The 68,952-nt window shown below is 49.1% G+C and overlaps 3 protein-coding genes across 25 annotated transcripts; 1 reads left to right on the top strand and 2 right to left on the bottom strand.

The window, feature by feature from the left end:
- Positions 1-33,141: 33,141 nt before the first annotated feature.
- Positions 33,142-43,275, bottom strand: LOC144325725 (uncharacterized). 17 transcript variants are annotated; one of them, XM_077919904.1, is made up of 8 exons: positions 42,620-42,710; positions 41,880-41,978; positions 41,240-41,357; positions 40,300-40,794; positions 39,973-40,054; positions 39,610-39,689; positions 38,961-39,087; positions 33,142-38,285 (listed from the first exon to the last, which is right to left on the bottom strand). In XM_077919904.1, exons 4-8 carry the CDS (start codon positions 40,645-40,647, stop codon positions 36,544-36,546), a joined length of 2,379 nt encoding a protein of 792 aa, XP_077776030.1. In that variant the 5' UTR covers positions 40,648-40,794; positions 41,240-41,357; positions 41,880-41,978; positions 42,620-42,710; the 3' UTR covers positions 33,142-36,543. The 17 variants fall into 17 exon arrangements, with proteins under 17 accessions (XP_077776030.1, XP_077776034.1, XP_077776029.1 ...); XM_077919908.1 differs by having other exon boundaries at positions 41,240-41,323; XM_077919903.1 differs by lacking the exon at positions 41,880-41,978 and having other exon boundaries at positions 42,620-43,275.
- Positions 43,276-43,671: 396 nt separating this feature from the next.
- On the top strand, positions 43,672-57,830 carry RAB34 (RAB34, member RAS oncogene family). 6 transcript variants are annotated; one of them, XM_077919918.1, is made up of 12 exons: positions 43,705-43,769; positions 45,337-45,395; positions 46,696-46,794; positions 48,121-48,212; positions 50,326-50,391; positions 51,418-51,519; positions 51,673-51,737; positions 53,160-53,211; positions 53,969-54,050; positions 54,711-54,801; positions 55,798-55,905; positions 57,019-57,830. In XM_077919918.1, exons 3-12 carry the CDS (start codon positions 46,741-46,743, stop codon positions 57,084-57,086), a joined length of 780 nt encoding a protein of 259 aa, XP_077776044.1. In that variant the 5' UTR covers positions 43,705-43,769; positions 45,337-45,395; positions 46,696-46,740; the 3' UTR covers positions 57,087-57,830. The 6 variants fall into 6 exon arrangements, with proteins under 6 accessions (XP_077776046.1, XP_077776044.1, XP_077776042.1 ...); XM_077919916.1 differs by lacking the exons at positions 43,705-43,769; positions 45,337-45,395 and adding exons at positions 43,803-44,414; positions 45,155-45,281 and having other exon boundaries at positions 56,952-57,043; XM_077919915.1 differs by lacking the exons at positions 43,705-43,769; positions 45,337-45,395 and adding exons at positions 43,804-44,414; positions 45,155-45,281.
- An 810-nt stretch (positions 57,831-58,640) lies between these two features.
- LOC114585543 (adenine phosphoribosyltransferase-like) lies at positions 58,641-66,219 on the bottom strand. 2 transcript variants are annotated; one of them, XM_077919921.1, is made up of 6 exons: positions 66,119-66,219; positions 63,989-64,178; positions 61,361-61,454; positions 60,399-60,545; positions 59,309-59,404; positions 58,641-59,162 (listed from the first exon to the last, which is right to left on the bottom strand). In XM_077919921.1, the coding sequence occupies exons 2-6, from the start codon at positions 64,109-64,111 to the stop codon at positions 59,005-59,007; spliced, it is 618 nt and encodes a 205-aa protein (XP_077776047.1). In that variant the 5' UTR covers positions 64,112-64,178; positions 66,119-66,219; the 3' UTR covers positions 58,641-59,004. The 2 variants fall into 2 exon arrangements, with proteins under 2 accessions (XP_077776047.1, XP_077776048.1); XM_077919922.1 differs by having other exon boundaries at positions 63,989-64,146; positions 66,119-66,218.
- Between the last annotated feature and the right edge of the window lie 2,733 nt (positions 66,220-68,952).

Genomic DNA, 68,952 nt, shown 5'->3' with positions numbered 1-68,952 from the left:
TCATACAACTAACCTGGAGGTATGTTTTACTGCTTATTCGTTGTGTGGCACTTTGCAGCTCTTAGGAATATGCAGGCGTCCCTTATGGAGATCTCCCTGCAACCTTGGTGTTCACAGTACCAAAAGGGGGTAGCATTTAACTGTTAGGTGTCACAGCCTAGTGAGGCAACTTTGCCATCATAAAGGTAAAAGGACCCCTGACCATTAGGTCCTGTTGTGGCCGACTCTGGGGTTGCGTCGCTCATCTCGCTTTACTGGCCAAGGGAGCCGGTGTACAGCTTCCGGGTCATGTGGCCAGCATGACTAAGCCGCTTCTGGCGGACCAGAGCAGCGCACAGAAACGCCGTTAACCTTCCTGCCAGAGCATTTATCTACTTGCACTTTGACGTGCTTTCGAATTGCTAGGTTGGCAGGAGCAAGGACCCTGCAAAGGGAGCTCACCCCATTGCAGGAATTCGAACCGCTAACCTTCCGATCGTCAAGTCCTAGGCTCTGTGGTTTAACCCACAGCACCACCTGCGTCCGTAACTTAAAGGAATGCTATTTCTGTTTCTTGTTTCTGAAACCACCAACCTTGGTTGTGCCGTCAGTGTTGCCCTATGAAATGGCACTTTTAAGGCACTTTAAGCTGCAGCTGCAAGTTGCGCCATGAAGCACACCTTGCCATCCCCTTTTCCTGACTGAGAGCGGAGGAGGTGCTGCTTACAGTCTCCCCAGGAGCATTTCAACAGTCAGGAGGAGGCCTGAAGCCTTCGGGGGGATTGTACATCTGCTAAGAACATTTCTACCTCCAGAAAAGGGAAAAAACCATGAACCTGCTCTAAGGGAATGCTCCTGAGTATATAAGTGCTTTTCTTTAAAACACTTCTCTTAACGTTACAAACTGCTGCAAATTTCCAAAATGCATACAAATATGTGCCAGTGTTTGTCAATGTAAATGATTCAACTGGCTTTGGGTTTTGGCCCCCGTTGCAGGGGCTCAGCCCACTTAGTCTCCTGCCATTGGGGCTCCCAGCCTAGGTGCATGGCGGCTGACAGGCTTAAATCTTTGCACAGTTGATTTTAAGGACTGACACACACAAACACACACCCCAAAACTGCATTAAGAGATTACTGAATGCTAGGGTTTCAATTTTTAGAGCGACCGTGAGAAAATACAATCTCCCTGACCATCGAGGAATAGAGACTGTTGTCTGGGAGGTTGCCATGGTTATGGGTGTGAGGAGAGGAAAAGAGACTTTTCAACCAGCTGTTTGAGCTGAAATCCACCTTTGGAGAAGGCAGGCTGCGCCTCTGGAAAGGACCAGGCCTTGTGGAGGTGTAGGGACTGTGCGGTCTTACCCACTTGGAGAGATAGCTAGGTATTTCCCAACGTTCCCTTTGCTCCTTGCTAAGAAGCTTTTCCAGTGGATGGAAGTGGACTTAGGAAGATGTACCTGCCTTTTGCAACTCCACAGAGATGTCTGGCAGCTGCCCTGCCTCTTTTTCTTCTCTTTCCTTTGGCGGCCACACTGCTGGGCGAATCAGGTGTTTGGTTAAAGGAGCTGTTTGGATCTTGTGCCCCAAGATCCCATTTCCCCCTCTCGCCCCACAAGACGGCAGCAGGAGGGCCCTGGCACTGGCACCTTTGGGGCACTGGCATCTGGTCTCAAAAGATTCCCTCTTCTCCCTCCCTCCGTCAGGCGAAGCTTCCCCTTCTCCTTCCCTTTTTTGGGATCAGGAATTCAGCACGCCCCATAGAGACCTGAGAAATAAAAGGGGGGCAGATTTTTCCCAGAAGAACTGAAAGAGGGGTCCGTGTAAAAGTAGGCGCAGGATCTGCCAAGCTCCAATTAGCGTACAAGGAATAATAAAGGAGCTCACAGGAAGTGAGGCGACTTTCCTATCATACAACTAACTTTAAGGAACGCTATTTCTCTTTCTTCTTTCTGAAGCCCTTTCCAAAGAATAATGATGGAATATAAACCTCTGGAAGGGACCCCAAGGGTCATCCAGTCCAACTTGCTGCATCGCAGGAACATGCAGGAGTCCCTTATGGGGAACAATCCTGCAACCTTGGTTGTGCAGCAAATGTTGCCCTCTTAAATGGCACACCTCTCCTGCAGCTGCAAGGTCAGCCATGAAGCCAACATGGCAATCACTATTCTTGACTGGAAACAGAGGGACTTCTGCTTACATCCTCCCTGGGAGCATTTCAGCAGTCAGGGGGAGGCCCTGACCCTGACCCCGAAGCCTAACCCCGACCCTAACAACGACCCAAACCCCAACCCCTAGACTTACAACAGCAGACTTACAACTTCTGACCTTTGTCAAAGGTAAAGAGACCCCTGACCATTAGGTCCAGTCGTGGCCGACTCTGGGGTTGCGGTGCACATCTTACTTTATTGGCCGGCGCAGATCTTCCGGGTCATGGGGCCAGCATGACTAAGCCGCTTCTGGCGAACCAGAGTAGAGCACGGAAACGCCGTTTACCTTTCTTCCTGAGCGGTACCAATATCTATCTCCTTGCACTTTAACGTGCTTTCAAACTGCTAGGTTGGCAGGAGCAGGGACCGGGCAACGGGAGCTCACCCCATTGTGCGGATTCGAACTGCCAACCTTCTGATCGGCAAGTCCTAGGCTCTGTGGTTTAACCCACAGCGCCACCCGCGTCCCTTCTTTCTGACCTTTGAACCCTAGTTAAAAACTACTTTCCGTGGCCTTCTTTACTCCAACCCAAAATTGTCCAGGTTGTTGTGCACCTGTCTAGAGGTACCATTTTCATTAGGGAAAACATCTCATAAAGAGATTTTTCTGCACCTGCGGACTCGTGTGTGAATTGCAGGGCAGTCCCAAAACAAAACTGACTTCCTGACCCCAGGGTTAGGGGAATTTGGGAATTTTGGGTATAAAGACTATACTTTTTTGGAAGCCTGTTTATTATGTATGCACTGCACACTGGTGTTGGTGAAGAAAACCCTCACCCCTCCACACCCAGAAGATCCCTGGACAATTTGGCTCCTACCGTTCTCTGTATGGGTGCTGCTCCTCTTCCCGGCAGGGGCTGGAGGTGGGACTTTGTCCGCCATCATTAGGTAGGGAAGACAGATTAAGGGGGAGAAGGCAGAGCATTCCCTCCATCTCCCCCTTCTGCCCTGAAGTGTGTGCAGGGAAGCCCACTCATTTCAGAAACCCTCATTTTCCCCCACCCTTTTGTTTTCCATGCCTAAGTAGGCTTATGCACGAAACATATGGGAGATAATAGATCTACAAAATCTGACATTAAGTAAGACAGCAAACCTGCGGGCCTGATTTCTTTCAGATGAACTGAGGAGTATATAACAGGCACCCATCGTTTGTATTGCTATGAAAGACAGAATAAAGTAGCAGGCTGGGAAGGGGAAGTTGTTGGCCACCATACAACTAACTGGGAGGTAGGTTTTTCTGGTTCTGCTTTCTGTGGCACTTTGCAGCTCTTAGGAATATGCAGGCGTCTCTTATGGAGATCCCCCTGCAACCTTGGTGCTCATACTAAGCACTCACATCCGATGATGCTGCATATATATCTATATCTGGAAGGGACCCTAAAGCTCTTCCAGCCCAGCCCACTGCAAGGCAGGAATATGCAGGAGAAAAACCACCAACCTTGGTTGTGCCGTCAGTGTTGCCCTATGAAATGGCACTTTTAAGGCACTTTCAACTGCAGCTGCAAGTTGCGCCATGAAGCACCCCTTGCCACCCCCTTTTGCTGACTGGGAGCGGAGGAGGTGCTGCTTACAGTCTCCCCAGGAGCATTTCAACAGTCAGGAGGAGGCCTGAAGCCTTCGGGGGGATGGTACATCTACTAAGAACATTTATGCCTCCAGAAAAGGAAACAACCATGAACCTGCTCTAAGGGAACGCTCATGAGTATATAAGTGCTTTTCTTTAAAACACCTCTCTTAAAATTACAAACTGCTGCAAATTTCCAAAACGCATAAATACGTGCCAGTGTTTGTCAATGTAAATGATTCAACTGGCTTTGGGTTTTGGCCCCTCTTGCTGACACACACAACCACCCCCAAACTGTATTCTGAAGCACTTTCCTAAGAATCCTATGATGGTGGGTGAGTGGGTGAGTATATATCGGGAAGGGACCCCAAGGGCCATCCAGTCCAACCTGCTACAAGGCAGGAATCCACCCTTCTGCAGCTGCAAGTTCGGTTCCGCCAGGAAGCCCCCCTTGGCATCCCCTTTTGTCCTGCCTGAAGTTCTCGGGCTGATTGCAGATATGCTAACTTCCAGGCAAAGGAAAAACCATGAGCCTACTCTGAAGACTCATAAATGTAGAAAGTGCTTTTCTTTAGAGCACCTCTCTTAACATTGCAAGCTGCTGCAAGTGTCCCAAACTGGTGTCAATTTGCTGGTTTGTAAATATTAAATATTCCTACTTTATTGATCTGAATTACTTAAACGGCTTTTAATGCTGCCCACTACAGCAGGGGCTGATCCCCATTTCTTCTGCTGCTGTTCAATTCAGAGTATATGCTCAAAAAATCAAACAGAAAGCAATGGAGGGTTGCCATTAAGGCTGGGGAGAGAGAGCAAACTGGGTCTCCTAGACCCAAACTGGGGTTTGGATGCTCCATTAGACAAACCAGCCAGCTCTGCCTCTCTAATTCACTGGGCTTGCTTGCAAATTAATTCTCTTTTTTAATTTATGCCTCTTCCAAAACATTTATCTTAAGATTTAACATGCAAGTGTACCACTTTTGGATAAATTGATAGATGAAAAATCGGTGCCTTGAGTAATTACCTGGTTAAAGCAATGGTTCATCTGAATAAATTAAGTTTCCAACCCATTGCTTTGTCACCTTTTGATAGCCTAAGAAGAACAGGAAAAAGGAGACATACCTCACCAGCATAGGAGAAGCCAGGAGGCTCTAGCCTACCCGAATCAAATAAATAAAATTATTTTACTATATTTTTACTGTACTGTACTGTGGTGGTTAGGGGGGATGAGGCCAAGCCCCACTTGGGTGGGTGTAATATATCAGGAGTGGGGTTTTTTTAAAATGTTCTTATATGTTATATGTTAATATGTCTTTCTATTTTTTCCCTTTTACCTTCATGACTTTTCTGACATCTTCTCTTCTCCCTTCATCACGCGAAGTTTCCTCCTCCTCCTCCTTTTCAGAGCAGGAATTCAGCAGAGCAGACCTAAGAAATATCAATAATGTCAATTAGTTTCACAAGAAGGGAAAGAGGGGTCCCCGTCCAAGCAAACATATATCTCTAGCCCAGATTCCAATGGAAGAAAGAAACAAGTGGGAAAGGAGCCTCCCTTCCCTAGGAGCCATCATACGGACTAACTGGAAGAAATGTGTTTCTCTTCTTTATTTTTTCTTGTTTATTCTTGTTTCTTCTTTCAAGATGCACCATTATGTGATTCTTCAAGCTGGAAGGGACCCCAAGGGTCATCCAGTCCCACCCGCTGCAAGGCAGGAATCTGCGAAGGAACCACAAGGGTTCATTTAATAATAATAATAATATTAAAAATAAGTGGAGGAATTGGGATCTGGAGGAATTAGCTGGTTACAAAAGCACCGCTTCAAGCAGTTTCCAAGACATTAAGGGCGGCCTGAGGGGGAAAGCAATGGAGATCTGCACTTTATTTTATATAAAGAATAAATGATTATCATTATCACAGCCAGTTCCTCTGGAGTTGCTTCTCCCCCAATTCCAATATATAAAAATACTATAGTGTTAAGGCTTAGGGGGGAAGAGGCCGTGTCCCCCTTGGGTGGCTGTGATTTATAATAATAATAATAATTTAACATTTAATGATATTAATAATGTATTACTCTTTCCCAGCCACCAACAGAGTATTTTTTTAAAACCGACAAAACATCATACACTACAAACTTCCCTCACCATTTTATAATAACAATAATAATAAAATTAATGATAATAAGAATGTATTCCTCTTTGCCAGGCACCAAGAGTATTTTAAAAAACGATAAAACGACCAATTTCCCTCGCCCTTTTATAAGAATACCCATTACAATAATGATTACAATTTAAAAATGAAGGATAATCCTCATTTCTTCCCCGACAGAATATTAAACAATTCGACAAAACGGAATATATTCCAAACTTCCCTTAGCCTTTTCTAATAAGAAGAAGAAGAAGAAGAATTGAAAAAGCCATGAGGATCATCCTTTCTTCTTTCCCGCCCGCTCCCAACAAAAGAGAGCCTTGAAGACTCGACCAACCTCACGCGCTTCCCTCGAGAAAATGGCGAAGGAGACGCTGAGGAGAACACGCGCCCAAGGCATGGCCCCGCCCACAGCCCGACCTGGGATTGGCCCAAAGGCCGACCTATCGCCGCCGAGTTTACTGCTGCTGCGGCTGGGGGCGCGTGCGCGGAGCGAGGGGGTTCCTAGGGCGGCCATTTTGGACCCGGACAACGGGACTGGAAAGAGGTGGGGGAGAAAGGGCAGAAGAGGCGCCATGTTGGCTGAGGGCCTTCGACGGCGATAGGTCGGCCTTTGGGCCAATCCCAGGCCGGGCGGTGGGCGGGGCCAGCCCTTTCCCGCTTTTTCTCCTCCCAGCTGTTTCTCAGCCGATTCTCCTCAGCTGTTTCCCACGCCCGGGACGCCGAGGCAGTTTTGGCGCCTTTTTATTACAATAAAGGATTCTTCGCAGGACTGTTTAAATTATTTTTATTTTTATTATTGGAAAAGGCGTGGTGAAGTTTGCAATACATGAAAGAGGGTAAGGATTTGCTGAAATGATTTTCTAAACGGGAATACAAAAAGGGGAGGTGTGAGGAGGTCAAGGAAATAAGGAAATGTGCTTAAAGATATTGAAAAATGGATTTATTTTTAATTTTTTTCTTTCTAGTTATTTGTTTTTTCTTTGCATTTTGTATCTTTTTTATTCCTCTTTCCTATGTGTGTTTTCTAGTTTGTTAATTTTTATTTTTATTTTCTCTATTCTGTAAACTTATGTTTTCTGTAAACTTTATTCTGCAAACTTATATTTTTTGTAAAACTTTAATAAATCTTTCTTTAAAAAAAAAGAAGAAGTTTGCAATACAGTATGTTTTGTCCCGTTTTTAATATTCTGTGGGGAGCAGCTGGGGAAGGGGAATAAATGAGGATTATCCTTCATTTTTAAATTGTTATCATTATAATTATAATGGTTATTCTGCTAAAAGGGTGAGGGAAGTTTGTAGTATATTATGTTTTCTCGTTTTTTAAAAAAATAATAATAAATTATTATTATTAAATGTTAAATTATTATTATTATTATTAATCACACCTACCCAAGTGGGACACCCTAAGCCTTAGCAGTATAGTATTTTTATTTATTGGAATTGGGGGGAGAAGCAACTCCAGAGGAACTGGCTGTGATAAGAATAATTCTAATTATTTTTTATATAAAATAAAACTTCACATCTCCATTGCTTTCCCTGTCAGGCTGCCTTTAAAACTGTATTGGAAACTGTAGCTGAACAGTGTCTTGTTCAGATGAAGCACTGCTTGGTTTTGTAACCAGCTAATTCCTCCAGATCCCAATTCCTCCACTTATTATTATTATAATTATAAAATTATTATTGTTGTTGTTATTATGAAATGAACCCTTGTGGTTCCTTCACAGATTCCTGCCTTGCAGCGGGTGGGACTGGATGACCCTTGGGGTCCCTTCCAGCTAAATGCACCATAATAATAATAATAATAATAATAAATTATAAGATTCTTTGGAAAGGGCTTCAGAAAGAAGAAACAGGGGGGAAAGCACATTTCTTCCCGTTCATCGTCTGCTGGCTCCTTTCCCACTTTCTTCCACTGCAATCGGGACTGGATATATTCTAGGTCTGCTTGGACGGGGACCCCTCTTTCCCTTCTTGTGAAAATAATTGACATTATTGATATTTCTTAGGTCTATATGCTGAATTCCTGCTCTGAAAAGGAGGAGGAGGAGGAAACTTCGCGTGAGGAAGGGAGAAGAGGAGGTGGAGAAGAAGTCAGCTGCAGACGTGAAGGTAAAGGGGGAAGAAATAGAAATAGAAATTAACATATAACACATAAGAACATTTTTAAACCACCCCAGTCCTGATATATCCCACCGACCCCCTAACCAGCACAGTACAGTACAGTAAAAATACAGTAAAGTATTTTTATTTATTTGATTGGGGTAGGGCAGCACCTCCTGGCTTCCCTCATGTTAGTGAGGTTTGTCTCCTTTTCCTTTTCTCGTTAGGCCATCTAAAGGGGACAAAGCAATGGGTGGGAAACTTAATTTCTTCAGATGAAGCATTGCTTGAACCAGGTACCATATTTTGGGCTCCAGAGGACGCAGGTTTCCTCCCCTAAAAAGGAAGGGGAAATGTCTGTGCGTCTTATGGGGCCAAGCCAGCAAGGAGGGAGGGAGGGAAGGGGATCCATGCAGCGGATTCCCTCCTCCCAGGCTCCCTTGGAAGCAGCAAAGCGGGAGGGGAGCCCCTTACACTCGTGTCAGCAGCTCCTCTCCCACTTTCCTGCTTCAAATCTGGTGCGGTTGCGAGCGGAGGATCCATGGCTCCGCTTCCTTCCCTCCTCCGGAGTTGCTTTGAAACGGTGCAGGGGGGAAAGAGGGCAGGAAATAGATGCCGGGCAGGAAGACACAACCACCCTTGGACCACTGGAAAGTCCACCTCAGCCTCCCAAGATTTCCTCTGAGACGGCCAGGTTAATCTCGATGGCCATAAGAGCTGAAAACTTGCATGGGCTGTTGATTTAAAGACGAAAACATGCGCACACGTGAAATAAATCCTCCCAGGTTCCTGGACACAACCCACGCTTGATATTCACACAGGTTCCATGGGTGTCATTGGCAGCTGGAGGAGCAGCATGGTGAAAGAGCAAGTCCTGGTTTCAAGCTGAAGATCAGCTCTTTCAGGGTGGCCTCAAACAACCCTTTGGCTGCAAGGGGAATTCCCCCTCCCTTAATTCAGGATGCTAATTCAGGATGTGTCTGCCCTTTTCCCTGAGCTGAAAAAGCACCTTCAAGACGGGGATGGGAGGCGACACAGTCCTCTTCCAGATGTGCAAAGAACCACCCTCGCCACGCTAAACGGGACAGCAAGCCTCACACAGATCTGAAGCATAAATGGGAACCTAGGAACCTGACCCACTGCTCCGGGCACTGTTTATTTTCCTATTGAGGTCTATTCCACCGCCGAGAACGAGGGGCTTCCCGGTCCTCCCGCCGACTGCCAATATACTTACCAGGGCCCTGCAGGATCTGATTTCTTTCCCCAGGGCCTGTAAGACAGAGTTGTTCTGCCTGGCCTTTGGCTTGAAGCCAATTTGATTCCCTCCCCCTCTTTTTTCTTTTCCTTCTCCTTCTGCGATGAGGCTACATTTTAATATTTTAATGTTTCAATATTTTAATGTTGTATTTTTTAATTTTGTTTTTAAGTTGTGATCATTTAACTTGTTTTTAACATGTTTTTAACTTGTCTACTCGGTGCCAGACCTCGGAAACCCCGGTCTACTCGCCGGAGGGTCTGACAGTGTTGCCTGGTCTCCCTGCCCTTGGCGCCCCTCCGGTCTACCCGCCGGAGAGGCTGCGGCTTGCCGGTCTACTACAGAGGGGCGTAGGGCTTCCCGGTCTACCGGCCCGCGCCCCCTATGGCGCCTCGAGGTCTACCCGGTCGCTGGAACCCGACAACATCGCCAAGGGGGGGTTCGTGGCAACGGCTGCCGTAGAACTTGGTGACTTTGTAGACCGCCGCTTGCAGCAGAGCAGCAGGTAGGTGATGGAGGAGACGGGTGGGGGCGTGCGTGCGCCCGTTCTTGCAGGGACAGCAGGGGGAAAAACTCGGAGTGCGTGCGTTCCTTTGTTGGGTGGGGGAGCATGCAGAGACACAGGGATACAGAAAGATAAGCACAAAAGCGCTCGTGCGCTCTCACACACACTTGATTGTTTGCGGGGGGAGGGAGGGAGAGAGGGGGGGCAGGAAGGCAGGCAGGCAGAAACTCAACACACACACTGCCTGCTTCCTAGCAAATGGGAGATAGACTGCATGCCCTGGAGCTCCCATAGTGTCAATTTGGGTTTGTTTAGCTATACAGTGGTGCCTCGCAAGACGAAATTAATTCGTTCCGCAAGTCTCTTCGTCTTGCGGTTTTTTCGTCTTGCGATGCACGGTTTCCCATAGGAATGCATTGAAAATCAATTAATGCGTTCCTAGGGAAACCGCCTTCAGACCAGGTCCGGGGACAGTCTGTCCCCGGACCTCTTCTGAAGGCTGGGGGGGGGGGGGGGGACAAGGGCTTTTCTTCCCACCCCCAGCATTTTAAAAAACCCTGGGACAGCGGAGGACTTCTCCGCTGTCCGGGCGATCTTAAAATGCTGGCGGGCGGCATTTTAAAATCGCCCCGACAGCGGAGGACTTCTCCGCTGTCCGGGGCGATTTAAAAGCCCCTGGGAAGGCAGGCAGGGGGGACAAAGACTTTCGCCCCCTGCCCGCCTTCAGAAGGTGTTCCCGCCCCCTGCCCCGCTTCGGAACAGCGTTCCGAAGTGGGGCGGCTGGGGCAGGTCTTCCCGCCCCCCCGCCCCGCTTCGGAACAGCGTTCCGAAGTGGGGCGGCTGGGGCAGGTCTTCCCGCGCCCCCTCCCCGCTTCGGAACAGCGTTCCGAAGTGGGGCGGCTGGGGCAGGTGATCCCGCCCCCCCGCACCGCTTCGGAACAGCGTTCCGAAGTGGGGCGGCTGGGGCAGGTGATCCCGCCCCCCTCCCCGCTTCGGAACAGCGTTCCGAAGTGGGGCGGCTGGGGCAGGTGATCCCGCCCCCCCTCCCCGCTTCGGAACAGCGTTCCGAAGTGGGGCGGCTGGGGCAGGTGATCCCGCCCCCCCTCCCCGCTTCGGAACAGCGTTCCGAAGTGGGGCGGCTGGGGCAGGTGATCCCGCCCCCCCTCCCCGCTTCGGAACAGCGTTCCGAAGTGGGGCGGCTGGGGCAGGTCTTCCCGCCCCCCCTCCCCGCTTCGGAACAGCGTTCCGAAGTGGGGCGGCTGGGGCAGGTGTCCCCGCCCCCCCTCCCCGCTTCGGAACAGCGTTCCGAAGTGGGGCGGCTGGGGCAGGTGATCCCGCCCCCCCTCCCCGCTTCGGAACAGCGTTCCGAAGTGGGGCGGCTGGGGCAGGTGATCCCGCCCCCCCTCCCCGCTTCGGAACAGCGTTCCGAAGTGGGGCGGCTGGGGCAGGTGATCCCGCCCCCCCTCCCCGCTTCGGAACAGCGTTCCGAAGTGGGGCGGCTGGGGCAGGTCTTCCCGCCCCCCCTCCCCGCTTCGGAACAGCGTTCCGAAGTGGGGCGGCTGGGGCAGGTGTCCCCGCCCCCCCTCCCCGCTTCGGAACAGCGTTCCGAAGTGGGGCGGCTGGGGCAGGTGATCCCGCCCCCCCTCCCCGCTTCGGAACAGCGTTCCGAAGTGGGGCGGCTGGGGCAGGTCTTCCCGCCCCCCATCCCCGCTTCGGAACAGCGTTCCGAAGTGGGGCGGCTGGGGCAGGTGTCCCCGCCCCCCCTCCCCGCTTCGGAACAGCTTTCCGAAGTGGGGCGGCTGGGGCAGGTGATCCCGCCCCCCCTCCCCGCTTTGGAACAGCGTTCCGAAGTGGGGCGGCTGGGGCAGGTCTTCCCGCCCCCCCTCCCCGCTTTGGAACAGCGTTCCGAAGTGGGGCGGCTGGGGCAGGTGATCCCGCCCCCCCCCTTCGGAACAGCGTTTTAAAATGCTGGGGGTCGGGAGCGAAGCGCTGCCGACCCCAGCATTTTAAAATCTCCCCGTGTCCCGGGAAGGTTTTAAAATGCTGGGGGTCGGGAGCGAAGTGCTGCCGACCCCCAGCATTTTTAAATCTCCAAGGGACAGCAGAGAAGTCTCTGTCCCGAGGAGATTTTAAAATGCTGGGGGTCGGGAGGGAAGCGCTGCCGACCCCCAGCATTTTAAAATCTCCCCGTGTCCCAGGAAGGTTTTAAAATGCTGGGGGTCGGGAGCGAAGCGCTGCCGACCCCCAGCATTTTTAAATCTCCAAGGGACAGCAGAGAAGTCTCTGTCCCGAGGAGATTTTAAAATGCTGGGGGTCGGGAGGGAAGCACTGCCGACCCCCAGCATTTTAAAATCTCCCCGTGTCCCGGGAAGGTTTTAAAATGCTGGGGGTCGGGAGGGAAGCGCTGCCGACCCCCAGCATTTTAAAATCTCCCCGTGTCCCGGGAAGGTTTTAAAATGCTGGGGGTCGGGAGCGAAGCGCTGCCGACCCCCAGCATTTTAAAATCTCCCCGTGTCCCGGGAAGGTTTTAAAATGCTGGGGGTCGGGAGCGAAGTGCTGCCGACCCCCAGCATTTTTAAATCTCCAAGGGACAGCAGAGAAGTCTCTGTCCCGAGGAGATTTTAAAATGCTGGGGGTCGGGAGGGAAGCGCTGCCGACCCCCAGCATTTTAAAATCTCCCCGTGTCCCAGGAAGGTTTTAAAATGCTGGGGGTCGGGAGCGAAGCGCTGCCGACCCCCAGCATTTTAAAATCTCCAAGGGACAGCAGAGAAGTCTCTGTCCCGAGGAGATTTTAAAATGCTGGGGGTCGGGAGGGAAGCGCTGCCGACCCCCAGCATTTTAAAATCTCCCCGTGTCCCGGGAAGGTTTTAAAATGCTGGGGGTCGGGAGGGAAGCGCTGCCGACCCCCAGCATTTTAAAATCTCCCCGTGTCCCGGGAAGGTTTTAAAATGCTGGGGGTCGGGAGCGAAGCGCTGCCGACCCCCAGCATTTTAAAATCTCCCCGTGTCCCGGGAAGGTTTTAAAATGCTGGGGGTCGGGAGCGAAGCGCTGCCGACCCCCAGCATTTTTAAATCTCCAAGGGACAGCAGAGAAGTCTCTGTCCCGAGGAGATTTTAAAATGCTGGGGGTCGGGAGGGAAGCGCTGCCGACCCCCAGCATTTTAAAATCTCCCCGTGTCCCAGGAAGGTTTTAAAATGCTGGGGGTCGGGAGCGAAGCGCTGCCGACCCCCAGCATTTTTAAATCTCCAAGGGACAGCAGAGAAGTCTCTGTCCCGAGGAGATTTTAAAATGCTGGGGGTCGGGAGGGAAGCGCTGCCGACCCCCAGCATTTTAAAATCTCCCCGTGTCCCGGGAAGGTTTTAAAATGCTGGGGGTCGGGAGGGAAGCGCTGCCGACCCCCAGCATTTTAAAATCTCCCCGTGTCCCGGGAAGGTTTTAAAATGCTGGGGGTCGGGAGCGAAGCGCTGCCGACCCCCAGCATTTTAAAATCTCCCCGTGTCCCGGGAAGGTTTTAAAATGCTGGGGGTCGGGAGCGAAGCGCTGCCGACCCCCAGCATTTTAAAATCTCCCCGTGTCCCGGGAAGGTTTTAAAATGCTGGGGGTCGGGAGCGAAGTGCTGCCGACCCCCAGCATTTTTAAATCTCCAAGGGACAGCAGAGAAGTCTCTGTCCCGAGGAGATTTTAAAATGCTGGGGGTCGGGAGGGAAGCGCTGCCGACCCCCAGCATTTTAAAATCTCCCCGTGTCCCAGGAAGGTTTTAAAATGCTGGGGGTCGGGAGCGAAGCGCTGCCGACCCCCAGCATTTTTAAATCTCCAAGGGACAGCAGAGAAGTCTCTGTCCCGAGGAGATTTTAAAATGCTGGGGGTCGGGAGGGAAGCGCTGCCGACCCCCAGCATTTTAAAATCTCCCCGTGTCCCAGGAAGGTTTTAAAATGCTGGGGGTCGGGAGCGAAGCGCTGCCGACCCCCAGCATTTTTAAATCTCCAAGGGACAGCAGAGAAGTCTCTGTCCCGAGGAGATTTTAAAATGCTGGGGGTCGGGAGGGAAGCGCTGCCGACCCCCAGCATTTTAAAATCTCCCCGTGTCCCGGGAAGGTTTTAAAATGCTGGGGGTCGGGAGGGAAGCGCTGCCGACCCCCAGCATTTTAAAATCTCCCCGTGTCCCGGGAAGGTTTTAAAATGCTGGGGGTCGGGAGCGAAGCGCTGCCGACCCCCAGCATTTTAAAATCTCCCCGTGTCCCGGGAAGGTTTTAAAATGCTGGGGGTCGGGAGCAAAGTGCTGCCGACCCCCAGCATTTTTAAATCTCCAAGGGACAGCAGAGAAGTCTCTGTCCCGAGGAGATTTTAAAATGCTGGGGGTCGGGAGGGAAGCGCTGCCGACCCCCAGCATTTTAAAATCTCCCCGTGTCCCAGGAAGGTTTTAAAATGCTGGGGGTCGGGAGCGAAGCGCTGCCGACCCCCAGCATTTTAAAATCTCCAAGGGACAGCAGAGAAGTCTCTGTCCCGAGGAGATTTTAAAATGCTGGGGGTCGGGAGGGAAGCGCTGCCGACCCCCAGCATTTTAAAATCTCCCCGTGTCCCGGGAAGGTTTTAAAATGCTGGGGGTCGGGAGGGAAGCGCTGCCGACCCCCAGCATTTTAAAATCTCCCCGTGTCCCGGGAAGGTTTTAAAATGCTGGGGGTCGGGAGCGAAGCGCTGCCGACCCCCAGCATTTTAAAATCTCCCCGTGTCCCGGGAAGGTTTTAAAATGCTGGGGGTCGGGAGCGAAGCGCTGCCGACCCCCAGCATTTTTAAATCTCCAAGGGACAGCAGAGAAGTCTCTGTCCCGAGGAGATTTTAAAATGCTGGGGGTCGGGAGGGAAGCGCTGCCGACCCCCAGCATTTTAAAATCTCCCCGTGTCCCAGGAAGGTTTTAAAATGCTGGGGGTCGGGAGCGAAGCGCTGCCGACCCCCAGCATTTTTAAATCTCCAAGGGACAGCAGAGAAGTCTCTGTCCCGAGGAGATTTTAAAATGCTGGGGGTCGGGAGGGAAGCGCTGCCGACCCCCAGCATTTTAAAATCTCCCCGTGTCCCGGGAAGGTTTTAAAATGCTGGGGGTCGGGAGGGAAGCGCTGCCGACCCCCAGCATTTTAAAATCTCCCCGTGTCCCGGGAAGGTTTTAAAATGCTGGGGGTCGGGAGGGAAGCGCTGCCGACCCCCAGCATTTTAAAATCTCCCCGTGTCCCGGGAAGGTTTTAAAATGCTGGGGGTCGGGAGCGAAGCGCTGCCGACCCCCAGCATTTTAAAATCTCCCCGTGTCCCGGGAAGGTTTTAAAATGCTGGGGGTCGGGAGCGAAGTGCTGCCGACCCCCAGCATTTTTAAATCTCCAAGGGACAGCAGAGAAGTCTCTGTCCCGAGGAGATTTTAAAATGCTGGGGGTCGGGAGGGAAGCGCTGCCGACCCCCAGCATTTTAAAATCTCCCCGTGTCCCAGGAAGGTTTTAAAATGCTGGGGGTCGGGAGCGAAGCGCTGCCGACCCCCAGCATTTTTAAATCTCCAAGGGACAGCAGAGAAGTCTCTGTCCCGAGGAGATTTTAAAATGCTGGGGGTCGGGAGGGAAGCGCTGCCGACCCCCAGCATTTTAAAATCTCCCCGTGTCCCAGGAAGGTTTTAAAATGCTGGGGGTCGGGAGCGAAGCGCTGCCGACCCCCAGCATTTTTAAATCTCCAAGGGACAGCAGAGAAGTCTCTGTCCCGAGGAGATTTTAAAATGCTGGGGGTCGGGAGGGAAGCGCTGCCGACCCCCAGCATTTTAAAATCTCCCCGTGTCCCGGGAAGGTTTTAAAATGCTGGGGGTCGGGAGGGAAGCGCTGCCGACCCCCAGCATTTTAAAATCTCCCCGTGTCCCGGGAAGGTTTTAAAATGCTGGGGGTCGGGAGCGAAGCGCTGCCGACCCCCAGCATTTTAAAATCTCCCCGTGTCCCGGGAAGGTTTTAAAATGCTGGGGGTCGGGAGCGAAGTGCTGCCGACCCCCAGCATTTTTAAATCTCCAAGGGACAGCAGAGAAGTCTCTGTCCCGAGGAGATTTTAAAATGCTGGGGGTCGGGAGGGAAGCGCTGCCGACCCCCAGCATTTTAAAATCTCCCCGTGTCCCAGGAAGGTTTTAAAATGCTGGGGGTCGGGAGCGAAGCGCTGCCGACCCCCAGCATTTTAAAATCTCCAAGGGACAGCAGAGAAGTCTCTGTCCCGAGGAGATTTTAAAATGCTGGGGGTCGGGAGGGAAGCGCTGCCGACCCCCAGCATTTTAAAATCTCCCCGTGTCCCGGGAAGGTTTTAAAATGCTGGGGGTCGGGAGGGAAGCGCTGCCGACCCCCAGCATTTTAAAATCTCCCCGTGTCCCGGGAAGGTTTTAAAATGCTGGGGGTCGGGAGCGAAGCGCTGCCGACCCCCAGCATTTTAAAATCTCCCCGTGTCCCGGGAAGGTTTTAAAATGCTGGGGGTCGGGAGCGAAGCGCTGCCGACCCCCAGCATTTTTAAATCTCCAAGGGACAGCAGAGAAGTCTCTGTCCCGAGGAGATTTTAAAATGCTGGGGGTCGGGAGGGAAGCGCTGCCGACCCCCAGCATTTTAAAATCTCCCCGTGTCCCAGGAAGGTTTTAAAATGCTGGGGGTCGGGAGCGAAGCGCTGCCGACCCCCAGCATTTTTAAATCTCCAAGGGACAGCAGAGAAGTCTCTGTCCCGAGGAGATTTTAAAATGCTGGGGGTCGGGAGGGAAGCGCTGCCGACCCCCAGCATTTTAAAATCTCCCCGTGTCCCGGGAAGGTTTTAAAATGCTGGGGGTCGGGAGGGAAGCGCTGCCGACCCCCAGCATTTTAAAATCTCCCCGTGTCCCGGGAAGGTTTTAAAATGCTGGGGGTCGGGAGGGAAGCGCTGCCGACCCCCAGCATTTTAAAATCTCCCCGTGTCCCGGGAAGGTTTTAAAATGCTGGGGGTCGGGAGCGAAGCGCTGCCGACCCCCAGCATTTTTAAATCTCCCCGGGACACGGGGAGATTTTAAAATGCTGGGGTCGGCAGCGCTTCCCTCCCGACCCCCAGCATTTTAAAATCTCCTCGGGACAGAGACTTCTCTGCTGTCCCTTGGAGATTTTAAAATGCTGCGGGTCGGCAGCGAACGCTTCGCTCCCGCCCGCCAGCATTTTAAGATCGCCCGGGGCAGGCGGGGGAAAGGCAGGCGGGGGGGGGGAGCAAAGACTTTTGCCCCCCGCCGGCCTTCAGAAGAGGTCCTCTTCTGAAGGCCGGCTGTGGGCGAAAGTCTTTGCTCCCGACCGCCAGCATTTCCCTATGGGCTTTCGTCTTGCGATGCAAGCCCATAGGGAAATTCGTCTTGCGAAGCGCCTCCAAAACAGAAAACCCTTTCGTCTTGCGGGTTTTCCGTCTTGCGAGGCATTCGTCTTGCGGGGTACCACTGTACATGCATGCAGACATTGTAAAATAAACTGCTCCTTCCCCTGGTAGACAGCTCAGCTCCACTCCAGTGGGTAGACCTGGGGCCATACGACTACTTGCTTTGTCATATGGAAAGTGGACTGGGATGCCTTACAACTAGATCTATGTATCTGGTAATGTACATACACCATGGAGTACTTTGGATTGCCTTAGAAACTCTACATCTGTCAAGATCAGCCACCGCACCACCTCACGATAAAAGACTAGGCTGCAATTTTTGAGCTCACCTCTTGCAGGCTGCCCAGACGTAAGTTCGTGGCTCCCCGAAGGGTTATACCTGGCAGCAGCCGCGGCCTGTTAAAGAACAGCTGATTCTCCCCCCACCCCAGAGAGGAGAGATCCTGCTTTGCTATTTCATCTGGAAGGTAGACTGGGATGCCTTAGAGCTGCTAGCAAGTTGATTGATATATTTAGCTACTTGGTTTTGCAGGTGCACTTTGCAGCACGTCTTGCTCCTCCACCTGGTAGACTTGGTGCTGCTCTACTCCAGTGGGTAGACCTGGACATCACTAGCCCACACCAAGGTAGATAGATAGATAATACTTTATTCGGCTATAAGCCCACAAGGTAAAACAAATCAATAGATAAAATAGGATTTTACAATCTAAAATATCAACTAAAATATCAACTAAAATATTTCAACGCATAATCTCCTTCACATTACTTACAATCTCTAGATGTACCGTGTTATGGCCTTGAGGATAAAGATGGTGCATAGAGTTTACTGGATTCTTAATAATCATGCAGCATTCCATGAAGTCTTTTATATGAAAGAACTGAAATCAGGAATCTAGCAACCTGTAGTGTTCTATAAGAGTCAATGTCCTGGAGTAGATAAGCTAGATGTAATTCAGGTGGTTTAGCAGCAATTTCCAGAATGATTGAACTCAGTATCCTTGATCGGGGAACAATGTATAAGGGGCAAATAAACAAGATATGATACAGGGATTCTATTGATTTGTTGTCACATGCACATAAAACAGAGGTTTTACCGTTAGAGAATCTATTGCTCAGCACATTTGAGGGGAACACATTAAATCTGGCTCTAACAAATGCGAATCTATGCGACGCGGCCGATAAAGTAGACAGATATCGAGGAATCTGGGACATAGATGTAATGCCCAGATTTATCGGGGAACATGTACCTCCACCTGTAGTAAGATTTTGTTGCAAATCTACCTCCTCCAGTCTTTGTTTAATGACCTTTTTAGCTGTAATTAGATCTAAATTAAGGATATCGGAAGGAGAGATTCCATAAGACAACAGTTTGGAATGGATTTTTGTTGCCCATGGGCTGGTGAATTCATCTCTCCAAAGGCACTGAATAAGATAGTAGTTTGGCAATTTATGCCAGAGGGACAGCCAATAATTAAAGGCATGTCTCCACATCAGAATCTCTAGGGAGGGGATGTTAAGTTCTAAGTGAATGGCAGAGTTGCTTACACAGGAGGGTAGTTTCAGAAGGCGTCTTAGAAAAAGATTTTGCAATGTCACCAGAGGCAAGAGGTTTACAAAGGCGCCCCATAAAGGGACCGCATAGGCCATAGTTGCAACCACTTTTGCACTATAAACTTTTAAGGCGGATGGAACATGCATAGCCCCCTCAGTAAAGAAGAAGCGTAATAGAGCATAGATAAGGGCTTTGACCTTATTTTGTAAATATGTGATATGCGCTTTCCATCCCATATTATACTGGAAGTAAATTCCTAGATATTGAAATTTATAAACTTGTTCAATTGGCTTCCCCTCGAGTTCCCATCTATACAGTTTACGACTCCTGGGAAAAATTAGGACTTTAGATTTGGAATGGTTAATAGTAAGTAAATTTGTTTGACAATATAATGCAAAAATCTTAAGGGCCCTCCTCAAACCAATTCGAGAATAAGAGAGGATCACTGCATCGTCAGCGTACTATAATAAGGGGCAGCGATAGTCTGCAAGCCTGGGTGCATGAATGGAGGTTTGGGCCTCAGCTAGGGGCGTTCTCATATCACTAATATAGAGGTTAAAAAGATAGGGGGGCCACACCAAGGTAATACAGCTCTGTTGTCCTGCCTCAGGTAGACCTGGATGCCCTAGCACCTCCATCAGAAGCTATACTGAGCAGTTTGTCCAGTATTTGTGTGCCAGACCAAGCTGTAACTTTCCTGCTCACCTCCAGTGGGTAGACCAGGCTGTATTTAGCTGGTTGCGCAGCAGTCTACAGGACTGTTGTCACAGGCTCTGGAAGACCAGGCAATTCTACCCTCTGGCAGGTATACTGGGACACCAGGCCCTCAGCCATAGCTTGGTCTTTGGCTACCTGTTTTCTGGAAGGTAGACTTGGACACCTTAGAACTGTCAACAAGTAGATTAGGGTGCATTTAGATGGTTTCTCATGCAGGTAATTCACCTGCTGGACCTGGTGCTTCTCTCCAGTGGGTAGACCGGAACGCCTTAGAACCTATCATTTTGTCATTGGGCAGCTGCTCTAGGCAGGCAAATCAGGCCATAGTATTCCAGCTCCCTTCTAGCAGGTAGACCAGAACATCCATCTGGTCTAAGGCTGCTTTGATAGCCAGTCTCTGGAAGGTACACTGAAATGCCTTGCAACTTCCAGAAGGGACATTGGGCCATCTAGCACTGCCTGTTGGGTAGACCAGGCAGCCTTCTGGTTGGGGTGTGTGGGATAGGATAGCTAATTTACTTTTAATCATCTAGATGGTAGAACGGGGCCCTGTTTGGCTCAGCATCACATTAGGTAGATCGTGACAGATTTGAATCGGCATCCTTCACTCAAAGGTAGACTCAAAAGCCTTCAGCCCTTCAGCACATAGACTGGGACATGACAGCTTATGCTCCCTTGCTTGCATGGAGACACAGGATATGATGGCCCAAGAATCATCCTGCCAATGACCTGGCAACTTCAGCACCTCCAGTAGGTAGACCTGGGCCCTGCTTGGGCCCCAGCCACACAGCATGTATCCCAGCCACCTTAAGAGAGAGCAGGCTTGTGAGTCACAGAGTCTGCGTATTTCCTGTTACAGGATGTTTATGCTTGCTGTTTCCTTTCGATTTCAGTCGGTCGGAGACACTGACACAGAACGGTCATGTTTTCCTTTGTTCTGTTCAACGCTAAATAAAGTCTGTAAATTATGCTCTCTTCTACGGTGCAAGCTTTCTGGCTGTGGTTCTGCTGATAAAGAACAGTGTGCACAAGCCTGGAATGTGGCAATCTATTTCTGAGGCTTCGTGTCGCTAACTGCTGGATCTGCCTGGCTACGGGAGATCGATGGAAGTCCGGCAGCCGGCTTGGGGCCATGATGGACTATATCTCCCTGGCAGTTTCCCAACAACAAGGTTTCGGGCCCAGATTCACAGCACCTACAGGAGAGTAAAGCTGCAACAGACTGCGTTTGAGAGGTATGTGAAAAGCGAAAGCAGCGAGAGCGGAGGCTTTTCTGTTTACCTCAACAAGGAGCCTTTGAACTCCGGCAAGGCTTAATTGGCCTGGGAGCCAAGCCAGGGAGTTCGTGATTAATGGGCTGCCGAGATAATAAGTCTTTGAAGGCATAAAGACTTGGGCTCACATAAAGACCTGAGATGGATCTTTTACAATCCTCAGAAGTAGCTCCGTGCCCAAAGTTAAATGGCCACAACTATGAAACCTGGGCAAAATGGTGTGAGAGTTTGCTGCGTCAGTTTAGGGTGTGGCATACCGTGAGTGAGGCCCCCCCAGTTCCTCTGACAGAGAGATGGAAAGCCGATGATTCGAAGGCGATTGACGTAATAGTCTTATCCGTATCTCTTGAGGAAATTAAGACGCTGGCTGGCAACACCACTGCACGTGGAATGTGGTATGCTTTGATGAAAGCTCACAACTCAGTTGTCCCAGCCCAGAGTTTGACTGCATCGGAGGTCCAAGCTGTTTCCCAGAATGCGAGTGTATGCAGGGATGCTGAGGGCACCGGTTGCAAGCTGCAGGGGGAGCAGACTGTGATGTCATCCCAGGCAGCATTCCAGCCTCCAGGGGGAGCCAAGGAGTCAGCAGCTGAGAGCTCTGTTTCTCGTGAGAACCAAGGTCATCGCCTTTGCAGAGGCCGGAAAGGCAAAGGTAAACAGGCGTCTGCAGATGGCCCGAAGCAGAAGGGGGGTGAAGAGCCCACGCCAGTGGAAAACAAGGCTTTGTTAGCTGGCACTGCTTCACCAAAGGCTAAAGGCACGTCTGCTGACCAGAAGCAGGGGGGCAAGCTGCAAAAGCCCACGCCAGTGGAAGACAAGGCTATGTTAGCTGGCACAGCTTCACCAAAGGCTAAAGGCACGTCTGCTGGCCAGGAGCAGCAGGGGGGCAAGCTGCAAAAGCCCAAGCAAGTGGAAAACAAGGGTTTGCTTGCTGTGAAGGCTGCTCCAACAGCCAAAGGCAGCTTTGTTGTTGATTCGGGCTGTACCCGCCACATCTCAAAGGATCGGCACCTCTTTATCTCCTTCAAGCCTCAGGAAGGTGAGATCCACCTGGCTGATGGAAGGACGTTGCAAATTGCAGGAGAAGGGACTGTGAAACTTGCAAGTTTGCATACAACCATCAGTAATGTTCTGTATGTTCCTGGAGCTGCAAGCAATTTGTTGAGCGTCCCGCAGCTTACTGGACGTGGTTTTCAGATTTCCTTCAAGAGGAGCATCTGTGTCATCAGTAAAGGCAAAGAGGACTATTTGCATGCAAAGTTTATGGATGGTTTGTTCCATATAACTTATGATGACACTGCTGTTGTATCTAATGCTGATTCTTGTTGTGTTGCACAAACTAACAAAGTTCTTCATGCAGGTTGCATTCATGAAGCGCATCGAAGGTTTGGTCACCTCTCTTGGAAGGCACTGGCCAAGATGCCAGAGGTGGTTGAGGGTTTGAACATCAAACCCTGTAAATTTCACATGAAATGTGTATCTTGTGCAGAGAACAAGGTGAAGGTTGCTCCAAAAGGCAAAGAGTCTAGCAGGCAGGCTTCCAAGCCCTACCAGCTAGTGCACACAGACCTGGTTGGGCCACTTACGCCCTCTTTAGGAGGAGCAAGGTTCTTCATGGTTCTAATTGATTCTTTTTCTAGGTACATTCATGTGTTTTTGCTCGAACAGAAATCGCAAGCGTTTCCGAAGTTTAAGGCATTCTGTGCTTGGTTGGAGAATGCTCACGGTAAACGTATTTCCTGTCTTTTTACCGATCGGGGCGGGGAATTCACTTCTCAGCAGTTTGAAGCTTTCCTGACTGAGAAGGGAATCCAGCATGACATGTCAACCCCCAGATCGCCATGGATGAATGGGCTTGCGGAGAGAGCAAATCAGACATTGCTGCAAGGAATGAAAACCTTGTTGCATGATGCCAATCTCCCTGATAAGTTTTGGGGGGAGGCTTTGGGGAATCTGGTTTACTCCGTTAATCGCAGATTGTCATCACCCATTGGTTGTACCCCCTATGAGAAGATGTTTGGCAAGAAACCCAACACCAAACACATGAGAATTTTTGGTTCTGACATGTGGGTACGCACCCCACAAACCAACAAGCTTGGGAAGCGTGGGGCACATGGTTTGTTCATGGGGTACGAAAAAGGTGCATACAGGGTATGGATGACTAACTCCAAATCCATTAAGTTCACAAGGAGTGTTGAGTACAATCCTAAGTGGGGGGAAAATGTGGGAATTTTCCAGAGTTACCCAGAGGAGGATGAAGGTGATGTGAAGAAAGCAGATCATGCTGAGAAAGCTGAGGAGATTGAGGATGAGGATGATGATGATGATGATGATCAGAGTTCGGATTCCAGTTCAGTGGGCGGCGCTGCTGCTGATGTCAGTGAGAGTGATGACACAGCAGACTACAAGAGTGCAAAGGCCTCAGTCAGACCATCTGATGCGTCTGACAATGAACTGGAAGAACCACTGTTCACCATTGGTCATTTTTCTCCTAAGAAAGAGGAGATGAGTCCAGAAGACTTGCGTCTAGTACGTAGGTCTGAAAGGGCGACCAAAGGCAGACCTCCTAAGAGATTTGCTGATGAGTTTGCTAAGACTGCAACTGCTGTTCTTAGTAGCTCAGAGAAGGTGTGGGAACCTTCAAGCTTCAAAGAGGTTCAGGAGTTAACCTCTAAAGATGCTGAGCCTTGGCTTAATGCCATGAAGGCTGAAGTTGATTCCTTGAACAGGAACCAAACTTGGGAGCTGGTACCGGTAGTCCCAGGTATGAGACTGGTTGGCAGCAAATGGGTCTTCAAGGCCAAGACAGACCAGAATGGCAAGGTTGTCAGACACAAAGCCAGATTGGTTGCCAGAGGTTTTTCACAGGTACCAGGACAGGATTACCACGAGACCTACTCGCCCACAGTCAAATATGAGAGCATTCGGCTGATGCTCAAGATCGCTGCGGAGGAGAAACTGCATGTTTCCCACCACGACATTAATACAGCTTTTTTGTACGGGATTTTGAACGAAGAGCTGTTCATGCTTCCACCTGATGGGATGGAGATACAGAAGGGAATGGTCTGTAAATTGCGGAAATCCTTGTATGGTCTCAAGCAGAGTGCTAGGTGTTGGAATACAAAACTCACTGAAACGTTGCTTTCTCTAGGTTTTCACCAGGGCAAAGCTGATCCATGTGTGTTTGTCAAGGAGGAGGGGCAAAACAAACTGTATTGTTTATGTTTTGTTGATGATCTTCTGATGTTTTGGAAGAATCAGGCTTTCTATCAAAGCACCCTAGCTCAGCTGAAGGAGCACTTTGACATGAAGGATCTTGGTGAGGTATCCAACTATCTTTCTCTGCAGGTGGAGAAGGACCAAGCAGGTAATTTTCTGGTACACCAAACACAGAAAATTGCTGATGTATTAACCAGGTTGAATTTGGTTGATGCAAACCCAGCAGACACACCGATGGTGACAGGTTACCAGGTAGACAGTACTGCTGAAGCGTTTTCTGACACAACGCTATACAGATGCGTTCTAGGCAAGCTGAATTTCATTGCCAGATGTTCAAGACCTGACATAGCTGTAAGCTGTAATCTGCTTAGCAGACATGCCAACAATCCTACGGTTCAGGATTGGAAAGCTCTGAAGCGCATAGCCCGCTATTTGAAAGGGACTATGCACTACAGGCTGAGGTTCACCAGTCAGAAGACTGGAGGTCTTGAAATCTTTGCAGATGCAAGTTTTGGAAGTGACACCACAGATGGTACAAGCACTTCTGGAGTATGCTACATGTACAACCACTGCCTGTTTGACTGGTTGTGCAGGAAGCAAACAACAGTGAGCCTAAGTTCCTGTGAAGCAGAACTCAATGCTCTATCATTTTCACTCATGGATTGTGAATGGTTGATGCAACTGTTTAAGGACATCGGGGTTTCTGTGAAATGTCCTATACAAGTGTATCAAGACAATAGATCATGTTTGGCTTTGCTGAACTCTGAGAGTTGCAAGCAAAGAACCAAGTACTTGCAGATTAAGCTACATCGTGCAAGAGAGTGTATTCAGAAAGGACTGATTCGGGTGTCCTACATGGCAGGAAATGAAATTCCTGCTGATCTGTTGTCTAAGGTTGTTAACAAAGAACAACTTAAGGTTTATGTACAAAGGTTGCAATTGAGTGAACCACAGGTACTGCAGGTTACACGGAAAGGGGGAGGATGTTAGGATATTTCCGTTCCACCTTAAGAGAGAGCAGGCTTGTGAGTCACAGAGTCTGCGTATTTCCTGTTACAGGATGTTTATGCTTGCTGTTTCCTTTCGATTTCAGTCGGTCGGAGACACTGACACAGAACGGTCATGTTTTCCTTTGTTCTGTTCAACGCTAAATAAAGTCTGTAAATTATGCTCTCTTCTACGGTGCAAGCTTTCTGGCTGTGGTTCTGCTGATAAAGAACAGTGTGCACAAGCCTGGAATGTGGCAATCTATTTCTGAGGCTTCGTGTCGCTAACTGCTGGATCTGCCTGGCTACGGGAGATCGATGGAAGTCCGGCAGCCGGCTTGGGGCCATGATGGACTATATCTCCCTGGCAGTTTCCCAACAGCAACTTCAGCACCTCCAGTAGGTAGACCTGGGCCCTGCTTGGGCCCCAGCCACACAGCATGTATCCCAGCCACCTACACAACCCAGGTAGACCAGGTAGCCCCATTCTTCCCAGTGGTTTGACTGGGGTGCCTTGAATTTCTGGGTGATAGACTGGACCATGCCTCACCCTTTGTATTCTAGGAAGTCCTCCAGAGGGTAGACTCAGATGCCTTTATACCTCCAACAGGTGGTCCTGGCTATCAACCAGTCCCCCAAAATAGACACTGGACAAGCCCAACCCCTCCAGCAGGTAGACCGGGTGCAATCTCACTCCAGCTGGTAGACATGATGGTCTTCTATTTTCTAGTGGGTAGATCTAATGGCTTTGTGGTCTACTTGGTAGGAGATGGTCTATCTGAAGGGGATCAAAAGCTGAATCTACCCAGAGCCAAAGGCTACCTGGTCTACCCAGATGAGGAATTGGGCTACTACCCAGTCCACTAGAGGTCCCAAGGTGCCCAACTGTGGGCTGAGGGTCATCATCTACCCACTGGAGGGGCTGCCCAGTCTACTGGGTGTGGCAGTGAGAGCAGGACAGGCAAAGATTGAGTTGTTATTATGAATTGAATTTATATACCACCCTATAGCCATAGGTCTCAGGGCGGTTCACTCAGAGTGGATGTCTTACCACTCTGGTTGTTCCTGAGGAGCCTCTGGCACTCCCAGTCTCCCCCTGCCATCAGTCCAGTTCCTGAGGTCAGTGGTGGTGAACCTATGGCACGTGTGCCAGAGGGGGCTCTCAGAGACCTCTCTGTGGGCACGCATGCCATTGCCCCAGCAGGGCCATAGCTAGGGGGTGAAACTGGTGCTCCAGCACTGCAGGAGGCTCCTGGCCGCTTCCAGCATGGTCCCAGTGCTGCTAGGGCTCCATTTTAACCCTCGGGGCCATGCTGGGGGGAGGAGGAGAGGAGGGCACATGCTGGGAAACTGCTGCTCCCTTCAAAGCCTGCACCACCACTACTCAAGTCACTCTGACCAAGCCCATCTGCCACTGCAACCAAACCTGGCAACCACCTCTGGGGTGGCGCTCCCTCCCCGCCATCAAGCTCGGCTGTGCCAGACCCACCTTCCTGCTCTGCTCTCACATTTAGGGGTTTTTTCCCCAAAAAAAATAATTGGTTTTCACAACACTATAAACAAACAAACACATAAGACAAACAAACATAAACCATAGCCTTATTAAAAATTACACTTATTAACATTGTCAAGTGACTTCCTCCTTCCCCTTGGTTGAATTTCATTGCATGTCCTTTTAACGGTTTTCCAAATCGCAGTTCTTATAAAATTTAACTTAAACATTAACATCCTTAGATCTTCACATTATGAAATTAAACATATTAATTCATCACTTAAAATAAATAAAATCCAAAGCCAATTAAGTATCTGCAAGCTGTTTTCAGTTTATTTAACTTAACATATTTAACTAAGTAATCATTAAATTTAATCCAGTCTTCCTGATACTCCTCCTCCTTCTGGTCGCGGACTCTTCTGGTTAGGTCAGCTAGCTCCGAAAAATCCATCATCTTCATCTGCCATTCTTCTATCATTGGTAATTCTTGGGTTTTCCACTTTTTAGCTAATAAAATACGAGCAGCAGTTGTGGCATACAAAAATAGTTTAACATCTTTCGTGGGCAATTCCAAACCTGTTATTCCAAGAAGAAAGGCCTCTGGTTTCTTTCAACATTTTTTTCAGTTCATTATAAATCTTTCCCCAGAAGTCTTTCACATTGGGACAGGTCCACCACATATGATAAAAGGTTCCTTCCTTTTCTTTACATTTCCAACATAGATTATCTTTGCTAATTTTACAGGAGTCAAATACCATCTGTACATCATTTTCATTATATTTTCTTTTAACACAGTACATGCGGTGAACTTGACCGCTTTCTTCCACAATCTTTCCCAATCCTCAAACATTATATTATATCCTACATCTCTTGCCCAATCTATCATCACAGATTTAACTTTTTCTTCTTTTGTATGCCACTCCAACAATAGCTTATACATTTTAGATAATTTTTTACCTTTAGTATCCAACAATTCCGTCTCCTCTGCTCTCACATTTTGAGCCATGGTAACCCTGACAAGCAGCTCAGCAGGCCTTGACTTTTGATGCTCCAGGACCTCCTGCAAGTTTGTTGTTCCTACTCGGGAGTAAGCCGCCTTGAGTTCAGCAAGGTTAGACAAATTATCAGCATGCGTACAACAACAAAAATCACATTAACTGATCAAAAGCGTGCCAAATGCAAAATTTTACCTTTAAAAAAAAAGTTGTTTGTATCATAGAAAGCTCTGTTGTGTTTTTCTTTTAAGACAAAATATGTTAATGTATGAGTTATTTTTTTCTAAACTAAAACCTCAGTATTCAGGTTAAATTGCCGTATTGGCACTTTGCAATAAATAAGTGGGTTTTGGGTTGCAGTTTGGGCACTTGGTCTCTAAAAGGTTCGCCATCACTGCCATAGGTTATGAAATTATTACTTTCTCCATCAGCTCAGGTGAAGAAGAGAAGAAAACCCTGCTATGATGTTCTGAACCGCAGACCCAAAGGAGTGCTTGTGGGAGTGGTTGGGTGCAGGGGTACCGCAAAAGGAAGTCATAAAATCCAGAGTGCTCAGTTCTAGTACTTTATTAAAAGAAAGGCATGGATTATCTGGGACCCAGGTGGTGCTGTGATCTAAACCACAGAGCCTAGGGCTTGTGGATCAGAAGTTTGGCAGTTCGAATCCCTACAACGGAGTGAGCTCCCATTGCTCAGTCCCTGCTCCTGCCAACCTAGCAGTTCGAAAGCATGTCAAAATGCAAATAGATAAATAGGTACCGCTCCAGCAGGAAAGTAAATGGTGTTTTCGTGCGCTGCTCTGGTTTGCCAGGAGTGGCTTAGTCATGTTGGCCACATGACCCGGAAGTTGTCTGTGGACAAACGCCAGCTCTCTCGGCCAGTAAAGTGAGATGAGCGCCACAACCCCAGAGTCGTCCGCAACTGGACTTAACGGTCAGGGGTCCCTTTGCCATTTATGGATTTACAGCAAATCAGCCTGCCAGGTTTCTTTCTTTCTTTAGATTTTATTTATACTTTTCAAATCTATACATTTCATTAATTTTACATTCCATATAACATTCCAAAATTTTACTTCCTTCCCCCTCTTCCTGCAGTTCCTTAAATTTATTTTTTCATATATTCTGCATATCCAAATTCATTTAATTTACTCTTTTAATTATCTACTGAAAATATATCCTCTTATACAACTACAGGTTATTACAATAATCCTGCTAATGTTTTAATCTGTTTACAGTTTATCTGTAAATATTCAATAAACCATTACCATTCTTTTATAAAGAGTTTGTTATCTTGATTTCTTATTCTTCTGGTAAGTTTTGCAATTTCTGCAAATTCCATAAGTTTTTGTATCCATTCTTCCTTTACTGGGACTTCTGCTTCTTTCCATTTTGGGGCAAGTAACATTTTTGATGCTGTAGTAGTGTACATAAATACATTTCTATTTAGGGAATTCAATTCCTATAATTCCCAAAAGAAAAGCTTCTGTTTTTTAAAATAAAAGTTATTTTTAACATCTTTTCCAATTCATTATATATCATTTCCCAGTAAACTTTAACCTTACTATAAGACCACCATATATGATAAAAAGAACCTTATTTCTCTTTACATTTCCAACATTTGTTTGAATATGATTTACAGGTATACATTTTTTGCCAATTTACTTGGTGTTAGATACCGATACATCATTTTCATATAATTTTCTCTTAGACCATAACATGCTGTAAATTTTATATTCAAATTCCACTATCATTCCCATGCTTCCATAACTATATTATGACCAGTGTATCTATCGCCCAGTGTATCTTTAAAGATTTTACTTGCTCATCCTTTGTCTCCCACTCCAATAATATTTTATACATTTTGGACAACAAGTTTACATTACATTCCAACAGGTCTCTCTCCAATTGTGATTTGTTCCCCAAAGAGGTCTCTGTGTGCAATGGCTGAGATGGAGAATACAGAGCCTGTGTAGAGAACATCTTCATAAATTGCCTTTAAGCTGGCTGGCGAGCAGTCTTTAGCTGGGAACTTCCTGGCGAAGGAACTGAAGGTAATGCCATGGAAGCTCCCGTCCTGCAGTCCTGCCCCCGTCTATGGGTAGATCGCCTGTCCCCCTTTCTCAAGTTTCTCCCCCTGGCCACGGAGAACGGGAGCGGAACGGGTGGAATTGCAGAGCGAGCGAGGTGGGCGGGCTCGGGCTCCCTTCCTGTGGGTAGACTGGGCCAACTCGCGCAACGGTTCCTTCCCAGCCGGCCGGCGCGCAGGTAGACAAGGTGGCCGTCGGGGGGGGGGGCTTCCAGCGGGTACACCGGGCGGGCGCCGATGCCCTCAGTCAGAAGCATGTGAAGGGCCCTCTGGGCCGCTGCTAGACTGGGGTAGCCGTTCCCTTCCTCCGGGTAGACCGGGACCGGGTGCCACCAACTGGGTAGACTAGGGCAGCTGTCGATGCCTTTGCTTGGGGGCGCTGGGGCGCCGCCATCCAGCCAGCTGCTAAACTGGGAGGTTATTCCCTCCCTCCGGGTAGACCGGGACGCCCCTTCCACTGTGGATCTTCTGTGATATCGCCGAGCGGATAGACCCGGGCAACAGCCGAGCCCTTTTGCTCAGGAGCGCAGGGGCGCCCCCGGCAGCTGACAAAGAGATAGGCACAGTGGTCGCTCCCTTCCTTCCACCAGGTGGACCGGGTGGCATAGTAACCAGATATACCGCTCGGGGCCCGGTCTACCTGATGGAAGGGAACCCACCCTCACCCACGAGGTGGGTCCCGGAGGGCAGGAGGAGGACAGGAAGAGAAACAAAAGAAAACGAGCCAAAGCAAAAGGGGGGGAGGGGCAGCCTGGTCTATCTGCTCTGCCGGTAGGATTTCTTAGCCCCTTTTCTTGGAAAACTCCCCCCCCCCCCTTTGTTTGTCTCTTCAAGCTTTTTCTCATTTCTGTGCTTCATTGCGTAAACTTACTCCCGTGTAAATTTCCTTTGGTGAGGAAACAGCAACCTGGCTGGTCAGTATTTGCCAGAAACCACATTGGCTGCAAAAGGTACTCAGCTCTTCTCCCTTCCCTGTGAGTGATTATATACTCCATCACAGTACAAAGGAAAGCATTGACACTTGCTTCATCCCTGAGTTAAGTAAAATAAACACCTTTGTCCTGTCCGTCATCTCACTATTGGGTGGGTAGGCATTGTGATTGAGATGGTTACCTGTCAGAATATCACCAGTCAGGACTCTCACTCACCCCTCCCCTTATACCTTCCCTGGGTCCTAAATGCCCTTGGAATTGATGGGGTTGATACAAGTGATTTCTTATGAATTTCTAAAGTTTCCCCACTGAGCCAGTACATAGATATATTTATCAGTGAAATGCCACATTTGATACTGACACTTCCCCTGTTGTTCCTTTGTTGGAGACCTGGGGCTCAGAGGGGAGTCACAGGCGCCTTCTGCAAACTGAGCTGCTCTCGTTTTCTTGCTCCTTTGAGCTGATTAGTATTCCATCACTAGTGGAAAAGGCATTTTGGATTCATCCGTGGGGGGCAACAAGGCTTAGCTGCAAAAGGGCAGCGGGAGGAAACCGAGGGGTCTCCTGGATCCAGTCCGCTTGTGACCACCAATGATTACACATCATTTGTGGCATTTGTCTGCCACTTTGGACAGCCTTTTCATCTAAGCAGTGTTAGAATGTGGTTTCTACATTATCACAACCCTGTCAAAAGCAGAAAGTATGGCTCACGGGGAGGACACAAGGAGCACTGCTCTGTCTTGATGTTGGGGTGTGCTGGTAAGGCCGGCTGACCAGAGCAGGCCCCTTGTGCCACCTGCTTAAATGGAAGCTGCTGCAATGAAGGACCTTCCTCTGTCTGCAAAGGAATCTGTTTTTTTTCAGCTTGGCCATCAGGTGACAGGTGAGAGGCCCCAGCCAACTGTTAAAATGGTCCACAAGGGTGGGGGAGTTCAGGATTCACCCCTTTTCTGTGAGAGGAAAGCTTTGCAGTCCTCCAAGTGAGGGGTGAGGCAATCCAGTTTGGGGCTTTGCTGCTTTTTCCATGCATCCACAAACCACCTTTGGCACTTGGCAGGAGACTTTTGGTTTCCTTTCTCATTTCCTTCTTTTCTGCAGATCTCTCCAAAGCATCGATTGTGCATTAATAAAATTCTGCAGGCTGTAATCAGGTCAGCACATAGTGTAGACTACAAACTGGCTAAAGTCATCATCAAACTGGCTGCTGAAGATATGCTGAGGACCAGAGTAAGGAGCAAACTGCTGAAATAGATGCTCCTTATATCACTAAGCTGAAGGAGTGAGCGATGCTGGCACTCTCCCACAACCCTAACCCTAAACTTAAACCCTAACCCTAACCCTTACCCCCAACCCTCTAACGCTATACCCTCATCCTAAACCCAACCCTAACATTTAACCCCTAACCCCTACCTAACCCTCACCTTCACCCTAACCCTCTAACCTCTAAAATCCTAATACCTAACCCTTCAGGAAGAATTCAGTGCAGCCCCATGGGGAGGCTGCCCTCAAAGGCCAGTGTCCACCCTAAGTGCATGAGAAGCCGCAGCACCTGGGGACTGCCCAGATCCCTGGCTCAGCTTTGCACAGAACTCAGAAGCCCTCCTCCTTCCCTCCCCTCTGGCTCAGGCCACCACATGATCCTGAAGGTCCCTTGAAGCTCTTCAATTCTATGACGAGCAGCCTGTTTAGCCCAGTAGCGCATTTGCACATTCACATCTTTAGTATTTGCAGGAACAAGGAGACTGGCTTTGGAATAGCAGCCGTGAGCAAGGCAGGCGGCCAAGGCGGCTCTTAACATTTGCAAGATGGGAGAGGTGAGGAATGGTCAGGAAACTGTGACAGAAAGACAACAGAACTATGGGAATTGCTGGAATTGCTCATCTCAAGACCCCACTCACTTCTCCATTGACCAAAAAGGTATAAAAACCCCATATTCCAAAAAGTCAGTTGGCTCTTCCAGCTGCAACAGAGAAGAACTTACTCAGTGCTCCTAAGGAATCTGCTTCACCTAAGGACACCTAAGGACATCTGCTTCACCTAAGGACAGCTATGGACTTTCTCACCCCCTACATTTCTTGGCTTGATATTAATGTGAGTTTTCGGGCAAAACTGTCCCTTTCCGTAGGCTTTTGGGATTTTTCCGTTCTTTAGATCAAGGTGCGAATGTCTTGTAGGATCTGCTGCCTGCTTAAATTGTCATTTTGCTGCCTGAAGCAGCATTTATATATATTCTGTCACTTTCATTTCATATAATAAACCAATCTTTATATTTCCTCTGTGTAAAAACAGTTTTGGTCCAATTAATTTTTATTGCTTTTCAAAGTTTTCAACAAGTTAACATCAAATTAATACAAATTTAATAGATTTAAAAGCTGACTTCCCACCCAGCGTCCATGTTTCTCTTTCCTCTACTCACTGCTCAGTATAGCATACATTTCCTAATTTCATTTCAATACTTAAAATATTTTATCACTAATTTCTTCATTTCCCATTGACTGTACAGTAGTACATTGGTTCTCAAACTTAATCTGTTCTGGGAGGCCGTTTGACTCCTGAAACCATCCAAAAACCAAGATGCGGCTTCCAATTGGCTGCAGGAGCTTCCTGCACTCAAGTGGAAGCAATGTTGGACATTTGGCTTCTAAAAAACATTCGCAAAACAGAACACTTACTTCCGGATTTGCAGTGTTTGGGAGCCGATTTGTTCAACAACTAAGCTGTTCGGGAAACAAGATACCATTGTACACATTTCAATTCCTGCATAGACTTTTATTTTACTATAACATATTCCCAAAATATCAAATAGAGTTACTCTTCACTTTGTCAGCCCACAAAAATCACTGGTTATGCATCAATATCCCACAAATACAACTTATTTCTCCTGGCGTTTTGCATGTGCACATGTCTGACTGGTGATGGTAAAGAAGAAGTCCTCTTCAGCCGCAGCATTCCATTCCAGCTTCACACACACAAACAATCCACGGGATCTCCTGATTCTCACTGTTATATAGCAAAAGGGTCATTGGTGATATCATATTCCCAGGTTTCTGGTCTGTCCATGTTCTTGCCCTCCTTGCCTAATACCAGGTGGGAGGGGGAGTGAACATTATTGCCATGAAAATATATTTTAAAATTTTCTTAATCCTCTCCCCTATGCTCAGTTAGGTCCATACAAGCCATCTTCTATACTTCACAATTTCAGATTATTTCTTCTTTACCAGGTATATCCAATTTTATAATGTTACAACAGTTTGGGATTTAAACGCTGCTTCACACTCTCTCGCGCCAAATGCTCTGGTCCATTGTCTCTAAATCCAGCTTTACTCTAGTTTCTATTACATCTTTTTGTTCCATGAGCTTGTACAGGACAAGGACTAATTCCTTAAAAACATTTGTATTTAAATGACCCTTTCCTTCCCCTTTAGCCAGGCAGATTTTCACACACACCATCCAATAATTCATTTGCTTACAGGATCCATCAATTTTTAGCAAGCAAAGTTAATTTATATTTAAGGTCCGCTCTTCTTAAATTCTTACAATTCCATTGCTCAGCAGTTAGCTGCCAAAAATCCTTAAGAAGAAAATTATACGAAGAAACCATCCACCCTCCCATTTCCAATACCCCTCACAGCAGAAATTAGCATCTTACAAAGCCTTCAATTAACAGTCAAATAGTCTCCAGCAGCTTTGGTTAACATCATGTAGGCTAGGGCACCTCTTCACTTTAGTCCAATTGTCTGAAATCAAAGGAGGTTTACAGCAAACATGGTTGTTGATGGAGGCCTTCTTGAGAATGGAGTCACATCAAAAGACAGAACCCTGCCCCTCCTTTCTCAGTGAAGTTTTCCAACTCCGTCCAAGACCAAAGCAGACATTATAAGGTGTCTGCAAGTTTATGACACTCCCCAATTTCATCAGAAGGATTAAGGGGGATGCTAAACCAATATCTTCATCCAAGGACACACACCTGGGGCTTCGGAGAAGCTGGGAGAGCAAAATCCCGTGCTCCCTACTGGAAACAGAAGCCCTATGTAATAACTTCTTGTTGGTGTAGGGTTAAAGGCAAACACATATTCATAAAAGGATGCATGTTATGACTCTAGCAAAAGCTCCCTTCATTGTGTGTGAATACACGTGAGAGCTGGACATGCATGTTATTTCAGACACATGTAACTGTTCTAGTGGAGAATGTGGGCGGCAAGGGTGGCTTAAGGCATATTTAACCTCACATATGTTGGACTTTTAATGTTAAAGTCCAACATTTATTTTGACAATTAAAAGGTGTCCCTGTGTTACTCTTCCCATCCAGCTGTCCCTGGCAATGAAGCTCTTTGTGATAAGTGAGGCCATAGTTTCTAAACCATTTGCAAAGGGTAAATAAGTTTTAGCTCCAGAGAGTTTTAACTGATACATGCTTCCCTTTGGTTGGCAACTGTTAAAAATATATATTTGAAGGGTCATGCAAGCAAAGGTATAGGGCTTAAGACCAGAATTTGAATTTGGTTAATTGTTTCATGTGAGAATTTAGCCAGAATTTGAATTGTATGGTTGGGAGCTTGAAGCCAAAACCAATTTATCCAAGTCATTGGCAGTGACATCTGTGGGCCCTTAACTTTATGTAACACTCACACTCTTCACCTCCATGCAAAGCCTGGGACATTGTCTCTTTAAGGGGAATTTATTAGAACAGACTGGTTTTGCAAAATTCTTAGAATTTTGGTACTAATCCTGTGGAATCCCCTTCTATTCCTTGTTCTTTTAAGAACATTTAGTTCACTCTGTTTCTGTGGTGGCCTTGGAATGCTATCAGGCCAATAGCATTGCTTGGAAGCAACTGGAAACAAAACTACGCATTATAAATATGTTGAGTTAGAGGTATATCAAAAACACTTCTTCACTTGACTGTATTTATTGTGTGAAGTTTAATGCAGACAAATACAACTGTGAATAGATTGCCAGTAAGCAAGGGGTTAAGAACAGCAGTCTTTACATCTTAGAGAAGGCTACAAGGTTCAGATTGGTGTTGGTCCCTCTTCTCTCCAAGGGCAGGAGTAAAAAGGTCTATTTGTCTTTTACAAATTTTTCTTTCTGTTCCTTACCATGCTCTCAACCTGGAAGGATGTGTGGCTACTCTGCAGGCTCACATAAAGGATCTTCATCTTAACTTCTGTAATTTTTAATCTAAGATGTGCTGTGCCTTTGTTTATATTCATACTGATTTGAAGAACACTAGATTTATTATAGGTAAAACTTTTATGCTTACTTGAAAGCCTGATCTTATTATTAGTAAAAAGGGAAGAGACGGGGTAGCAAATCCCAAGTGCCCAGAAAGGATTCCTAATATAGGCTTCACAGCCTTTTATCCCTAAGGTATTGCTGTTCAAACTATTAAACTCTGCTGCAAGAGGCTTTAAGGTAAGAGTCAAACCTCGGGGATTTCAATGTAGGGCTCACAACTGTTTGTCAAACTGTTATTGTGTAAACACACGTTTACACAACTCCCCCCACATTTCTGGGGTTCTGAGTTTTGTAAGGCAATACTGATATTGACAGGAGGGAGGGTCAATTCAGTACACAACTAGATGGCACTGATTGAAGGCAACCTCATCAGTGTTGCCAAATCATGCATGACTCTCTCCCCAGGTGTGATGTGAAGAAGGTATTCCAACACCTTGGCCAATGATTTGCACCTCACAGATGTGGGCACGTAGTATGAAGAAATGGTAGATAATACAAACACCATAGCAATACTCACCCACCTACTAATTAAAGTTTCATATACAGTGGTGCCTCGCAAGACGAAATTAATTCGTTCCGTGAGGCTCTTCGTATAGCGGTTTTTTCGTCTTGCGAAGCAAGCCCATTGACAGCTTAACGGATTAGCGCTATTAGCGGTTTAGCAGCTTTTGGCAATCAGCTGTTAAGCGGCTTATCAGCGGATCAGCTGATAAGCGGCTTAGCGCTTAGGAAAAGGGGGGGGGACCCGAAGGAACTCGCAAGACTTTTTCGTCTTGCGAAGCAAGCCCATAGGGAAATTCGTTTTGCGAAGCGCCTCCAAAACGGAAAACCCTTTTGTCTAGCGGGTTTTCCGTCTTGCGAGGTGTTCGTCTTGCGGGGCACCACTGTATTTAAATTTGTAAACAGCAGCTGCTATGGTTTCTCCCCATTGGGAATTTGATGGGAAGTGAGGTTGTCACTGCCAGTGAAGCTCATTCCATATTTGAAGTACTGATATGGTCTCTCTCCACTGTGAACTCTTTGATGGGAAATGAGAGTGCGACTGTGTCTAAAGCTCTTTCCACATTCCAAGCACAGATATGGTTTCTCTCCACTGTGAGTTCTTTGATGGGTAGTGAGAGATGATCTCTGACGAAAGCTCTTTCCACACTCTTGGCACTGAAAAGGTTTCTCCCCGGTATGAATTCTTTGATGGGCCGTGAGAGTTGTTCTGTGACTGAAGCTCTTTCCACATTCCAAGCACTGATAGGGTTTCCCCCCTGTATGAATTATTTGATGGGAAGTGAGACTTTCCTTATGACTGAAACTCTTTCCACACTCTTGGCATTTAAATGGTTTCTCTCTTCTATGAGTTGTCTGATGGTAAGTGAGGGTGCTGCTGTGATTGAAGCTCTTTCCACATTCCAAACACTGATATGGTTTCTCCCCACTGTGAATTGTTTGATGGGAAGTGAGGGCGCTGCTCTGATGGAAGCTCTTCCCACATTGCAAGCACTGATATGGTTTCTCCATGCTGTGAGTTCTTTGATGGACAGTGAGATTGCTGCTGTAACGGAAGCTCTTTCCACATTCTAAGCATTGATATGGTTTCTCCCCGCTGTGAGTTCTTTGATGGGCCATGAAATTAGCTCTGTGACTGAAACTCTTTCCACATTCCATGCACTGATATGGTTTCTCTCCAGTATGAATTCTTTGATGGAAAGTGAGTGTTTCCTTTCGACTGAAACTCTTTCCACATTCCAAGCACTGATAGGGTTTCTCCTCGCTGTGTGTTCTTTGATGGGAAGCGAGACTTTCTTTCCGAGTGAAGCTCTTTCCACATTCCAAGCACTCATAAGGTTTCTCTCCTGTATGAATTCTTTGATGGGAAGTGAGATGGTTGCTCTTACTAAAGCTCTTTCCACACTCTTGGCATTCAAAGGGTTTCTCCCCAGTATGAATTCTTTGATGTAAAGTGAGTTTTCCCTTCTGACCAAAGCTCTTTCCACATTCCAAGCACTGATAGGGCTTCTTCCCGGTATGAATTACTTGATGTGTAGTGAGAGCGGTGCTGTGACGGAAACTCTTTCCACATTCCAAGCACTGATAGGGTTTCTCCCCGGTATGAATTCTTTGATGGGAAGTGAGAGCAGAGCTCTTACTTAAGCTCTTTCCACATTCCAAGCACTGATAGGGTTTCTCCCCAGTGTGAATTCTTTGATGGGAAGTGAGAGCGGTGCTGTGACGGAAGCTCTTGCCACATTCCAAGCACTGATAGGGTTTCTCTCCGGTATGAATTCTTTGATGGGAAGTGAAAGTTGCGCACTGAGTGAAGCTCTTTCCACATTCCAAGCACTGATAGGGTTTCTCCCCGGTATGAATTCTTTGATGTGAAGTGAGATTGCTGTTGTGACTGAAGCTCTTTCCACATTCCAAGCATTGATACGGTTTCTCCCCAGTGTGGACTCTGTGATGGGCTGTGAGAGTTCGTTTCCGACCAAAGCTTTTTCCACATTCTAAGCACTGATAGGATTTCTTCCCAATGGGATTTATTTGATGGGAAGTGGAATGAGAGCTCTGACGGAATCTCTCTCCACACTCCGAATATTTATGTGGCTTCTTCATTGTGTGGATTCTGCCATGGTCTCCCTTGATCATTTCTAATTTATCACCACCTACATTGAAGAGAAAAACAGATTAGAATCACAGGAAGAAATTGAGTCCCCAATTATTTAACAATGCTAACTGCTTGTGATAGAGGGAGACCTGACGAGAGTTCAGATGTGAGGTCTTCCTACAGAGTTCACTGCCTTTGTTGACTAGCATTTATGGACATATTTATGGGAACCTGGAATTTGAAAAGCCTGGCTCTTTTCTGGGTTGGATCTGACCCGATCATGGAATCTGCTTCATCTCAAAGATCAGTAAGTTCTCTGACCAACTGAAAATGGACAGCAGCAAAAACATAAAACGTGACAAAAGCTACTTCCATTTGTCTAACAATTCTGAAGCCTACATTTAAAAAGGACTGAGCAGTTCAGCCGAGCCTAACTTTCTTCTGTAATGTTTTATTTGCAGTTTAATGTAGGTTGTAAACCGCTTTGATTCCCCCCCTGAAAAATATAGAGTGATAGAGAAACAAAATGAATGATAATAATAGTAACAACTGGAGGAAGAATAATCACAGACCAACCAGTAGGCAGCCCTCCATTCAAGGTGAGCTGTGGGGATGTTAGAATCTCAGATGCTATAGCAGCCCTGTTGAGCTCCATCAAAATATTGGAGGTTTGTTACAAAGAGGTATGTATTGATTTTCAAAACAGATATTATGAACCAGCAGGGAGCCTTACCAAGTGAGTCCATGATCCCACGATTCTCCTCCATGACTTCCTTATGTAAAGCTCTCTGGTCAGAATCCAGCAATGCCCATTCCTCATCTGTGAAACAAACAGCGACATCTTCAAAGCACACTGGACCCTAAAAGAAGGAAAATGTCCTCCACTTAGACAGCATAAAGATGATCTACTACACATTGCTCTGTTGTTTTCTGCCTGTTGGTTACTGCGTTGTTTTAATGGGATTGTTTTGCTGCACATTTGCAGCAAACTCTTCAGGGGAAACTCCTAATGCCCTAAAGTGCACTTCAGGGGGTGAATGGGAACCTGGGAAGGGAGAGGATAGAGGGGGAAAGCCCTGCTGTGCAACTGATTGGGGTGGCTAGGTGAATCCTGACCACTCTTTTTATGGTTTGTCCACTCTTTAGGAACCTGTTTTAGCATTCAATTATAACTTTATAAAGAAAATGGAAATGACTGAGGGATAATGTAAGTGACATTCGGAAGCTGAGGTGAGGAAGCTGTTCCTTATTCTTAGTAAATAAACCTTCTCAAATGGCCTTTTTAGCCTTTGTTCAGGGCAGCTTTGACAGGAGCTTGGGCACAGAGGCACCTGGCTGCCCCACCTCTCGGCCTCTCTCCCCACAATGCTCCTTCCCACTACCTGATCTGGTTCCACAGCTGCCGCTTCCCCTCCGTTGCCATGGAAATATGGATGAGGTTTCACTGATGCCTTTCTGTCACCTGCGAGAGACAAAGGTAAGTGGGAAGCCAAGGGGGTCTGCTTCTCTCGGAGGTTAAGTAGTGCATCTCTAACTACATATGGGCCTTTGAAAAAGCCTCCCCTACTGAGTATGTTTGGATGTTTATACCCATTTCATATTTTAGTTGTGTAAATATACATTCCCCCCCCCCCGGGAGGTTCTTTGCCCCAAATGTCTTCCCCCAAAAGATTCAAATAACCCACTGCTATGTTTCAAAATCTACAGAATGTGACCCAACAGAGAAATAACTCATTCCTCCTTACCCAGGGGCCTCTCTCCGGTATCCAACAGAGTCCTCTCTGCTTCAGAGGAATCCATGCCCATTTCTGCAAACAGATAATTTCCCTGAAATCACAGAATGACAGAGTTGGACTCTAGTCCAACCCTCTGCAATGCAGGAACTTCAACAAGTATTCCAAACAGAGAACTGGGAGAAGAGTTAGAAAAGGAACGGCAGAGGCAAAAACATTAGGGGTATCAGATAGCATTCCATGGATGCTTTCCAAAAAAGATGAGCCATTGGTCGAGAATTTGAGGATACCCTACCTCATGTTCAGAGCACCTTGGGAGTATTCAGAGGAAAGTCTCACCTGCTGTTCTGCCTCCTTTCTCTCCGCTGCCTGACTCAGGAGGAAACCTTCGGCCAGGGCCACTGCCTGGGCACTGGTCTTCGCTCCACATTCCCTCACCCAGCTCTCCATCTCCGGTGGAAGGACAGCCAGGAACTGCTCCAAGATCACCAAGTCGAGCATCTCAGCTTTCGTGTGCCTTTCTGGCTTTAGCCATTGACAGTCAAAGTGGTAGAGTCGACTGCAAAATTCTCGGGGACCTTTGACCTCATGGTAGCAGAACTGCTGGCTCTGCACATCAGAGCAAAGGGTGTCTTCCTCACCCAGGATTTGCACAGAGTTTTCCCAGAATCCCCTGCTGCTCCCCATTAGGATGAAATTGCCTCTTCCTCCTCCAGGGTCAGCTGAGTCTTGCTCATCCACCTGTGCTCTCAAGAAACCTCCAAGGGATCAGAAAGAATCTGGTTTTTCTTCTGCCAAGTTCTGTCTGTCCAAATTAGAGGTGCTAGAAAAATCCTACAAAGCACAAACACATTGTTCTGTTATAAAATGGATACACTGTCAGAAGAAGAAAAAAATATTTCCTCAGCAAGCGTGGATGAGCCTTGCAAGGAATCAGGCCTGGACTATACCACGGCACTGACCTGAACTTTCTTTTCAAAGTTAAAAAGGAAGGAAGAAGAGAAGCCCCTATTTCTCCTAGTGCCTTCTCAGTAGCGGCACCCTCCCTGTGGAATGCCCTCCCTTCAGATGCCAAGGAGATAAAGAACTACATAGCTTTTAGAAGACATCTGAACTGAAGGCAGTCGTATATCCGGAAGTTTTTAATATTTGATGTTTTAATTTGTTTTTATATATGCTGTAAACCAGCCAGAGTGGCTGGGGAAACCCAGCCAGATGGACGAGGTATAAATAACAAACAACAACACTAGAAAAGTTACCATGCAAAATGTGCAGGCACCTTAAGGGATTTCTGTGAGATGAGTCAGCCTGGTTGCTCCTGCCTTTCGGTGTTTTCAGTCAATGAATGAAGTCAGAACTGCAACTGATGAATGAGGAATTTGGACTGTCATTTTTGTCTACAGGAGTAGAAATCATATATTGAACAGATGGAAAGCTCTTTAATCTGAGCAGGCTGAAAGCAAAGAGTAAGGTTACTGTAACTTTAGTCCTAGAGCTTCAATATGCTCATGACAACGTAGTGTGTGCACACTCAGAGGACGACCTCCAAACCATCCTAAATATCTTTGCAGAAGCTTACAAAAAGCTTGGCCTATCGTTCAACATCCAAAAATCCAAAGTGCTGCACCAACAAACTTAAAACAACCCCTCTGCAGCGCCACAAATCCAACTCGATGGTGTTATGTTGGGAAGTGTTAATCACTTCTCCTACCTGGACAGTTATCTTTCCACAAGGGCTGACATCGATGCCGAAATCCAGCATCGTCTGAGCTCTGCAAGTGCTGTATTCTCCCAATTGAAGTGCAGAGTGTTTGAGGACAGAGATATTTGCAGAGAAACCAAAATGCTAGTTTGGGGTGTGTATGGTTTCCCCCCCCCCCCACCAAAATGCTTGTTTACGAAGCTATAGTACTACCAACTTTACTGTATGCTTGTGAAACATGGAACACTTATAAATGCCATCTCCAACTTCTCTAAAGATTCCATCAACGGTGTCTTGGAAAATTTTTACACATCACCTGGGAAGACAAGTGAACTAATGTCAGTGTACTGGAAGAAGGAACAGTCACCAGTGTCAAAGCAATGATACTTCAACATCAACTTCGTTGGACTGGTCATGTTGTGCGGATGCCTAATTATCATCTTCCAATGCAACTACTCTATTCCGAACTTAAAAATGGAAAGTGTAATGCTGGTGGTCGACAAAAGAAGTTAAAGACTGTCTCAAGGCACATCTTTAAAAAGTAGTATAAACACCGACAACTGGGAAACACTGGCCTGTGAGCGCACCAGTTGGAGAACAGCCTTGACCAAAGGAGTATTGGACTTTGAAGAAAAACAAACTCGGGATGAAAGGGAGAAACGAGCTAAGAGGAAGGCACTTTTGGCAAACCCTCCCCGGAATCAACTCCCGCCCAGAAACCTCTGTCCCCACTGTGGAAGGACGGGTGGATCCAGAATTGTCCTCTGTTAAGAATGTGTTCATGGAAGGCAATCTTACTTGGCTACGAGGGATCGCTAAAGAAAAGAAGAAGACCCCATAGCCCCCCCCCCCCCTCCATGCACAAGCTAAACAGTCCCTCCACGCCGCCTCCGCCTGCAGCCCGGGGCTCTTAATTCTCCCCGATGCTCCGCAAGGGACAAGAGAGAGGAATCTCACCCGGTCCCAGAAGGCGCCAAGGACGCAGCTCTGCGAAAGAGGGAGACCGCAGCCCCTCTTCCCTGGCAGGAAGTGACGCAAAAGGAGGTTCCTTTGCCCGCCCCCGTCCCACCTTCATTTCCTGTCCTCGACAGGCGCCATTTCAGGAGAGACGGTGAGGGTGGGAAGAGGCGACGTGACGCCACAGCACCATCTTGAAAGAGGGCGGGAAGCCGGCGGAAACGCGAAGATCCTGGAAAAGGATGGGGCGGGGAGAGGAAAGGTGGCGGAAAGAGTGGGAGCATTTGCACATACACGTGTCCACAAAACACCCAGACTCCTGCAGGTGATTGCGGGTAATGCAACAGGAGCCCTTCTGCAAATGGCCTTTGCAGCGTAACTCAGTTAAATGGTAACAAAGTATCCAGATGCGCCTATTTACAGTGGATATTTTCACTTAGCCCTGTTTCTCTATGAATCCACCAAGTTCTTAGTTAAATATCACTATACTAACGTAAAATCGCGAGTGGGAATTGCAGGCGAAAAAGGACACGCCTGCGGAGACGAAAGCTCATACCAATAACTAACTTAGTTGGTCTCTAAGATGCTACTGGAAGGAATTTTTTGTATTATTTTATTTTGTTTTGTTTCGACTACGACAGACCAACACGGCTACCTACCTGTAACTAGAAATTGGGGGGGGGGGGGAGTTGTTCAGCAGGCGCCTGCCCGAAATCAAGAGGCAGGGAGTTCCAACGGGCAGGCGATGACCGGTCAGCTCTTCGTTGCTTAGGCGAAGAGGCAAACTCGATTGGATCGCTCGCTTCCCGCCCGTAAAGCGCAAGGGGAAGGGAGCCAAAGGGAAGAGCCGCCCTCGGCCCCGAGGGGCTTACAATCGGAAGGAGGGACAAGAGAAACGTCTTGCCAGGGGAACAGAGCTGAGCCGGAACCCCACGGGATCTCCGGTGGAGTCCTCGTGAGAAATCGCGCGAGCATCTGAGCGTGTGCAGAGTGCAAACCTCGCCTCCCTGGAGTCTCCCTGCGAAGGCGGCTTCTTCGCCCTCCATCGGCGCCTGCAGGGGGCTCCGCCCGCCTCCTCCGCCCCCGCCGGGCTCTGAGTCACTAATCGGGAACAGATGCCTCCGGCCAGAGCCTCGCCTGGCTGCGGAAGGTAAGGGGGCGCACGGAGGGGGTGGGGAGAAGCCAGAGAGGCGGGGGCGCTGGGCAAACCGCCGAGGCCGGGTGGGTAGGGGAGCCGAGCCCCGGGACCTATTTGCCCGCCCGGCCGTCGGCGAGGGCGCCCCTGAGGTTACGCAGAGCGCCTTGAGCGCAGGATAGGATGGATGACCAGGAGGAACAGGGATGTTGGTGGCCTCCGGGAGCCCCGGCACCTATTTTGCTCGCCCTGCCGTCGTCGAGGGCGCCTCTGAGGTTACGCAGAGCGCCTTGAGCAATGCAGGATGGGCGCAGAGGAGAGGAGAGGGTTGGCGGCGCTTGTTCTGTGGACGGCGAGGGCGCCTCTGAGACTACGCAGAGCGCCGGGATCGGTGCGGGATGACCAAGAGGAGAGTCTCCGTGAGTCCCCGCACCTCTTCCTTCCCCGGGACCAGATCCTCGGCGGGCTGCCCAGCCTCCGCCTGCGCCCGCCCCGTCTGGGCTGCAGGCGAACCTGGAAGGAGCGGGTGTCTCGCCATCCCGGGTCTCCTCCTCCTCCGCATCCCCTGGAATTTCCGGGGATCGGGTTACGCGACCCTCCTCCTCCTCCTCTCCGGCTGCAGACTTCCAGCGAGCGGGACCAGAGGCGACGGGGCGGGCGGTGAGTACCAGGCTCCCGGCTCCGCCATGCCTTCCTTGCCCGGGGCATTGCAAGCGCCCCCACCCTCTGCAAAAGGGCCCCCCCACCCTCTCCCTGTCTTCGCCACGTCTTGCCCGCATCCAGGAGAGGTGCTGAGGCCTGCCGGGATGTCTGCTCCCTCCCTGGCTTAGGAGAAGAGTTGAAAAACAACAGACGGCTTTGATTTGGGGGGCGGAGGGGGGAGAGAAGGGGAAGGGCTCCTGGGCAGAGCAGCTTTTCTGCATCCAGAAGGCACCCAGTGCAGTCCTGAAACTTTGGAGAGCCGCTGCTGCCCGTCAGAGACTCCTGAGCTAGGCAGGCCAATGTGTCTTGACTCAGTAGGGAGCATCTCATACGGCCACTTCTTCTGTGTCCCCATTTAAACCAGCCTTTAATCCAGAGCCAGGAAGACTAGAATCTTGGTTTATTTTTTAAAGGAGGGGCTATAGCTCAGTGGGAGAGCATCTGCTTTGCATGCAGAAGGTCCTGGATTCAAGTTCTGCCAGCATCGCCAGGTAGCATTCCTGTCAAAAACCTTGAGGAGCTGCTGCCGATCAGTGTAGACAGTATTGAGCCAGATGGACCAATGTATCTGACTCAGTAGGGAACATCCTATGATTTTTCCCCGCTCTCTCTCTCTCTCCTAATCTCCCTGCCTGGATCCAAACTCTCACAAGAGGTTTTTTTTTCTCTTTCTTATTTTGTAAAATTTGTACACACAGACTGGAAAACTTAGCGGCCTGCAGCAATTCCGTTGCACCCGCTTGCTGCCAGCCAGGACGCTTTCACCTGAGGCACTGTTTTGGGGGTGCACCCTGGATTGTTTTATGGGTGCCCTGTATGAATGAGGCAAGTGGGTGCAGCACCATAATTTATTAATCTTTATCGATTTATATTCCCCCAGGGAGCTCAAGGTGGTTGGCATAGCCCTCCCCATTTTAACCCTCACGATAACCCTGCAAGGTAAGCTGCGTGAAGGGATGGTGTCTGAGCCAAAGGTATCCCGTAAGATGGGGGGGGGTTGGCATTCAAATTAGATGCTCTGCAGCACTGACCCACAGCCCTTCCCAAACACCTGGAGGGCTCCAGGCCCCCCCCCTACAAATCTAGGATTCTATTGCTCCCACCGGAAGCCCCATATTTCTTTTGGAGGTCTTTTCAGGGCCCCAAAGTGGGTCCCTCAAACATCAAGTATCAGGTAACGCAGAATATTTGGGGAAGAGTTTTTCAGCGCTGGATAATGTGCATCTGGTCAGCCCCTGTGAGAACAGGATGCTAGACTAGACAAGCTCTTGGCCTGATCCAGCAACCTCTTCTTGTTGTTGTTTAGTCATTTAGTCGTGTCCGACTCTTCGTGACCCCCTGGACCAGAGCACGCCAGGCACTTCTGTCTTCCACTGCCTCCCACAGTTTGGTCAAACTCCTGCTGGTAGCTTCGAGAACACTGTCCCACCATCTCGTCCTCTGTCATCCCCTTCTCCTTGTGCCCTCCATCTGTCCCAACATCAGGGTGTTTTCCAGGGAGTCTTCTCTTCTCATGAGGTGGCCAAAATATTGGAGCCTCAGCTTCAGGATCTGTCCTTCCAGTGAGCACTCAGGGCTGATTTCCTTCAGAATGAAGAGGTTTGATCTTCTTGCAGTCCAGGGGACTCTCAAGAGTCTCCTCCAGCACCAGAATTCAAAAGCATCAATTCTTCAGCCCCTTCATGGACCACTGCCTTGCCGTGGCGAAGGGGCTTGAATAACTCAGAGAAGCTATGAGCTATGCCATGCAGAGCCACCCAAGATGGACAGGTCATAGTGGAGAGTTTAGACCAAACATGATCCACCTGGAGCAGGAACCGGCAAGCCACTCCAGTATCCCAGCCAAGAAAACTCCATGGACAAAGACAGCAACTTCTTATGGAGGTCTATTGTGATAGCAGAACCTCCATGCCCAGGGACAGTCTACCTCTGAATACCAGGCCTTGGGAACAACTGGAGAGTTGCTGCTTGTGGGCCTCCCTTTGGGGGCCCGGTCGGCCACTGTGAGAGCAGGATACTGGCCTGGAGGGGGCTGATCCAGCAGGCTCTGTTCTTATGTCATCACTTCTAGATTTATGATTTTTAAAAAGCAGGGAAATGACTGCAGTGAAAGGTCCCAGCGGCAAGGAGCTTACAGTCCCAAGTTTGAAACTGTCCTAAGGAGAAGGGCAAGGGGGTATGTGTGTGGCATGGACATCTGCGCTGCCCACTTTTCAGAAAATAAAATCTGTGCTTCCAGGTGGGAATATTGGACAGCTCTGCAGTCAAACCTCGAGTCCCGACGATGAATATCCTTGCCCCCGTCAGGCGGGACCGCGTCATTGCCGAACTGCCGCCGGTAAGGGGGCCAGGAGTCCTTGGAGGCAGGGGGCGGCGGGCAGAGCTCAGCAGCAACACTTATGGTGTCAGAATCTCACTTTTTAGCATCAGGATTGTTTTGTACCTGTGGCTCCGCCCCCTTTCCTCTGGCCCCGCCCACCACTGATCTTCGGCCCTCGGAAGGTTGCCAAGGAGACGGTGTGGCCCTTGATCTGAGAACGGTTCCCAAGTCCTGCTGGCATGCACATTTCTCGCCCCTCTTTCTGCAAGCAAAAGAGAACGGAGGCCAGGGATGGCTCAGCCATGGAGCCAAATTGGGGGTGCTGGAATATTGGGGTGCTTGCACCAGATTGGAGATTTTTGGTGGGGGCTGTATGTGTGTGCCTGGACAGAGAGTGGAGTGTGTGACCTGTATTTGGAGAGAAGGCCTTTTAAAGAATCATAGAGCTGTAGGGTTGGAAGGGACCCCACAGGGTCATCTAGCCCAACCCCAGTCCCCGTCCTCATGCAATATTCCCCGGATGTCCTGGGGGGAAACGATCTGGAGCCTTTTTCAACTGGCCCACCAGCTCAAATCAGGGGGAGGACAATAATGAAAAAAAATCAGTCTCCTGGCCTGGGTTGGACTAGATGACCGTAGGGTTCCCTTTGAGCTCTGGTAGGGAGAAGACGGTGGAGGGAACACCCTTTTAATTCCTCAAGAGCAGGGGTCCGCAAACTTTTTAAGCAGGGGGCCGATCCACTGTCGCTCAAACTATGTGGGGGGCCGGACTATATTTTGAAAAAGAAAATGAACGAATTCCTATGCCCCACAAATAACCCAGAGATGCATTTTAAATAAAAGCACACATTCTACTCATGTAAAAACACACTGATTCCCGGACCGTCCGGGGGCCAGATTGAGAATTCAATTGGGCCGGATCAGGCCCCTGGGTCTTAGTTTGCCTACCCATGCTCTTGGGCAGGCATAGGCAACCTTCGGCCCTCCAGCTGTTTTGGGACTACAACTCCCATCACCCCTAGCTAACAGGACCAGTGGTCAGGGATGATGGGAATTGTAGTCCAAAACATCTGGAGGGCCGAAGGTTGCCTATGCCTACTCAAGAGCATCAAAAACTTAGAGGGGTGTGTGGGTGTGTGTGGCTGCACAGGTGGCCTGGGAACTCAGCGGTTAGGGAAACTTTTCTTTAAAATGCACACAAACTTATTTGTTTCTTGTGGGTTTGTGCGTGTGGTGCTGGCGGGAGTCTTTGCATTGGAAGAGCTGTTTGGGGCGCTGCAAGGAGCATACAAAGTGGGGGGTGGCAGTGCCGTAACTCCCCCCATTCCTCATTTTCCTTCCCAGTGCTTCACCAAAGGGGCCGCGCTCCATTCCAGGAGCGCCTTTCACCCCAAAGTGGTTGGGATGTGCCAGTCCCAGAGGACGGGGACCGTGGGGTGAGTATTTAACGCCAGAACATGAGAACACTGAACAAAGCTCAAGGTCGGAAGATTGGGGGTGGATAAAAGGAAGTCCTCCTTCACGCCGTGTGGAGTTAAACTGTGGAAGTCCCTGCCACTTGGATGGCTTCACAGAGGTTTGGACAAATTCCTGGAGGAGGTGAGGGCTATCGAGGGCTCCTTGCCAGGATGAGTTTGCTCTGCCTCCACAGTCGGAAGCAGTCAATGCTTCTGAATACTAGTTGCTGAAAAAGAGGGGGGTCTTGTGTTCGAATCCTGATGCTGGGTTTCCCTTTGGGGCATCTGGTTGGCCGCTGTGAGAGCAGGAGGCTGAACTAGACGGACCACTGGGCCTGATCCAGCAGCCAGGTCCTTATTATGTTCTTATTTACGGAGACCCTTGTCTCCACCGTTAAAGACCATCGCCCATGACCTTCTAGAGGCCGGATCCACAGATCAGTTAGGGGCACAGAAGTCTATTCCTTTTATCTCTCCTGAATCTCCTGCACAGAATCCTGGAAGGAGGGACTGAAAGGCCCATCTAGTCCAACCCTCAGAATGCAAACATCACAGCTGATTTCTCAGCATTTCCCTGCAAATTCCTCCTTCTGTACACATGTAGTTTTGTCTAACATGAATATTTTTGCACAGCGGTATCCCCGAATAGAATGCAGCCTTGTATGTTATTTTTCCCTGATGCCTGCATTCCTGCTTGGCAGGGGGTTGGACTCGATGGCCCTTGTGGTCTCTTCCAACTCTATGATTCTATATGCACCTTTTGCATCCTTGCACACTTCACTTGTCTGGAGAACTGCACTGCAAAATCCATGGAAAATGTGAATTTCTAAGGACAGCTGCGTCCTCCTCTCTCTTCCTGGATGCAAGAGCCTCGGCATTCAGCTGTGACACTGCTTCTCTGAGTTCCGCTATCTGCTGTTCAGCCGTCATGTCGGCTGCCGTTCGTGAGCTCGCTAGTAGGCACCTGCTTCTCTCCTCTCCTCGAGGCTGTAGATGCCCACAATTGAGAGACGGAGCTTACTGTCAGGGTTGCTTCCAGATCCCAGCTCACAGAGGATCACGCTAGCCAACGGTCATTAAGTAAAAGTCTTTATTGAGTTACAGTTTCCATTCTCAAGCTGCTGCGTGCAACTCTACGTCTAGTAGCTAGACCGGCGAAGCTCCGTCTGAATCTCCGCCCCTCGTACACCAACTTAATATCCTAGCCCTGCTCCACCTTTTCCGCCTGACTGTTCTTCTCTGGGTCCCTCTGCCCCCCTGGGTCTCTTCCTTCCGGGATTCTTCTGACGCTGACCCCCCGGACCCTCCTGTCTCCTTGCGCCGGGCTTTAGGACCCGGCTCCCTTTCCGGGCTGCCTACTGCGTCGCCTTCCTGTGCATTTGAACTTGGCGCGCGCGCCCAACCTTCCACCTTCCGTCTAACCGTCTCTTCGCTCCCAGATGGAGGTGTGGCCACTCCTGACTCGTGCCCTCCCTCCTGTTGTGAGCTGCCAGCGCTTGCCCCCTGGCTCCCTTCCTCTTCTCTGTTCTCTGGCGGTGACGCTGGTCCCGATCTCCAACTGCTCTCCTCTGAGTCCCCTCTGGCTCTATCTTCCTGGGGTGCCCCCCTAAACTCCCCCCTTGCCCTGGCCACTGGTGCTCCTTTCTGTGAATCCTCCGATTCACTGGAAAGGCTCGGAGATCTCGGGTCGTCGTCATCGCTCATCTTTTCTTCTGCCTCCTCCCCTTCGCTCTCTGTTTCCTCCCTTGCCCTTGCCTCTGCTCCTGAACCCCTGACAGCTGTGTTTTGCTTCACGTATTGTTTCAGAAACTGCAAGTCAGTTTGTCTTTAAATGTGCAAGTCTCTTTCGCTATAGCATGACGAGAGAAGGAGAAAGACTTCTCTATCCGATTTTTGCCACCCCAGGGGTAATTTTACCCATCTCTATCATACTCCACCCCTTTTATCTCCCATCAGTCACCCTTTATCTTAGCTTAGATAAAAGCCCCCTGGCATTATGAACAGTTCCTATTAGGGGAGTCTCTCCAGGCCCCCAATAATTCCAGCTACCTTTTCCCTAGACATTAACTCAGCCTTTCCCCCTTCTCAACAGGTTTAAAATTTCCAAGATCATCGTAGTCGGTGACCTCTCTGTGGGGAAGACCTGCTTGATCAACCGGTAACTATGGGGGAATACCCGGGCGGATCGGGGCCCAGGTCTTGGAGAATCCTGGGAATTGCTCAGGGTGCAGGGAACTGTAGCTCATGGAGTTCAGCACCCTGAATGAACGGCAATCCCCAGGGGGCCCCACGGCTGTTTAGAGTGCTTTAAATGTAAAGTGTGGATTTGACCCCCAAGTCCTTTTATGGCAGGATGACGAACCTGTGACTTTTGGCTGTCGGTACTCCCCACACGCCAACTGTCCTTGGGTGTTTTTGCCTGGCTGCAAATGTCTCTCTGAACTGTGCAAAGGGATGCCTGCTAGAGGGTTGCTGTTTTTCATGGGGGGGGGGGACAGAGGATCACCCCCTCAATTTGCCAATGGACCTTTAAAGCCCTTTGTGGCTTAGGGCCCTTGTATCTACAGGACCGCCTCTCCTGGTCTGCCCACAGAGGACCTTAAGGTCCATGAATAACCATAGTTTAGAGGTCCCAGACTATCCTCCACCAGGGCCAGGGCCTTCTCAGTGATGGCTCTGACCTGGTGGAATGCTCTGTCCCATGAGACCAGGGACCTGCAGGATTTAACCTCCTTCTGCAGGGCCTGTAAGACAGAGCTATTCTGCCTGGCCTTTAATTTGAATTCAGCCTGATCTTTTATTTCCCTTCTCTTCCCTCCCCCTCCCCTTTTATGAAGATCACCCGCTCTGAGACCCCACAGCTAATTCTCCCCTGGCCTCCTCACTGGCCCAAGTAGGACCAATTCAGCCAGCTAGCCCTGGGGATTATCTAAGGCTTATTTCCCCTAAATTGATTTTTGAATTTTATTGTTATTCATGTTTTTATACTGTATTTTATGCTGCTTTTATAATTGTTTTAAATTTGTTGTTAGCTGCCCTGAACCCGGTTTTTGAACCGGGAAGGGCGGGGTATAAATAAAAAATTATTATTATTATTAATCTTGAGCAGGAAGAGGCTGATGCAGAAGCCAACCCTCTCCTCCCTGACACCTCTCTCTCTCTCTCTCTCTTTCCTTATCCTCAGCTTTTGCAAAGACACTTTCGACAAGAACTACAAAGCCACCATTGGGGTGGACTTTGAGATGGAGCGGTTTGAGGTGCTGGGAGTGCCCTTCAGCCTGCAGCTGTGAGTACCTGCAGCCCATCCACCCAACCTGTCCGTCCTTCGGGGGGACCCCTCCCTTGGCCCCTTTCCTCAGTCATCCCCGCTAGGCAGATAAGCGCTGCTCTGGAGCTCTGCGGCACCTGCAGCCTAATGCCTTCCTTGCCTCCCTGCCAGGTGGGACACGGCTGGCCAGGAACGCTTCAAATGCATTGCCTCCACCTACTACCGTGGAGCTCAAGGTGAGACAATGCGATTATCAGGGGTTGGAGGGTCTGTCTGTCTGTCTGTCTGTCTGTGTCTCTCTTTGCAGCAGATAGCTCCCTGGAACACAGCTAGCAGGTGGGCAAGCAACCTTGAGGACTAGCTCCTTATGGGGGCTGTTAGGATATAGTTCTGTTCCACCTTAAAAGGTCTATGACTGTTGTGTGTCACATGCCTGTTTACATTTCCAGCACAGACTGCAGGGAACTTCGTTTGTATATTGCTTTTGCTATTACTGTTTTGTTGGACACGAAGGGAAGCAGACATGTTTTTCCTTTGTTCCTGAACTATGCTGAATAAACACCTGTAAATAATGCTTACACACGTCTCTGTCTGCCACTTCCGTTATGAGGATTTGAAAGGGAAAAACTGGGTTCCTCTTGGCGTTCTGCGTGGGTGGTGAAAAACTGCAGAAAGGAACCCTCTTTTGTGACCTCTGGGGTCCCACCCATGTGGGAAGTCGGTGTGTGCCAATGAATATTTCTTGTTACTTGGTTGTGCTTGGGCAGGGGCGAACGAAACGAATACGTTGTGACACCCGGGGCAGGGCATCGCTATGTAGGGCGCACGTGCGGTGTTGCTACGTACGACGCATGCACCGTACATAGCGATGCCGCATATGTGCTGTACATAGCGGTTTGCCGGCGGCGCTGCTCCAGCGCTGTACAGATGGTGCTGGGATCTTCTGCTCAAGTGGCGCCAGTGGAAAACCGCTATGTGCAGTGCATGTGCAGCGTCATTATCTACAGCGCATGTATTCGACGTCGCACATGCGCTGTACATAGTGGCTTGGTGGCGGCAGCAGGATCCTCTGCTCGCGGCTGCAAAGAAACAGTTTCTATCCAAATGCGATTTTGGTTTTAAATGCAGTGTAAGGTAATCTCTATGGAAGTATATTGTATTTAATTATGGGGTGTCAGAGTTTTAAGGGGGCTAACCAGGCTGGGATAGCTGGGATAGCAGGCTTGTTGGTTTTTGAATGTCTGATGTAGATTTTTTCGATTTCGTTGTTCCGTATGGGACAATGACAATAAAGATTATCGTATCGTAGATTATCGTATTGTATCCTCCACATGCGGCTGTGGCAGAGCGATGGCTGCTCACGCCGCCGCGAGCCCCCACGGAGTGCCTTCTTATCACCCCCCCCCAACATGGCATGTGGGGCGCACCGCCCCCCCATTGTGACGCCACTATGCTTGGGGGCTTACCTTTGGGGCATGTGGCTGAAAGTCCCCCATCCAGCATTTCCCAGAATTTACCATCTCAAGAACATCTAAGCCCTCCCTTTCCTCCAGACGTTCAACTGTCTAATTTTCTGGGGGGGGGGGAGGGGACTTAGAAAGCGGTCCCCTTTTCTCCTCCGTGACCTCAACTCTGCAACTCTCTCCACCTCTCCGCAGCCATCATCATAGTCTTTGACCTGAACGACGTGGCATCCCTGGGCCACACCAGGTGAGTTACCTGTCGAGTTCGCCGTCCCCAGCTGGCGTCAAAGCTGTGCTGTCAACAGGGTGTGTGTGTATGGCTGTGAGTTGTGCTGGATCGAGCCCCTGACTCAACATTGATTCCAGAACCAAATTGCACCCGTGTGACCCTACTGCGATTCCTGCATTGCGGGGGGCTCCCTCACACCTCTGTGTGCAACGTCAAGAGATTAAAACAACCCCCTTCATTTTGGTACCTTTGACGCTTTGTGGGGAGGCCAGGGCCCCTCTCGGCCTCTGTCCTCCCTCGCAAGGTTGCTGTGAGGATAAAACAGGGAGGAGCAGAACTCTGCACGCCCCCTGGAGCTCCTTGGATATCAACGTGATAGAAAGATACTACACCTGATCTTAGGCAAAAGGCCGAGAAGCGAGAGTGAGAGCTCGTAGATTTTCTTTTACTGGGGAATGATCAGGAGCTCACCAAGTTAGTGGCTAAATATCTCTATTTGGTTTTTTGTTGTCAAAATACACTGCAGACGTCTGATCTCCCTGGAGACCAAGAGATGTGACGATAGACTGCTCTGCCTCCTTTCTTTTAGCAAATGTTTTGTGCCACTGGGGAAGTGGTAATTCTGTATTGATTTGTTTTGGATGTTGTATGTGATGCCAATAAAAGGTTTGATGATGATGATGATAGATAGATAGATAGATAGATAAGGAAATAAATAATAGTAGCAGTGATAAATTCCACTCCTGGATTTCTCTCTCTGCCCAATCTGTTCCAGGCAGTGGCTGGCTGATGCCCTGAAGGAGAATGACCCTTCTAGCGCCATTCTCTTCCTCGTCGGCACCAAGAAGGATCTCAGCGTAAGTTGGGGAGAAAAAGAGAGAGGGAGACAGAGGGTGGGCTGTATCCTGCCTGCCCCACCTCCCTGCAGGACCTTCTGCCTTGTTCAGAAGGCATCTCCTGCGAACTCTGTTCAGGGCTCATTCATTGAAGCAAAGCCCTCCCTCCTCCAACCAGGATCGTTTGCATGGCACGGGGTTGGGCTGGATGACCCCTGGAGGCCCCTTCCACAATTCCACAATGCCCTGGGGGATGAGGCTACTGATTCATGGAGGTTCTTCATGAGGGCTTACAGGGAACAGGCAGAGCCAAAACTCCTTCTACCTGCCCCCCGACTTGCCACTCCCCCGCTTTGCTTCCAGGGTGATCCTGGCAACTTGATCGAAACCTGGATCCCGTTGGATCAGCCCAGTTCAGGATCCAGCCAAATCCAGCCCGGTTATTTATCATTAAGGGGGCAAGGAAAGAGGACACTTCCACAAACCTTATACTCTCTCAGCCACAGCGCCGTCTTTGTGATTGGTGCTTCGCAAGGGGGTAGCTCTCTGCCCCAAGCAGCTTCCAATCTGAAACTCACCCTGGAGGGAAGCGGAGGCAGGGAAGAAGTGCTTCTAGCTGGGTTCCTGGAGCTCCTGCCGCTGTCCTTCCTTCCTCCTGAGCCCTTCCCTTCCCTCTCACAGTCTCCGGCGCAGTACAGCCTCATCGAGAGGGAAGCTCTCAAGGTGGCCAAGGAAATGGAGGCTGAATATTGGGCTGTCTCCTCGCTCACAGGTAAGTTTCTCTTTTGCACAGCTACTCTGTTCTCAGATGAAATGCTTCCGAGTACCTGTGGCTGGAGGCTGCAGGAGGGGAGAGTTGCCCTTGTGCTCGAATAAAACATAATAAAACATAATAAACCTCCTCCTTCGTGTGCCTCCTCCTCAAGCGGTTCGGAGGGTGGCAACACAAGAACGGGGCCTTCTTTGCACTGGCTCCCCGACTGTGGAATGCTCTCCCCAGGGAAGTTCGCCTGGCACCTTCATTATATAGTCATACCTCAGATTACAGACGCTTCAGGTTCCAATTTTTTGGGGTGTGGACCGCTGAAACCCGAAAGTACCAGAATGGGTTACTTCCAGGTTTCGGCGGTCGCGCATGCACAGAAGTGCTAAACCATGCTTTGTGCATGCACAGAAGCGCCAATTTGCAACCGGCGCATGCACAGATGCACCGCTGCGGGTTGCGAACATGCATCCCACACGGATCACGTTCACGACCCGAGCATCCACTGTACACCTTTAGTTGCCAGGAAAAAAGTTCCTTTTTAACCAGGCCTTTCGTTGATCTGATTGACATCCTATACCCTTTTAAAATGTGGCTCTTTTGCAGGGCGGTGTTTTTGTTTGGATTTTATATATTGTGATTTTTTTCTGTGAACCGCCTGAGACCTCCAGGTTTAGGGTGGTATATAAATTCAATAAATAATAATAATAATAATTAAAAACAAAACACCTGGCTGGCCCATGTGAGAACAGGAGGCTGGACTAGATGGGCCACAGGCCTGATCCATCAGGAGGGTCTTCCTACTGGCAAATTCGGGACAGCTAAAAGAGTATATTTCTGAATGCAGTGTCTGGTTAACCTGCGGAACTCACTTCCACAGGAGACAACGATGGCCACTAACTTAACGGGCTTTAAAAGAGGATTAGGCAAATTTATGGAGGAGGAGAGGGCGGTCTATGGTATTTAAGGAAACGGTATCACCCCCCGCACCCCTCCTTCCCACAGGTGAGAATGTGCGGGAATTCTTTTTCCGGGTTGCAGCGCTGACCTTCGAGGGCAGCGTGATGGCGGAGCTGGAGAGGAGCAGCGCAAGAAGGATTGGCGACGTCGTGCGTAAGTGTGCCCCTCGCCACATGTGTCCAGCTGGCCCCATAGCGGGCGGGAACTTCAAACAGCCCCCAGTTTCCACAGAGGCAGCCCCACTTCTGCCCCAGAACCAGCAAAAGTTCTGCAAGCAGAGCAGATCTCGACCAACTGTTGCAAAAGCCTTGCACTGCCCGTCTTGTTTTCGTTCCCTGCGTTTTAATAGATTGGTTCGTTCTCTTTTTGCATTTTGTCTGCCTTGCTTTAATTTGTCTGAGCTGCCTTAAGCCGCAGTCCAGGGGAAAAGATAGGATACAAATAAATCTAATGATAATTTATTATTGCAAAAATTTACTGTGCTGAAATATGATTTGTAGAGGTCTTCTGCTGTGCTTTTTTTGGTTCACTGAAGTTATTCTCTTTTTAGAGCTGCTGTGCTGTGCTGCTGCTGCTGTTTTTTAATCTTTGAGGGCTCCGTGCTATAAAGCAGTTTCTAAGCTTGTTAAATAATCATGTTTTAATTTTTAGAGTATTTCTTTATATCCTGCTTTTTCCCAAGGCAGCTTACAGAAAGCAAAACTACGCAGACAGGATATAAAAAACTGAAAAGATCTATAAGCTAATCATTAAGATAACAATAGCAATACCTCTCAAGTCCCCTCTCTGGCACGGCCCACCATGTTTCTCCCTGCATCTTCATAAGGACTAGAAACTTGCTTGCTTCATAGAGACTGAGGATTCTTGGGAAGCTTCCCTGTTTTGTGGTATCTCAATAAACACACAGCTCTGCTGATGGATGGTGACAGGCAGAGTTTAGCCAATGAGAATGGGATGGGGGGTGGGCTCCGTGTCGCCAAGCTTACGGCTGCCTCTTCCCCGCGATCCACAGTTCTGCAAGCCAAGCAAATTTGCGTGATTTGCCACAAAGTTTATTTGCACCGCACATCGGCAGGTATTTATTTATTTTTTATTAAATAATTGGTAAAGATGGGTTAGTTTTCAGGGTTTGTTGCAAAGCTTAGAGCTTGTGCATTTGTTTTGTTTTTATCCTGCACATTTTGCCTGTACCTTCACAGGGACTAGAAACTTGTTTTGCTCGTAGAGGCTAAGGTTTTCCAGGATTTTTCGCTCTGCCTCTTTCAGGGATCCACAGCGACGAGCGGGACCTTTACCTGACCGAGAAGCGTCGGAGAGCGAAATGTTGCCAGTGACACAAGTTGGGGGAAGGAATTTCACCAGCCTGAACATTTGCACTGAACTTATTTCTATACCAAAGAAAAGTGTTGCTGTTTTTTAATGATTTTTTTTTTAAAAGAAAAGAACAGATTGCCTCATATATAGGACCATCGCAAGCTGCTTTGTACTAAGTCGAGCCATCGCTCCATCTAGCTCAGTATTGTCTGCACTGGCCGGCAGCAGTGGCTCTCCGGGATTTGAAGCAGAAGACCTCCCCGGCCCCACCTGGGCTTGCTGCCGCGGACTGAGCCTGGGATCGTTTTCCATGCAGAAAGCAGGTGCTCTAACCACTGAGCAGTATGTCATTCCTGCATTGGAATGGGTTAGACTAGATGACTCTTGGAGCTCCCTTCCAACTCTACAATTGATCCTCTTCCCTGGGTGAAGCTGGTCTGTTTTTCTGCCCCCAGAGCTCTCCCACCCCCAAATATTTCTGCCCTCTTGGCTTCTTGTGGGGCAGCCCCGGAATAGAATAATCAGACGTTTCTACATTCATTTCTACATTCCATGGGTTCCTTCGCCACAACCGTTTCCTGTTGGTGACATCAATTCCTGTGCCAGGACATGTAAGATAGTGCCCTGGTTCTGGTGTCATGGGACATGTCCCATTCCATTGGGCACAAAGACCCCCCTTGTCCCCCCCCAAAAAAGCACCTCTGGTCTCCCGGTACGAAACGCATTTGGTCATAATAAAAGTTGAAATGTTGTGCTTTTTGTAACTGTTGCCTTGAATGTGCGTTGATGGGGTTGGCCAGCAGCGGGGTGTCATTTCAGCCTGGGGGGGCACATTACCTTCTGGGGGACTTTCTGGGGGCCAAGGGCAGGCCCTGAGGCAAAGAGTGTTTGGGCCCCAAGGAATGTGATGGAGTCTCACAGCGGCCAAATGCCCCCTAGGAACCTACCAATCAAGATAGACTACCTCTAAACCTGGAGGTTCCTTAGGGATGTCAGCGGAGTCCGCTGGATCAGGCCAGGGGCCCATCTAGCCCAGCATCCTGTTCCCACAGTGGCCAACCAGATGCCTCAAAGGGAAACCAACAAGCGAGATTCGAACCCAAGAGCAGCACTCTCCCCTCCCCTGGTTTCAGAAGAATTGCTGCCTCCGGTAGCCATCAAAAGCCCTCTCCTCCTCCATGAATTTGTCCAATCTTCTTTTGAAGCCATCTAGTTTGGTGGCCATGCCTGCCTCCTGTGGCAGGGAGTTCCACAGTCTAACCCTGTGCTGTGTGAAAGGGCTGAACCACTCCTGAACCTTCCAACGAGAACAGGTGTGACTAACTTAGGTCCAGTGTGTCTTTGGGTAGAACTTGGTTGGGCACAACCCCACCATATTGTCCAATACTTAATTTCATGTTTTGCTGCTAGGAGGGGGAACTGTGGCCCTCCTGGCATCTCTGTGTGGCCCCAGGACCATGCAGGGGGTTGGACTAGATGACCCTTGGTGTCCCTGCGCTACAATTCCATAACACCCTCCTCTCCCCACAACATTCCCCTCTCCTCTCTGCACCTCAGGTCCTCCACCCAAGACCTCAGTGTGTGTTTTTTTAATGCAACGTGGAGCACTTTGTACATCAACGCTATCAAAGTTTAGCCGCGATTACAGTGGGTTGGGATGGATGACCCTTGGGGTCCCTCCGAACTCGGATTCTAAGTTTCACCGATTCAGCGGGTGGTTTATTAACTACACCGGGGCAGAAGAACACGGAGAAGGAACATTTTTTCTGATGGAGTGCCAGATAAGCTGGAAGGCACACAGGCAAGATTCCCAAACTGGTCTGGAGTTACGAGCTTGCAAGATCCCAGAGGGTAATGGCCCGGGAAGCAGGCAGAGTTTGCCACTATTGGGACGCCACGGGCCTCTGCGGGAAGCCATATACCTGTGCACCTTCCTCCCTACTGCGGTCCTTGGTTGGGGTTGAAGGCCTGGAAGGAGTCCAGCTGGTGAGCGTTGAACTGGGGCATCAGTTGGGGGGGCACACAATGCGCCCACTTGTAGTGGTCTTTCAGCCAGAGCCCGCCCTCGCTGTCCTCCACGCAGATGGCGGCGATGCCTGCAGGCAAGGTTGGGGGAAAGGCAGCGATCACCAGCAGTGTCAGAGCCAGGGTAGACTGCTCCTGCAGCTGGAGGCTCCACCAACCTCTATCGCTGCTAGGAATGCCAAGGGGGCCAAGCCCGGCCGTCTGCTCACTGACCCACCTGCCACTAGGCCGCCTTGTTCCTCCACCAGGCGGGTGGCGCTCCGCATCGTCCCCCCGGTCTCGACCCACTGGTCCACCAGCAAGACGCGAAGGCCTGGTCAGAAAGGGGGCAGAGGGCAAGGTGGGGTTAGTGTGCCAAGTTCCACCCCACCCCGCTCCTCACCTGAGAAGTTAAAAAAAAATATGTGGATCTGGAGCAATAGCTAGGAAACCTCAGTGCTGGATCAGGCCCAAGGGGGCCCAAGCGTAGGGTTGCCACATGGCAAAAAGAGCAGCTTGGGGAAATTTTGGAAAACCGGCAAAACGTCCGGGATTTTGAGGTTGATTGCCAACAACTTTTGAGTTTCATTTCCCAGAAAAAGCTCCGACACTTTGCGTTTGCTGAAAAAAAATCTTTTGCGTCCGGAGTATTTACTTCTAGAAATACGGCAACCCTGCCCAATGGGAGGCCCACAAGCTGGTCCTGAGCACAATTCTCCAGTGCCTGTATTCACAGGTAGACTGCTGCTAGACATGGAGGTTCTGCAATCACAATAGAGCTCCATAAGAAGAATCTGGATGGATCAGTCCGGCCTCCTGTTCTCACAGGGGCCAACCTGCAGTTTCTAGCAACTGGTATCCAGAAGGGTTTCCGCCTCCGACAGGGGAGGAACCTACTTATTAGCCATTTTTAGCATTCACCTCCATTAATTTGTATTTATAAGTGCAGCAGAAGATCCTGCCCACAGGCAGGAACTCAGGGCAACTGCAAAACTCTTCCCTCCTGCACCCGCAAAGGCATTTACTGCCTCTGATGGAGGAGGGCATAGATGGACCCCAGCTCCTGTCAATTCCAGTGGCCAGCAAGCTCAATGGTTAGTGGTGATGGGTACCCAGCCCTGACCCTCTATGTATGTAGACATCAGTTCCTTTGGGGAGGGAGAACTAAACAAGGGGAAATTCTTATTCTTATTATTTCAGGAAGTTTTAAATGTTTGACGTTGAATTATGTTTTTATATGTACTGGAAGCCGCCCAGAGTGACTGGGGAAACCCAGCCAGATGGGTGGGGATATAAATAATAAAATTATTATTATTATCTCTGCTCACCTGGCGAGATGGCGTCAGCCCGCATCTCCATCACCTTCTCACGAGCCTGGTAGTCCTTGTAGGGCTTCGAGAGAGTTTTCACGCACAGGTGCCCGGCTTTGCGTATGGCCAAAAAGCCCTTCTGGAGGGTGTGGGCGATGGCAGCGCCTGAGGGCGAGTTGAGAAGGGCAAAGGGGTGCCCCCCTGAATCGTGAGTTGCCACGCCATGCCCTCCCTAACCCCCAGCCCCAAATTGATTCATTTTGTTTTCACCAAACTTATCCCCAGGGTTCAACCCTCCTTGGAAAATACTCCAGCATCCTTTGCCATCATATTGAGAATGCAAAATAAAATAATAAAATAATAATACGGTAAATCCTTCCAGTAGCGCCTTAGAGACCAACTAAGTTAGTTATTGGTGCCAATAACTAACTTAGTTGGTCTCTAAGGTGGTACTGGAAGGAATTTTTTTATTTTATTTTATTTATTTTGTTTTGCGGACCAACATGGCTACCTACCTGTAACTGGGAATGCAGAATAGGTTTGCTGGAGAGGGAATGCCCTCTGCATGTGCTCAGAGGCATTTTTAGGAACATAAGAACAACAGAGGAGTCCTGCTGGATCAGGCCAAAGGGGACCCACCTAGTCTGGCAGGCTGTTCTCATAACCAGATGCCCCAAAGGAAACTTGCAAGAAAAATCTGAGCCCAGGAGTCCTCTCTCCTCCTGCGGTTTCCAGCAACTGATTTTCAGAAGCATTACTGCCTTTGACTAGGGAGGCAGAGCGCAGCCATTGCGGCTAGGAGCCATCGATAGCCCTCTCCTCCTCTGTGGCTTTGCCCAATGCACTTTTAAAGCAATCCAGGTCAGTGGCCATCCCTGTGGCAGGGAGTTCCACAGTTGAACTCTCCACTCCATCTCTTATCCCTTGGATCGCTTCTGCGTTGCTCTTTGCTCTCCGGCCAAGCCGAGCCCCCGACTCACCTAGGATGAAGCCCATTGCGTCAATGCCGGCAACCAGGTCGATGGGGTCACCCCGAAAGGTTTGCAGGAGATCTTCCACGCAGTCCTGCAAGGCCTGGCGAGATCAGAGAGGGAGGGAGAGTGACTGGGGGAGCGTCAAGGGCTCACAAATCTTCCCTTCTAATGGGAGCTTCCAGTTGCCATTCTAATTCTGTGTATTCCCAATATCAATGCGTATCATTAATCTCTATTATTACTATATCCCTAAAGATAAGGTCAGAGTCTTTTTATACGCAACAGCGGCCACAAGAGTACTTGTGGCCAGAAACTGGAAGAGCGAGGAGACTCCCTCAATGTCAGAGTGGCAAATTAAATTCTGCGAATATATTGAACGAGCCAAGATGACAGCGTCAGTTCGAATGCGATCAAAACAAGAATTAAGAAAGGAATGGTGGTGTAAATCTTTGGATAAGTACTTGGATTAAGCTAAGATGCAATGATTCTAGAACAGAGGATTGATTAATGTGATGAATAAATATGAACACAACGACAGAGTTTTAATGTAAGTGAGAAGGACATTGTGCAAGTGGGTGAGGGAAATCACATGGATATTTGGATAAAAGGCGAATGGGGTATAGGGTTAGATGTGGGGAATCCGTACATTTAATATAATATATGTTATGTACAGTGCTGAAATTAATGTGTAATATGAATTTCATAAATAAATAAAGATGGCAGGAAATCTCTACTTTTACGGTACTATTTTGTTGATGTTAATGTGTGTATGTGTCAGGGGTTCAGGGACAGAGGCACAGGCGAGGGAGGAGACGGAGAGCGAGGGGGAGGAATCCCGAGACAGCAAGGAAGAGGAGGACAATGAGTTGAGGGATTCCATGAGCCTTTCAAGTGATTCGGAGGATTCCCAGAGGGGGGCGCCTGTGGTCAGGTCGAGGGGAGTCACAGGGGAGACCCGTCAGGAGCAGGGGACCAGCAGGGGAACCCAGAGTGGGAGCTGGGAGTCGGGACCGGCTTCCACGCCAGAGCGCAGTGAAGGGGGTGGAGATTCCACAGTGACAGGAGGAGCAAGTCCGAAAGCAGAGAGGGAGGGGAGATCGGAGCAAGACATCCTCCCGGAAGGGGAGGGGAGTAGTGCAGGGAGTAGTGTAACTGTCAAGAGGAAAAACAAAAAAAATTCCTTGCAGTAGCACCTTAAAGACCAACTAAGTTAGTTCTTGGTATGAGCTTTCGTGTGCATGCACTGAAGTGTGCATGCACACGAAAGCTCATACCAAGAACTAACTTAGTTGGTCTTTAAGGTGCTACTGCAAGGAATTTTTTTTGTTTTGACTATGGCAGACCAACACGGCTACCCATCTGTAACTGTCAAGAGGAAAGTTAGAGGCTGCGAACGCGCGCCAAGTTCAAATGTGGAGGCGCGCGGAAGTACAGGGAGCCCGGAGGAGGAGCCAGGTCCCAAAGCACGCAGGAGGGGGGAAGAGCTGTCTGGGGATTCCGCGTCAGGGGAATCCAGGAGGGGCGAAACCCCAGGGGGCAGGAAGACCCTGCAGAAAAGGAAAGAAAGGAAGAGGTGGAGCAGCACAGCCCTCTTAAACTGGTGCAGAGGAGGGACTGACTCAGAGGGGACTTCAGCGGTCTAAGCGTAACAGACGTGGGGCTGCGCGCCTCGGCTGTGGAGCGAACAATGTACTGCAATAAACATCTTTGTATATAAACTGGACTTGGCGTTGGTCTCTTGTGAGCTGGGACCTGAGGCAGCCCTGACAGTATGTAATTTTTTCATTTATTCTGGGAGCCTTTTTTCCCAGCAGCACCATGGTAAATCTAGCAATGGGAAATTTCTCCACAGCCTGCTTTCCTTTGACGCCCTAAGCCAGGGGCCAGCAACCTTTTTCAGCCGTGGGCCGGTCCACCATCCCTCAGACCTTGTGGGGGGCCGGACTATATTTTGGAAAAAATAATAATGAACTAATTCCTATGCCCCACAAATAGCCCAGACATGCATTTTAAATAAAAGCACACATTCTGCTTATGTAAAAACACCAGGCAGGGTCAACAAATAACCCAGAGATGCGTTTTAAATAAAAGGACACTTTCTACTCATGTAAAAACATGCTGATTCCTGGACCGTCTGCAGGCCAGATTGAGAAGGCATTTGGGCCGGATCCGGCCCCCGGGCCTTAGTTTGCCTACCCATGTCCTAAGCACAGGCTTATTTTGTTTAATGGTTAATCCGGCCCTGACAACAGCCCTGTGAGGTAGGTTAGGCTGAGGGTCACACCCAGGGAGAGTTTCATGGCTGAGTAGGGATTTGAGTCCTGGTCCCTCCCAGGTCCCAAGATAACGCTCTAATCACTACACCGCACTGCCTCTTATCTTCTCCCATCTCCCACCTGAGAAAAGCCCGGTTCCACACCAGGCTCTCACCTTACAAAAAGCTACTTCTGTCCATTCACTCCCAACACTGTAATGCACCACCTCAGCTCCTAACCATAGAATCTGTAGAGCTGGAAAGGGACCTGTGGGTCATCTAGTCCAACCCCGCAGCACAATGCGGGGCTCAAACCTGCAAGCCTGAGATGAAGAGTCTCCTGCTCTACTGACTGAGCTATCCTGCGGTCCATCAGATACCTGGGGATGGCAGTAGAGGCGGGAGGGGTCCAGCCAGGCGAAGCTGGGGCCTTTGACGTTGGGGGCCATCAGCCCCAAATACCAGCCCTGCTCTCGTGGGTCGGGGACGTGTTTCAGATCCATGGAGACGTGGTTAGGGTCAGCAGATGGAGGAGAAGCTGTAAGGGAAGGTGGGGGGGGGGGTTGGGGGCTGGAGAAGAACACATGCAAAGGGATGCTTTCTATCGCAAGGTTCCTCGAGAGTCACCAGAAATCTTGCACCAATTGGAGAAGACTCTTCCACATTTCCTTGTGAGCTGCCTTTCCAGAGGTAAACCACATGTCGAAAAGGCTTCGCAGTTCCCTCTAACAGCTGCAAATGCACATTTAAGCATCGCTGAGAGCATCTCAGTAAGTCAATAATAATAATAATAATAATTAATAATAATAATTTATTTATACCCCACCCTCCCCAGCCAAGACTGGGCTCAGGGCGGCTAACACCAGATATAAAACAATTGCTTGAAATACAACTTAAAAAACAAGATTAATACAAAATACAACAGAATAAAACGATCCCCGCACAGGGACCAATAAAGGGGTGGACCGGACCTTCACGAGGACTAGAATATTTCTTGCTAGGAGTATCTGCTTTGCATGCAGAAGGCTCCACATCTCCAAGTCTGCAGAGCTGCCTGACACCCTGGAGAGCTTCTGCCAGTCAGTGCGAACAATATGGGGCTAGACAGACCCAACACTCTGACTCACTCTGGGGCAGCTTCCTATTTCTTTTTTTGGGGAAAGTGACCATTATGCAGAATCATGATGACTACAATATTTCTTTTGGGGGCTCAATGGCAGAACAAGAGGTCCACATTCTGGCTCAGGGCTGTAATCACCAGCTTACTGAGCAATTCATCCTGATTCGCTTGTGGGGACGTTGCAGCAAAACAAGAGTTATTTATTTATTTCTTAACAGTTACCTATCAGTTTATGGGGGGGGGGAGCCCTCAGAGCAGTTTACAAAAAAACCTAAAACAATAACATTAAGTTGATGGACTGTGCCGAAATGGCAAAATTAACTGGGAAACTCGGGAATCAAGAAGACAAGGTTTTTTTAAAAAAGAATGTGAAATGTTTATAATGTATATACAAAATAATTGTAAACAGGTCAAGACATTAGCAGGATTTTAAATACACTTGTAATGTAACAGAATGTATAGATAACTTAGGAAGATGAAAAATGGGAGAAGTATTGATAAGGAGTTGAAAATAGAATCAAATTGTACTGCTTTTTGATGGATGTATGTATGTATGTATGTACATTTATTCATATATATTTGAAAATCAAATACAAAGATTACTAAAAAAATACTGGAAAAAACCAATAGCATTATAAATCAGAAAAATTAACAGCAACAACAATAATTTAAAGCTTTCATAAAGTTAAAACAACAGTAGACTGGAAAGAGATTAAGACTTGCCTCAACTTTCTAAACAGCTGGGTAGTCTTGTCTGGAGAAAAGTAGGTTTAGCAGGCTTGGCCAAAAAGAGGACGCTGAAAAGGTATCAACAGGCAGGGAGTTCCAACGTTTAGGTGCTGCCATAGAATTGTGGAGTTGGAAGGGGGGCATCTAGCCCAACCCCCTAAAATGCAGGAACTTTCGGCCCAACATGGGGCTCGAACCCGTGACCCCGAGGTAAAGTGTCCCCCGCTCTGCCGACGACAGCGCTATCCCAGCAGAGTTATCGCACCCTTCCCAGCCTGTCACGCCCGACCCCTTTCCTTCCTCCCTGCAAAAACAGTCCAGTCTTTCCAGGGAAGCGAGATGGTTGTGCAAGAACCCCACCCGTCCCCAAACCGCCCTAGAATCCCTCCAGCTGAATTTGCTGGGATGAGCTGGAATCCTGCGTGGAAACAGCAACAGTCTGGAAGTTGGGCGTGGATTTCTTAAAGGAGGAATCAAATGTGGGCTGGATCCTGTTCCGTCCTTGCCTGTGGGTCTCTGCTCTCCGAAATAAATACATAAATGCCCACCCCAATAAACCCAACATTTCTCAAACGTCAGAGGCAGCCCCAGAATTCCCCTGGGGGGAGAAAACACCCCACAGCACACTAATTCCCATTCCCCCATGTGGCGTGCCCAGTACCTGGGAGAGGAGATCTGATCTTTGCCTCTTCCCAGGCCTCTTCCAGACAGACGGACACTCAGGAGGTGCTTTTTCCTGGGAGGCCAAAGGTGCTACTGGATCCAAGCAGAGGGACGGAGGGAGGGTGACAGAGGGCCACGGACAGTGACAGCTGGGGAAGCCCAGCCCCTGCCTGGCCAAGGTCCAGGCTCCAGGGCCAGCTCTGGCCTCACAGTTAAAGCTATTCACAATTCATTCACCACGAGGAGCCCAGGAGGGGGAGAAAGCAACAAGGGAGGTGCAGAGAAGCAGCGGAACAGGAGTAGGGCTCAATCCAGTTTGTTGGGAGGCTTGCAACAAACGCGCTTTCCTCAAAAGATCAGACTTCTTTGTGATAAGGAAAAGCAGCGGATAAATGCTGCCAGCCAGTGTTGGCAGCATGGAGACAGATGGAGCAATGCTTTGGCTCAGGAGAAGGCAGTACCCCATGCCCCAGAGGAAACCCACCAGATGGTTTCCTCGTTTCAGATGTGGGGCAAATCCTGCTTCAGCAAGGCTGAAGTCGTCCGAAGTCTTGTGTCTAGATTAAGGGAAGTGATAAAGGTAAAGGTAAAGGGACCCTTGACCGTTAGGTCCAGTCGTGACCGACTCTGGGGTTGCAGCGCTCATCTAGCTTTGTTGACCGAGGGAGCTTCCGGGTCATGTGGCCAGCATGACGAAGCCGCTGCTGGCGAACCAGAGCAGCGCATGGAAACGCCGTTTACCTTCCCGCCGGAGCAGGAACCTATTTCTCTACTTGCTTTCGAACTGCTAGGTTGGCAGGAGCAGGGACCGAGCAACGGGAGCTCACCCCGCTGCAGGGATTCGAACCACCGACCTTCTGATCGGCAAGCCCTAGGCTCTGTGGTTTAACCCACAGCGTCACCCACATCCAAAGGAAGTGATAGTCTGACTCTAATCTGCCTTGGACAGACCACCCCTGGAAGACCATGTCCAGTTCTGGGCACCACAATTTAAGAAGGATGTTGATAAGCTGGAAGGTGGGCAGAGGAGGGCAACCGAGATTACCACGGGTCTGATGAGGAACAGTTGATGGAGCTGGGTCGTATGTTTGGACTGGAAAAGAGGAGACTGAGAGGAGATAGGAGAGCCATCTTCAACTATCTCAAGGGCTGTCACAGGGAAGAGGGAACAAGATGGTTTTCTCCTGCTCTGGAGGGTAGGACTCAAACCCATGGCTCCAAGTTACGAGGAAGGAGATTCCGACTCAGCATCAAGAAGAACTTTCTGATGACAAGAGTTGTTCAACAATGGAAGAGACTCCCTCGAGAGGCAGGGGACTTCTCCTTCCTTGGAGGTTTTTAAGCAGAGGTTGGATGGCCATCTGTCCTGGATGCTTTTGCTGAGATTCCTGCATTTCAGCAGTTGGACTAGAGTACCTTTAGGTCCCTTCCAGCTCTTATGAGTCTATGATTCTATGAGGCTCGGGGGTGAGGTTGCCAGCTTTTCATAAGAGTGAAACTTTTCAGGGAACTTTTCTTAACAGTGGCTGGGTAGTTCTGTGGTGCTGGGATCATCCGTGAGTTCCCGGGATTATTATTTTGGGCGGGGTTTGGGGGGAGTGATATAAATGTCTGGGGCGGACAGACAGAGAGGTGGAAGGGACGTCCGTCTCAAATGCTGAGCAGGACTCTCAGATCAACGCCTGAGGGCGCCATTGGCTTGTCCTTTGGCTGAACTTCTTGAATAACCAGTGACCATCATGCTCAGATCTGCTACAGGAAGGAAGGAATCAAGGGAGCTAAGAACCTTCCTTCTTGCACAGAGTAGCACTGGTGGCAAGATGTGAGTGATAGAGTTGGAAGGGACCTCATGGGCTCATCTAGTCCAACCCCACTGCAGCGCAGGAACCACAGCTACATCTAACTTCACACACAAGTCTTTTGAGCAAAAACCCAAACTCTATATGCAGTCAAATGACATCAAGGTCGAGAACGGTGCCTGAAAATTCTCCCGCAGTGGCCACAGTGCTGGATTTACGTATAAACTAAACAAGCTATAGCTTAGAGCCCCACTCTCTTGGGCCCCCCCCCAAAATCAAATAAAACAACAACCTGGATGTACATTTCCAAAATATAAGATAAAAAACAATTAAAATAAAACCTACATACAGCAACAGTGTTTTGTTTTGCGTTGTGTGGGCTCCTGTGATGTAAGTAATGGGCCCTGCCTGCTCCCTAAAATTTCACTGATTTGCTCATTTCTATCTATAGGGTGTCTACATAATTGACTGGTTGCATGGCAACAACATGTGCAAATGGCTTTAGATACCTAGGTAAAGGTAAAGGGACCCCTGACCATTAGGTCCAGTCGTGGACGACTCTGGGGTTGTGGCGCTCATCTCGCTTTACTGGCCAAGGGAGCCGGCATACAGCTTCCGGGTCATGTGGCCAGCAGGACTAAGCCGCTTCTGGGGAGCCAGAGCAGCGCACGGAAATGCCGTTTACCTTCCCGCCTGAGCGGTACCTATTTATCTACTTGCACTTTGACATGCTTTCGAACTGCCAGGTGGGCAGGAGCAGGGACCAAGCAATGGGAGCTCACTCCATCGCAGGCCCAGGGTGAGAACTTCAGTACATAACACATCTAGTCCAGCCCCGTTATGCAGGAATATGCAAGTGGCCCATACAGAGACTGAACCCACAATGTTGGTGTTATCAGCACCATGCTCTAACCACCCGAGCTAACTGGCAGCCTCTCTAGTCAGGACTGGGAAAAGACCCTTCTCTGAAATATCAACAAGCTGCTTCTGCCTGTCAGTGTAGGCACTACTGAGCTAGATGGACCTGACTGTG

Source organism: Podarcis muralis, chromosome 15, assembly GCF_964188315.1.
Source record: "Podarcis muralis chromosome 15, rPodMur119.hap1.1, whole genome shotgun sequence".
NCBI classification, from domain to species: Eukaryota; Metazoa; Chordata; class Lepidosauria; order Squamata; family Lacertidae; genus Podarcis; species Podarcis muralis.
This window is presented reverse-complemented; position numbering and strand designations above follow the sequence as displayed.

Coding starts and splice junctions, on each gene's coding strand:
- LOC144325725 (XM_077919903.1), bottom strand. CDS start 40,647: ATGGGGAGCAGCAGGGGATTCTGGGAAAACTCTGTGCAAATCCTGGGT. Junction 40,055..40,299: donor GAAAGGAGGCAGAACAGCAG/GTGAGACTTTCC, acceptor CTGTGATTTCAG/GGAAATTATCTGTTTGCAGA. Junction 39,690..39,972: donor TACCGGAGAGAGGCCCCTGG/GTAAGGAGGAAT, acceptor TGTCTCTCGCAG/GTGACAGAAAGGCATCAGTG.
- RAB34 (XM_077919915.1), top strand. CDS start 44,059: ATGGGCGCAGAGGAGAGGAGAGGGTTGGCGGCGCTTGTTCTGTGGACG. Junction 50,392..51,417: donor AAGACCTGCTTGATCAACCG/GTAACTATGGGG, acceptor CCTTATCCTCAG/CTTTTGCAAAGACACTTTCG. Junction 51,738..53,159: donor CTACTACCGTGGAGCTCAAG/GTGAGACAATGC, acceptor ACCTCTCCGCAG/CCATCATCATAGTCTTTGAC.
- LOC114585543 (XM_077919921.1), bottom strand. CDS start 64,111: ATGGATCTGAAACACGTCCCCGACCCACGAGAGCAGGGCTGGTATTTG. Junction 61,455..63,988: donor GCCTCTACTGCCATCCCCAG/GTATCTGATGGA, acceptor TGATCTCGCCAG/GCCTTGCAGGACTGCGTGGA. Junction 60,546..61,360: donor CGCAATGGGCTTCATCCTAG/GTGAGTCGGGGG, acceptor ACTCGCCCTCAG/GCGCTGCCATCGCCCACACC.